The following is a 60,766-nucleotide window of genomic DNA, read 5'->3' on the forward strand; positions in this document are numbered from 1 at the left end:
AAACGCAAGCAAAACGGGCTTGCAAATGTGCAATGCAAAAAGGGCGCACACACTCTTCCGTAGTTGGATTGTAGGTGCGGGTCGGTTTGCTAAGGGGGGGAGGGTGTAGCTTTTCTTCGCGCCATTTTGTATTCCCTTCCGCACCATGATGGGAAGGGAATGCGGGTGGGACACCACAGGGGGCCACGGCGCATTACGCTTCAAGGTGCAGCTCCAGTTACCGTTTGGCGGACATTAAATTTTCTTTATTCGGACCAGAAATTTCTTATAAAATTCAGGAAACAGATAAGCAACGGGCGGGCGTATTGTTTGCTGATTTAGATAAGCAACCCCTCGTTTCCGGCCTGGTGGGGCGGAAAACGGGGTTTGCCGTGCGTAAGAAGGTGAAGGTGGGGGAAAAATAGCAGGGTTGTCGGTAGAAGTTGGCGAAAAACAGAAGTCCGTAAAATTTATGGCTAGTGACGTTTGCCTGATGTTTTGTTGAAATTAGTGATTATAGGCTTCGCTCCCGAATGCAACTCTGCTCCGTGATGCGGGAATAATAAGAACGACAGATTGTTGATCGATTCGAGGTTGGGAGATATAGCATCAGAAGGGAGTTTAATAATAACAGCAATTCCCTCAGCTCGCCACAATGAAGCTTCTTCCTATAAAACTTCAACTGGATGAACTTTCCACAAAACCCAAATCAAAATCACCCGTTCGAGAGCCAGCTCCACTTGCCCAACACACCGTAACGCCATTCTTTGCCGATTTAACCTCCCAAAGCTAATCTGCATATGCAGATATCGTTTGGAACTTTCAGCTCACCGGCGTGCAACAAAAAGGTCACCTCATTCAGCCCCGGAAAATGCATCTCCCAACATGCCCCGTCGCCGACCGTGCGGAAGATTTTCCAGCGGTAAAAGCGGTGCAGCGCAGTTGCAGTGCGAACCCGTGACCAGCCGTGCTTAGCACCGGTTCGCTGGGTTCGTTGCATTTCCGGCCCAATAATTCATGTGCGGAACAATTGGACAAGAACAAAAGTTTTATTAAAATCGACCCCATAAAGTGGACGAGGAAAGTTATGTCCCTGAGCCGGCTGCGGTGGCTGGAAAAACATACTTCCCATCCGGTGGGGTTTTGGAGGAGGGGGATGGATTGTATTTTCCCTTTGTTTAAGGGAGCCCCACCGTTACCCCCCATTAGCTTACTACTTTGGTGATCTACGTACAATAGATTATTTTCTTTCTACCAGAAGTTGGTTAGAAACTAAAAAAAACCCGAATTCATGCACTCCACTTTAAATGTAAACCATGTTTTAAGTCGAATGATGGTGGAAAAACTCAGAAGCAACTAATTGCAATCGAACACCAAAGTAGATAACATCGTGAAAGTGTTTTGTTTATTTCACAAAATGTAAAAAGTGAACATAAATAATTCATTCAACAAGAAACTCCTTTTTAATTAAAGCATCTTTTATTAGATGCTTGTTGAACCTCAAATTAGAAGCCGTGAACACAAAATAACACATTTAAATGGAATGGTTTTTCAATACAACATTATAACCGTTTCAATATGGTAATGGTAATAATGTAGTAATGTAACTAACAATATGAAGTAATTTATAAATGTTAAAAACACAATATTTTACATATTTGTACCGAAACACGGCTTTTCTCGGCATCTATTTTCACCGTAAACAATTAAAAATACACGAAAAAAGCTTATATTTCTTCCGAGTAGGTTGCTCCTATAATTAAAAAAAAAAGTTAAAAGTGATTTCATATTAGTGTCTTAGTGTTCAAATGAAGCAAATTACTATAGAGAATACGGTATGAAAATGATTTAATGTTACTAAACAAAGAAAGTAGCTTAATATCTATAAAGGACCTCACACTTATTTTGAATTTTTATTTTTGGGTTCCCTATGATTGTTTATTTGTTGGCATATAGTTTTCTGAAGCTTCATCGTTGCTACTGACAACGAAATAGTTCAATATGCCGCCTTGTCAAGGAAAACAGCTACGGTGCGCAGTTTCCACTTGCCCTCGGGCACATCTAGTGCACATTTAAATACAACTAATCGGTAACTTGCAACGTTGAATTAGCATCAAACGAAAGAGACGTGTTTGGAGGACATAACCATTCCACCGAAAACAAGCTCATCCCAGCCAGGTAATGATTGTATTGCTGGCTGTTTAAATAATCTTTCCAATCTTTTCAGCTACACCAAGTTGCGCAAGTTTGACCAGCGCGTCGTTTGTTGCCTCGCCCCTCGGGACGGCTGGCTAAATTATTCAACAAACGTGCCGCACGTGCTGGTGACAGCTTCGACTTCCCATCGATGCGACGAGTCCGAGTATCCCTTTTGCGTCGAGGTTGCCTGTAATCAGCCGTTTTGCACTCGGCGTGTCACAACTGCGTACTTAATAAACATGTCTGCCATGTGTTGGTGTGAGTTTACGTGTGGGGTTGGTTCTTTTTTCCACTGCTTTAGCCGAACTCCCCACCCACCAAACTCACCCCACAGCGTAAAGTCAGCCATCGACTGCACACTATACTTATTACTGTGGAATTTCTTTTCATGTGCGACCACCTGGGGCTATTCGCCTGGGAACCTTATTGGAGGAGGAGGAGGAGGGGTCAGATTTATGTGACAAAATTCCACCATCCTTTGCCCCCCCCCCCCCCCACCAGTACGGCACCAACGACGCTTCGTGGGCAAACGGCTTGATTGGTTTTTCCCTTGGAAGGGAAGGAACAGAAACCTAAACAACACTCCCTTGGAAAGCACGGGTCACCGAATCCGGTATGCTTATGTTTGAGACCACGTTTCCAAGTAACTGACTGGTGGCCAATGGTTGTCGCAAGTGTTTCGAATGGCGAAGAAACAATTTGTCCACAAAGCGTCCATCAAACGGTTTCGTAATGTGATTTGCTATTCCGAGGACGTGCGCGAGTGGCGAAGGTAGGAATATGTAGGAATATTTTAACGATTTCAAACGAAGGAGTCATTGGGACCAATCGGAACTTGGATTTCAATATCTTTCGATATTTTTATCTGCTACATATTTTAGCTGTTTTATGTGTGGAGTTCTGTGTGCACTAAAAACTCGAAAAATATTGAACTGTCAAAGCTGACATTTTTCACACATATAGTTTAAGCACTGCAGATGTTGTTCAAGGTTTGTTTAATCACTATTTTATTTTATAAAATTATCTAAATTTTACAATTTTAACTCAGTTTTACTAACATAAACAAAACAAGCATGTAAACAAATGTCAAGGTGTATCCAACATAGTTACCCTAAGGTTTATACATTATGGAGAAATGGATGAAATATCAAACATTTTAAATATTTCGTTATTGTAACTATTAAATTCAAACATGTCTTTCAAGTATTAGTTAAAACCATAGTTCTTTTCTCAATCCTTTCGTCACCGAGCAACGCCGGGGCGTCAAGCTAGTGATGAAATATTTTTGAAAATTGGGAAGAAAACACCTCATTGGATCAAAAGTAATTTTGTATTACACGAAAAGAACCGTTGACTGGCTTCCATTTTTGTAAATTACCATGATTTGTTGCTCGGAGAAAAAACGATCCTTTTCAACAACTTGCACGCACGCATCCTAAAGTGTGTTGAAGCGCATACTTTAACTGCACCTCGGCGATTAGAAGGTCCTTCCCTTCTAAGTTCAACGCACTCGGCACAGAAAAGTGGCTTCATTTGGCCTCTTTCTGCACTCACTCTTAGGTAAGGTTGAATAATTGCATGCTGCACATGGATTTCACGCTCCGGTAGTTTCGGGCCTGCACAAAAACCCTTCGGCTACGAGCTGGTAGAAAGGAAAAAGCCTTATCCAGGACACCTTCGGACGGCCTCAGTCATTGCGTGCGGAAAGCGTAATCAGTTCACTTGCTTCCGAAAATTAGTCAAAATTGACGAGAACCGCCGTAATCTTTTTGTCTTCGGTAGCTGAAGACCGGTGAAGGTTATTTCTCTACCTTGGAGTCTGCGTGCCGTGCGTGTGTTTGTTACTCGAAAACATTTCTCGTCGTGATCGGAGCGGTAAACATTCGCGATCCCTTTTAGCGGTAGTCAACCTCTGTGGGAAGGTTTTTCTTGTTTTGAGCTTTATTTCGTGTTGTTTATTATGAGCCAAGGAGTTAGACGTTTTGGTCTTGGTTCATTATTTCCGAATACCTTCCGTTTGATCTCGATTGCTTCGTTTGCTGTACTTCACATTACCAAACAAGACAACTTTCCGGTGAACGAACTCTGGTTGCTTCTAATTGGCTTCTTGTGTTGAGCATCGCTTTAGTTCTTACTCCCTTTTAGTTTTCCCCCCCAAAAATACGGCTCCTTTTCCAAAATCGTGACGATGACAGAAACGATGATGGAGTGCAGTGAAACTTTCGCTCTTGGTGGAGAAAATTCCACCCTGGCCACCGCGAAGCATAATCACCATGAAAAATAACACTACAAAGTAGTGGGACCTCCGGTTTTCACCGCGATCGTATGAATTAGGAACGAATGTTGCTTTCATAATTTCGTATGCTAATGAACCTGCACACCGCAGCGTGTCGAGGGAGTTGTTTTTTGGGGGTGGGGGGGAAGCAAAATGGCGTTTTGGGTGGTCGTGAAGTGAAAAGTTGTGTGTTTTTTTCTACGGGCTTTTTAGCACCGAAACAAGATTCGGTGATTTGGAAACGGAACAAAACAACACAGTGACTCCCGGCAAAGGGGTCTGATTGTAATCAGATGTAAGTTGCCTTCGCCAAGTCTTTTCAATGTTCAATTTCACTTTGGCGCTTGGGTCATAACTGGTGACACTGGCATGGCACCTGCTACTTTACGAAGTGTGTCAGCTTTGAACTGAATTAGTATTTATTTGCATAAAAATGGCTACTCGAAAATTACGAGCCAAAAGTAGAAACCATACAGAGGACCTTGGGTAGCAGTATTCTTTTTTGGAGGAGGGCGCAAAAGTGAGGTATTAGTGTACATATCATTTGATATCTTTTGTAAAGCTCCTGATATAGAAAGGGTTCGTCAGACCAAGCCTTAGAGCTTCGCTTAAAGTGTGCAAGCTTGCTTTGAAGTCTTCGCTTATGGTTCGAGTCGCATCGAGCGGGTAATCGTGGATAATTCTCTGCTTTAACCGAATAAAAATAAATCTTCTACCGTTCGCCAACCCATCCCGAGTGTTTCCCAGTGAAGGACCTATTTCGGAAAGTTCGGAAAGGTAAAAGGATCTCGCTCAAGGAGCAGAAACCCCGGAAGTCGTGGTTTGACGTGGTGCAGTTACAGGCAGACCAAGTCGTGGGTGCAATCGGCGCTGCACGAAGCTGCAATTTGGAAAAGTAGCTTTCCCGCGCATCGTGACCCATCGTGACCCACACACACACACACACGGGGTGGACACATGACGCGACTCGGACTCCACGGACAGAGTCCATGCAGTGGGACCTTCCATGGCAGGGTTCTTTCGTCGGCATGCCAGGTTAATCACGACTTTGCTAAAGGCTGACAAATGACCGGGACCTGCCACCGGGCGAGGTTTTCCCCCGGCCTAGGCGAGACCAGTGGGACCGGGTTCCGAGAAAATTATTAGAAGCCCTATAATAACGCTCAAGCAACGACCGGACGCGCTGCCCAGCGCTACCGGTGGCCATCGCTGCTGCACTCGAAGCGAGGCACGATGCACCGGTTCAACGAAAATTCCACTCCGGAATGCAATCAATCTGCGCTTAAGTGCACCTAGAACCCGAACCCGGTCGCGGAACGGTGAGCCCGAATCGGTTCGTCCAGCGCCTAGACTTGCCAGGATGCAGCTGAGTCAAATCCAATACTGCGGTTCGGGCGGAAGCTTCGAAGTGCAATTAGCATTTCCGCACCGAAACCGTTCCCTTCCGAAGGGAAAAAGGAGACCGGGCGGGCAGTGGTCTATGGCCAGCGCAAAAATATAGCTTTTGATTCGATTTTATGCAAATATTGTACTAACATCCCCCCCGAAAGCCGGCGCTCCGGAACGGGGTCGGCAGCACGGAGACGATTTATGCCAACGCAAATTATGTATGCATAAATCTTGCCGCTCCGATTCGAATCGATTCCGGGACCGAAACGGCCTGGCGTGTGTGTGTTTGTTTGGTGTGGGATCTTGATAGCACCACAAACCCATGAGCGTAACCTATGGAAGACAACGATTACCATACTAATAGGCTACTTGTTACTTTGAGCATCAGCGTACCTTGTTTTACGAACGTTTCGATAGTAAACATCAAGCATTTAAAATATGGTATAAATCGTTCAAAACATCGTTCGCTAGAATCTCCCAAGATTGTGGTACAATTAATCGTGTTATCATGAAACGGTATGTTTTCGATCACTTTCCAACAAAGAGAAAACGCATCGGCAGTAGTGATGGGTAAATTCAACAAAAAACCGGAACCGCTTCCTAATGACTGCATCAATATCGGAAGCTGCTCCGCAAGGTAGGTGCAATATTCCGAGCTCGGAACCGTCCGGAGTCGCTAGTCGGCAGCCGGATCCGTTGGAGCAGTCGGAGCCATCGGAGCCGTCCGGAGTTGTCGGAGCCGTCCGAAACCGTCCGGAGTCGCTAGTCGGTAGCCGGAGCCGTCCGGAATCATCCGGAACCGTCCGGAGCCGCTATTCGGCAGACCCGTCGGAGCCGTAGGAGCCGTCCGGACCCGTCAGAGTCGTCGGAGCCGTCCGGAACCGCTCGGAGCCGCTAGTCGGCTGCCGGACCCGTCGGAGCCGTCAGAGCCGTCCGGACCCGTCGGAGCTGTCGGAGCCGTCCGGAACCGTCAGGAGCCGTTAGTCGGCAGCCGGAGCAGTCGGAGCCGTCCGGAACCGTCCAGAGCCGTCCAGAGCCGTCCGGAGCCGTCCGGAACCGTCCGGAGCCGCTAGTCGGCAGCTCCAGGCTCCGGACGGAACCGTGGCTTTTACTAAGCCGAAATCGGAGCCGGTTTAAAGATGCTCGGAAGCGGTTCCAGGCGGTGGGTGCGGTTCCGAGAACCCATCACCATTCGGCAGTGGAAGAAAATATAAATGAGCTGCAATTACGGTATCCAACCACCAAATCCCTCGAAACAAAAAAAAATCATCATAATGCCGACAATGCAAAACATCAGCCCATGAACCGTGAAAGCCCAAACTCGAGCTAATGAACGGCCTGGTCAATGATAAGCGGAATTGATTCATAAATTGAAACATCTTCCTTCACCGGGAGACACCCGACACGGTCCTTAATCATTCCATTATTGACGCAAAAAAGAAAAACAACCATCCGGACGTTGATGGAAGCGGGAAAAAACAAGGTAAACAAGGCTCCGGTGTTATAAAGAAGTCAACGCGACCCGCGGGCCAAATCGGTGAACCTGTGTGAAGTGAGACAAGAAATTAATAGCACTCAATAACTCACCTTCGGAGCGCGCGGGGACGAACGCATCGGCGACGGATATAAGTGCATCATCCTCGTCCCGCCATTCGATTCGCCTTTGTTCTTCGCCTTCGGAGGATTCACTTTAATCGCTCGGGAAAAAGGAGGACGAGGAAGAGGGGGGGCCGATCGATATGGCACCCGAGTGCGCAAGGTGAGGTTGAATAAAGTGAAGTTACGTGAGGAAGCTTATCGTGGCGGTGCTGGATCGATTTCTTCTTTCTGGAATTCTTCGATGGAACCGTTGGTGTGCTGGTAAAGTCGATCGAAACCGAGGGATGTCGTCGGTACCTGCTCCGATGGAAAGGACACGATTCCGAAACGGGGAAGGCAATTTTTCTTTCCTCGCCACGATATCGGACCGGGTTGCCCTTACGCCGTCGCTTGATCCCGGCACATTAATCTTTTGCCTGGAAGGATTTGTCGTACGATGATGCATGTGACGGATTGGGGATGAATGGTCTCATCTAGCCTCTGAAGCTAGTGGCACATTAAGACTCCATTAGAATCTTTATTGCGATCACTGTTCAATAAGGTTAATCAATTTTATTCCTTCCCGCCGGTCGTCGTCCCACGGTTCAGCTTCTCAGAAGCACCTTATCATTACTCATCTGTTTCCAAACCGAGCAGTTGGTGACGTCCTCGCGGGTTTCATTCCAAAACCTTCGTCGTCTCCGTCGATGGCTGTTATCTTGGTCATCGTAAAGATAAAACCTAACTTTTGACACTTCACTACCCGGGTGCGTCCCCCGCCACAGCTTCCTGTCAGAGTCGGGAAAGGTGTTGCTTCCCATCGACACCTTCCCCGGACTCCGGGACTCCGGTATCTCGTCGGTAGTTTTGTTGCCTTTCTTCACCTTCCGACGCGACGAGACAAAATTAATGTCCGACAGAACTAATATCGTTCCGTTTTTGGGTAAAGAAGACCTAAACGTGTGCGTGTGTGTTGAGGAAATGAGTAAAGCAAACAAGACCAGCCGCGCGAAGGGTCATCTTCCTCGGAATGGGACGGTCTAGCGTCGATTCGCTGGAATAAACCGACATGTGAACCCAGCAGCAGAAGCCGAAGAATTTCTCGCCACCGATCTTCACGCTCATCTCGCGCGGGGAGTTTGCTCGGGAAAAAAGGGTCAAAGGAAAGGACAAATAAAAAAGGCCCGACCGGTCGTGAGAGACCGGGCCGGTGCGATAAGGAAGCTATTTCTGGTTTTAATTTACGAACATGTCACCTTTCGCCCGGGCTTAGGGGTTTTGTCGGCGCATCCCTGCTTGCCAACCCTTCCTTTAAGTTCCTTTGCTGCGATTAGAATAAAATTAAGTGATCAACCATGAATCCTACGACCCATCGTACTAATGGGCATGGGGCCGTGGAAAGGCTGAGGTTACGGAGGTGGGACATGCGACAACATCTTCATGCGAAAACCCATGGACCAAGACTTGATGAACTCACGCCGGTTAGCGCTCGCCCGGGCCATAAATCTTCGCTCGTTTGGCAAATTGGACTTAATTAGCGAACCCGAGATGTTTGGCACTTCCAAAGCCGGCGTTGATATTTTCGTGTTTGTTTGAAAGTTAGTTTATCCGTATACATGTTGATGGTTTTCTTTTACGCTCTGTGGAGTTACGTTTCGTTTATTCGTTCTTTGCCGAGCGAACGAAATTAAATTGTTCTCCGGGAAGATGATGCTCGTTTTACTTTCCAAACCCCGGTTAGGTGTGTTTAACATTTCTTTCCCTCGTACATTCTTCTCTTCTCTAGGTCCTATCCTGTCCACCTCTGCAAACATGACCTCTCCAACGTCACGGACCTACTGCGGGTGGGATGAAAAACCATTATTAATCGATCGCAATTTGTTACCGTCCGGCAAATGGATGGCCGAGCGAACAGATTCCGATGATGACGAGTTTTCTGGACACCGGCATTCGCTTTTTATTCAACATTTCACGGGACATTTCGGTCCTGATCGTTCCAGGTTTTGGACACTCTGGTTCGCTTTAAAATAGTTTTATCGCGCTCTTTAGGGTGTTTTCCCAAATTGCGTGCGATCAATCTTGGTGGATCAAAGGCTGAGAAGCTAGGATTAGGTCATCATTGAATTTATGACAGTTTCACACTGGAAAACGCGTCTTTAAGGAACGGATGAAAAATGTGCACCATTTAAGGTATTTAAAATGTACTTTGATACCGAATGCTTTCGTGAACTTACCTTTCACCGAATCGTGTTGATTTGTCATCGTCGACTACCCTTTTTCCTGTTTAAATGATGCCCTCTCCCCTCTCGGTGCGAAGAATGTCCTGCGAGGTAATTTATCTACCTCGACTCGCAGCGCTTGAATTATTCATATTTATTCAATTCACCATTTACCTCCACCATACTTAGCAAATTAGCACGTATTAATTAGAGCTATCGTTAACAGGTTCACAAACAAACAAAACCGACCAAGTGAACAAACGCGAGACTTTCGTGTCATCGGGGCCAGTTGCCACCGGGAAGAGAGACCGCGCGCGTTTGTGAAATTTATCGCCCTTCATTGACTATTCATATTTTGTACTTCTGTTTCTGCGTTCCTGCCTTTTTTTCGTTTTTGTGTGCCTTTGTGCTTTTCGTGCGTTGTCTCCTGTCTGGGGTTTTTTGTTTTTACTTTACCAACATCTTGTGATATCCCTTCGTTGATGCGATCATCGGAAGCAAGCTTTCTTACCCCCCCCCCCCCCCCTTCCCCCCCCCCCCCCCCCCCCCCCCCCCCCTGTGAGCAGCTGCAAAAGCGCACCGGCCCAAGGGTTGCTTCCGGAAACGGCACGCAGGGGAAAGGCAATCGATGATCGAATTGACGGCGTTTCATGTTTTTTTTTCTTTCGAGACCGCACCGGGGTTTACCCTGTTTCTGTTTTATCCACTCCTGCTAATAGGATGGTGACCAACGTCCATCGTCCACTTGGGCCCGGGTTTGTTCGTGTTTTGCCGTTTGTGCTTGTGCTTAAATCCAATTAAAATAAACCAACGCTCCCATCGCCAGAAGTTGTCGGAACACCGGGGGAACACCGAATACCGTAATAAGTACGACTGTCACAGTCCAAACCAAAACCATCAGCCAGGTGTAATGAGGTGAGCACGCGCTCGGGAAATCGGATCGGGAAATGGGAAGTCAACCATGCACGGCCAAGTGTCCTTTCCTAGCAGTGTACGTTGTGGGCAAAGTCGCAAACGTTGCGGTCCCGGTTGTAGGCCGTGCCACGCGGACAGGTGAGAATCTGGCCCGAGTTGCGTCCATCGCACACGAAGTACTTATGGCAGTCGGTCGGATAGGCGAACTTGGCACCGACCTTCTTGCCGGTACAGAGTACTTCCTTCAGGTTGCTCGATCCCGTGCTCGGAGCGGGAGTGTTCTGACCAAACGAACAGGAAGCAATGTCGGCCGCCTCACAGTACTTGCGATTGCTGTCGAACAGTGTTCCGGAGGGACATTCGAACCTCACCGGCCCATCCTTGCTGCACTGGAAGAAGGTTTTGCAGCCTCGCGTATCGACGCGGATCGCACCGATCGCTGCTCCCTGGCAGACCGGGCTGGACGCCATCAAACGGGACGGATTGGCCTCGATCGGAGTGTACTCCGGACCGATCGCTTCCGACCAATCGTCGTCACCTCCCAGCGATGGAGTTTTCTCGGCACAAAGTGCCCGATATCCGCAGGTTCCGGACGCCACATCGAAGAACATGCTCTGCGGACAAGTGAACTGCACGGGACGTCCCTTACGACACATGAAGAACTCTTGACAGTTCAACGGATTCGCCTCGAAAGCACCGAGTCCTTTACGCTCACATAACTATTCGCAGGCAAATGAAGAAAAAAACTGGGATTAGTTTCAAACTCTCAATCCAATGTACTGGAAATGATCTCACCTGTGCACCATTCACTTGCGAAATGCCAACAAAGGCAAGAACTAGCAGAAATTGCTTCATCTTCGATCCAGCCTGTTTCAGTAGCTGCAGAAAACTGAAGACGGCGAGGGTTCGGTCAGTCGTAGATATCGAGTGAGGAATGTGAACCACGTTATCTACCAGCTATCGCCAACTTCCGACCGACATGTTAACAACTCACAAGATACTGATGGCCCCGATGTAAGGCCCCGACGTGACACCAAATACCAAATCAATAGATCAATTACAAGCAATGTCTGGAATGTCTGTAGGAACCCAGGTATTGTGCCACTGTTTGGAGCAATTTGGTAACTGTTTGGAGGTTCTTCCAGGAATGTCAAATGTTGTCCGATTGAATTAGATCTAATAGATCTAATTTGAACTAATTATGTCAGGACCACACCAGCAAGAGTTCGTTAGATCGCGCCGCCCGAAAATGAAAGTGTTCCTTCCCAGAAGCTCAAAAAGGGAGGGTTCACGGGACGAGTATAGGTTCATTGTCGACATTCGAACATTATCGATCACGAACGGAATTCGGTAGCCATTTTCTGGATCGGCTACTACCGCCGGAGGTTTCTGCCATTCGCTGGAAAAAGGGTTCGTCGAGCGCCAACATCGGAATGGAATTGGGATCGTGGGACCAAAATGTTGCCCTCCGTTCCCTCCGCTCTCAATCGCCGAGGATCAATCAATCAGGCATGCGATCCGATTTCCGGCGTCTCCGGTCGGCGCCATATTGTAGGGAAAATGTGTGTGTGTGTGTGTTTGCTGGGCCGTCCCTTGTGCAAAGACCTTGCATCACGCATATGCACCGGTAAAGCGGTAAGCTATAATTTTCGTTCTGCTTCGCCCAGGCCGGCAAAGGAGGCATGGAGCCACTGGCACCCGCACTCCGCATTTGCGATCCTGGCGATCTCCCGCGCCGAGAAAACATGCAGATAATTGCAATTTGCTACCGTTTGAGGCACGTCCGATGGTCGTTCGCATGTCGGTTAGCCTGCAGTGGTCGGGATGCGGTCAGAGTAGGCCGCTGCATTACGTGACCGCAGCAAACCGGCTACTGTTAGGAGTGGCTGCATCCTTCGATCACCGCTGATGAACTTCAGCGAACCAATCAACAGCTTCCGAGCTGCATGGAGCTCGCCCCGAGCCTACTCCGGGGGTGCTCTGGGCATCAATCTCGGGAAAGGGTTCGACGGAATCAGCATTCGAACGCTGAGGGCAATCGCTGTAACCATCGATCCAGAATTCTGCCTTCCGAGCACAACCGCGTGGCCGCAACCATTTCTGAGTAAATTTCTCCAACATCACGCAAGCTCCGGTTCACTTTCATCACGACATACACACACGAGGGTCCGCACACCCCGCCCGCGATTTTTATCTTGCCCTGCGATTCGGGACGTCCCTGACGGAGCCCTGACTCCGTGGCGTTTGGTGAGTCAATTTTGCGTCTGTGGGAACGCATTCGGCCCCGAGGGCCCGATATCGATGCCGGGGTGGCGCAGAAAGAAGGTCAACTCCATCGCAAGGGATCGTGCGTTTCGAACAATCTGCGCGCCCCTTAGCGGCTCGAAACGTGTCGATTCCGGCATTTTACGCCGAACTTGCGCCCCGAAACTCCCGAAATGACGAGCTGCTCGTGGTTGCGCACTGTCAATACTGTGTTTGCCTCTCTGACATATTTCCGAGCTTCTCGTGCGCCCCGATAAGGGAGGCTACAATTTAAACGAAGGCCTTTACCCTCCCAAACAAAACGAAAACAATCCAGCGCAACTGGAAACACATCGTTCGAGTGTCGTGAGGGAATTCTTTATACTGCCGCGCGGATGGCGTGTCTGATTGGTAGGAACTCCCTTTGGCGGTGGGAGGGAACTCGAGGGTGAAACAAATAAACTCCCGAAAAAAAAGACCCACGCAACTCGAGTGAGTACACTGCAATGCCCTCAAAAAAGGCCAACCCTGACCCTCTTGGGTGAGTACGCATAACTGGTGCGCATGCACGGAACCATTGCGCATGACGCACAGTCCGGGGAGATCCGGGCAGAGCACGAGAGCTCACGAGCGACACAGTGGTACAGCGCGTAATTGGCAGCGGTCAATTATCGGTGCAATTGGAAGCGAATAATTATGCTAATAAGACGTTGTGAAATATCAGCGAACCGAGCGAACGGCCGAAGCGAGCGGCAAAACCGTGCCGTTGTTGTGGATGCTGTGTCGCAAAAGTCGGGAGGGTTTTTATTTTATTTGCCACCTTTGCGCTTCGCGTCATTTTCGTACCCTGGTTTGCTTCGGTCACTGTGAAGCTGAGTTTGATTTTTTAAACCAAGACACTTTCGGTCAAATCCAGGTTCATTAGCTGCACCGCATTCTCCACACGAAAGAACCGATGCAGAATGTGGTTTTCAAAACCTTACAGCAAATGCAAATCTCAATCCTCAACAATGTTTCAAAGTAGCTAAACAGAAAGACACCGGCAACGAGGGTTCTTTTGGTCCGAAAAGATCATCTACCACACGCTGCTTGAGCTAATCAGCCATAAGTTAATAAATATTGATTTTACGGCGTTTCGGGATGGAACATTTCGGCTAAAGGTTTGCGCACATTATTGTTCGCATATCCGCGCCATAAAACGAAACCTCACGAGTTCCTCACTATGGTTCGAACGATGACAAGTTCGGGGTTTAAAGCCGTGCTGGAAGGGAATGGTCTTAGGTTGAAACTGTCGAAGTCCAGCATCGTTGTGTGTGCATTCCGTTTAGTAACACTTTTATTTCTTCAGCTGATCAACGGTAACTTATCATCGGAGAACGGGGAGACCCATAGTGCACCTGATACCTGTTGGAGTCGCTCGCCCGTCGAACAAACAAACTCTTTCCTCGGTGTGCCACTGGCAGAGAAGCCGTCAATACTTCATCCGAACCTCGTTTGGGACCATAAAAACGTGGGGCCAATAAGCCGTAATTTATTTGTTGGCTTTCGCTCGAATCATCGCCGAGGGAGCCCGAGGAGCTCATAAAAGCCTAATGTGGGCTGGAGCTGGGTGCTTGCGCGAATACGATTGCTCGCCTTTTGCTTACAACACAACTTGGAGGAGGAATGGGTGGAAGTACGAGGAGGTCGCTGAAATAAAGCCCACCATATTGGCACTTCAAAACTTCGAAGCACACATCAAGTATGACTTATGGGCACTAAAACTCAACATTAAGCTGGGAGTGGATTCTGGAAGTGTTTCTTTTTCCTCCCTAGCTGTTCAAACCGTCCAACGATCGAGCATTCCTTCTGGATATTCGTGTATGGACTGTACAGGACGAACAAGCGCCACCCTGCTTTGTTGCATTTGTAACTCGCCCCAAAGTGACGCCAATCTCATAAAAGATCGAACAAAGTCGAATAAGGTACACAAAATTAAAACCATTGGAAGCCACTCAGCCCGCTGCCGCATGTTTATGGTTACAATATTCAATCAATGGCAGATTGAGATTGTTCGATCTTGAATGTTGACCATAAATTTTCGACCACAGGCCAAACGCGAGCGTCCGTTGGGAGTTCAAAATGAACAAAGTAGGCAACTAAGTACTACAAAATATTTGAAGCGTGTGACTCGACCAGGACAAAGAACCACGTATACCTGCGAAATATATTCCCATGAAATGAATGCTTCTTAGGGGGTAGAATGTTTCCTAGGTTCAATGGTCACCTCGACGTAAGGGGGGGACTGTTTTGAAATCAATTAAACTTGACACCGTACAGGACAAGCGAGAACAACATTATAAGTTGTAAAGTATCGAGTTTGTTCGAGGTTCTGATCACACTTTGAGTCAGCAGTCCTCTCCACACAATGAAGAGGGGGGAGAAGTAATCGAAGAATTCCAGGAATTCCCATTTCGACGTGAGAACGCCAGAGAGATGTCGAAATTCGCCCTCCCGAAAGACTCCCGCGGTGCCGGTTCCTGAAGAGTAGCTCCCGTCAACGGAACCGTCCGTACCGGTAAACTAGCCAGTCAATATGTTAATTCGATCCTAGCTTCTGGAATCGCAACTCTCCTGCTCTTGCTCCTCGGCGCAGATGAGGCAACCATCGACTGACTACTCCCGGGCACACCGGGTGGTTCCGCAGCTTCAAACCGTTTAAGGAGGTAGTCAAGTATAGGGAAATTTTAATTAAAGTTCCATCCTGCAGGATTCGATCGAAGGGCCTCTATGTCGAAGAGACGCCGGCTGAAGCGGGTGTATGGACCTCCCGCTGGGGAGTCGAAGAAGAACTCCCGAGAGGTCGGTCGGGACTACTTCACCGGCATCTGCTACCGTGCTGCTGCCCCCGAGGACTCAGCACGACCTCAACCCGTCACTGCACGCTCCGCGAACCGAATCCATCCACGACTGCTCCGGGTCTGCGCTCAACAGTAAACGGAGTTGTCACGGTGCAATGGACCAACCACGAGAAGTTCGACAAGTTTGTCCTCATTTTCCTGAACGGGGTCCAAAGTGGAATGGAACTCCACGACTCCCGGATCGCCGGAGTTGCCCGCTCGGGACTTGACGCTGCTTCACGATCCAATAACGATACACAATGAACAATGATGTGGGTTTTCTTCGGCGCGGACCAGCGAGCGGACGGAATGATCGATTTACCCGAGGAAAGGACGTGTTCGTGACAGCCGGGAACGAGCCGGTTCTGGGCCGCTAATAGCCCTGCGCTTCGTGACGCACCTCTCGCCTCTAATCGGCGAAGAAAGTTCCGGCACGCTGAAGACGCTGGAACACTCGGTTCCGTGCTTCCATCCCCTCCCCCCCGGAACCCGACCCAGAGTTGGTGTGGTGCGAAATGAGAAAGCAGTTACTCGGCGGCACAGGTCGTAAATCCTAACGGAGCATATTCATGCACGGCTGGGCCGATAGAAGGCACTCCTGATCGCCAACGGGGGTCCAGGCGATCGGAGCTCGATTCCACGCTGAAGTCGCTACCAGTGTTCCCGTCTTCCCGTTTAGTCCGCTCCAGGACGCACGCACGCACCTTCCGTCGAGCGAGCGAGTTTCGGTGCTCCAGATTTGTGATGCGTCACGTCATGGCGTCGTTCATCAAAACAAAAAATGATAACCTGCTGGCAGCAAACACATTTCAACCGCGAGAACAGCTGCCAGCCGGGAGGTGTTTTCGGCTGTAGCAGACGCTCGTCGCTATTTTAGAGGCGTGAAGGAACAATGTTGACACGATATCTACCCAATTGTTTGCCTGCTGGCTGCCCACAAAGGTTGTACATTCCAATGCTGGAATGTAGGGTACAGTGTGCGGGTATCAAATGAGATGAGTTTCCCAATGTTTACCGGGGAGAGGAGTACATCCTCGGGAGTCGATTATTGAAAGCCAATGACTAATGGTAGGCTAAAGTCGCCGGTAAAAGATGGAACATTCCTGAATCCGTGGGAATCAGGTCGATTCCTCCAAACCCGCTGGGAGATCCCACTCTGAGAGTAATTCTGGTGTGAGTTCCTTCATTTGATTTGTATCGATGTCTGATTGGACATGTTAACATAGATTGCTCCTAATATCACTCGTGCGGAAATGATGACACTCTGATCGAAACAGTTCTTCCCATAGTAGGAAAGTATCGCTAACCAATCATCGTGCTCCCCATGAGGACATCAACAGAGGTACTGTATACCGTGGCACGCGGCTGACGAAGGGAGAAACATCGAGCCGCACACAAGTGACATAATAATCAGCTGTAATTATCTACATCTTCTCTTATCGTCGCTACCGCCGCGCCGGTTTGTCAGATCGTCCGATCGGTTTCGTGTCATTTCGCCTCGAAGACCGGGGTCCGGGGCCCGGTGAATCACCCATCGTTAGATGCGACACCCGAGATACCGTACACGGAGGCGAGCTGGTCAAACAAATTGCCTTGTTGATGTCATGTCACCAGCTACGTAACACGACGGTACCATCACCCTTCGTCGCATCTTTTCCTTCCCCGCAGCCCAAGACACAAACGTCAAAATCGTCATCCAGCCCGCGAGCGCGAAACCACTTTTTCCACCGAGGGCACTCGGCAAAAGGACGCTCAAAACGACCTTATAATTAACCAACTCCAGCCCGGCCGCGGATCACGCTGGCGTGGAGGCTCTTGCACTGGCGGGGAATCGGGGAGAAAACTTAATTGTTGCACTAATTGATGGACGATTTAAAATTTCAAATTATTTTGCTTAGTCCGCGCAAGTCCGCGTGGCTCGGACGCTGATGAATCGGTCGCTCGGGCTTTCAATGCCTTTGCCTGGCGGACGCGCTGGCTTTTGGGGAGTGAGACCCCTTACCCGAAACCCGCCGCCTCATCTTAGCTCCGTCTCGCTTAGCTGCCACGGGCGGGTTTCAGGCGCGCTGGCATAAATCGGTTGTCCCTCCGGGGGACAGCTCCACTTCGCTCTCTCGGACGGACGGACGGGGTGGTCGTTTGAAGCAGGATACCTATTTCGAGAGCAAGCATGCGCGAAACGGAAGCTACGGTCCGGGGACTTGAATGCGCTGAATGCGCGTGCGCACACGCGCGCAGCAGCAGAAATTGGTCCAGAGTTGCGCAACGGAAGCGTCACTGAGTTGGTTCATGTCAAAAAGCTTCGATGGTTGGGAAACGGCCGCCAGCGAAGCCGCACTCGGCAACGAAATGAACGTGTCAACTTCGTGGTTACAACAGTTGACCTTTCGTTCGGTGACGTTTCGGAGCGGTCAAATAATGTTAAACCTAACGCAAGACTCACTGCAGACCTCTAAAGCTACCTTAAGTACTCAACCGTAAATAGACATTCATTTACGTTGGTTTTCGCGAAGAGGCGATGAACTTTTACAAACTTGTGAAGCAACCAAAACTTTGTTCGCTGTAATCCTCTTTTGTATTCGTTTCAGTTAACACATTGACGTCCGCACAATTCACGGTGTCGCAACGCTTTACGACCGGCGCGTTTGCACTAGTTGCTCCGTACCTGGCCGCCCTGTTTGATCATTGTTTATCAATCTTTATTCGAATTTACGTACGAACAGCAACACGACCTGTGAAATTTGTTTACTTTCCATTTGATATTTGTTTACATCCAGTAGTCTGTGGTGCGGGTCAGGGGACAGCGTTGACAGCACACCAAAATGATGTGATCGGATGTAAACTAATACGGAGCCATTACATCTATGCGTGTAACCGGATGGGACCGAACGCAATAGCGTATATCGAGTTTTAGTGTATTGCGGATTTCCTCTGGCATATCGTTATACCTCATATTGAAGAGTTGACACTGAGAGGGAACCGCTTATTTAACATATCTTCTAACCAAATCACTAATAAGCGTTCCAATTCTTCTCTTGTATCAATATATCTCTATTTAAAAGTGCCTATTAAAAACTTCATTCTACCAAAACAAACCAAAATTGACTAATCAGAACTCAAGCAACGCTATGAGCTATCAGTTGTAAAAAATCGCCTATATCGAGTATAGCGCACTGCGGGGACCTACTGTATAAATAAATTAATAAATTCATAGTGGAGTTGAACAAAAATTGGAGATGCCAAGCAGTTTCAACTGAAATGTAGAAAAATTGTGATCGAAGCCATTAGATTCTTACATATTTATTTAATTATTGTAACATTTGTTCTACTCAATAAAACCATACTTCTACTACTACTTTCAGGCAAACTGCAACTGCCACACGCTTAATTTGCAGCTAGATAAATCAACTTCCGGGACCAAGATCACGGTTAACGCGCAGTCGATCACGCTTGAAAAATCGATCCCGTCTAGCTAAGCGATTAAGACGTTCCCCGAGTGCTCCAGATAATCACCCTCTGGAGCAGGAGCTGGAGCTCCAAAATCGCCATCCGGGGCGTGCAGCATTCATCATCCCTTCCATCCACCGGGCCAACTGCCAAAACCACGAAACCCACAATCGAAGCACGTAAGTTATGAGTTTGTTTACACTGATTGAAACATTCGATACCTTGTCGTGAGGTGTTCCATTCTCGCCCAGCAGCCAACCTTGCGTCAGGGGGGTTGTTCCGCATCCGACGGATAATTGATTTTAGCGTTGAAATACAAGCAAGGCGAGGGATTTTTCTAGGAAACCACGTAACGGCCAGCTGGCGCCGTCCAGGAGGCTCTTTTTCCTCCTCCAGTCAACATGTTTTGCTGACTCCTTTCGCCTCTCCACCGCGTTGAAACCTGTCCCGTGCAACTGTTGATTAAATTTTGAAATGTTGTTGCACCACTCGGTATATGTATACATATATTTCACCTGCACTGCACTGTGCGCGGTGAGTTGTAATTATAGCAATTATAAAGGCTTAATTCCACCTCTGGCTGGCGTTAGATCCGCATCGGAGTCCGGTACTTTCGCGAAAACTTCAGCCTACTGTAAATATTGATCGGTACGGAACCGACGCGCAACCCTTCCCCGAGCTGGAGCTCTCACTTAAACTTATCGGGGCAATTATTTGCGTGCTGCAAAAAACAACACCATAAGGCGTCCATGATTTATTTCTCCAAGACCAAATATCGCACAACGATCAATAAGTGTTCGATGGAATCGATAAAACTGGTTTTCGGTATGCTTTTCCGCTGCATTCTGTACAACTTTGGGTTGTACTTTCGATTAAACTGTCTTGTGATCGTAGAATGAATTATTGTTTCCTCAAATTACAGCCATACGATCATCTGGAATGTTTAAATCAGCTCACTCGGAAACTCTCAATTACGTGAAGGAAACGTACGAAGTGGAAAGAAAATATTAGCTTTAATAAAATATTAAAACGATATCTTCAAGGGTTATTCTATAACAAACCATAAGCAATTGTGGTTTTACTTGTGACCAACAAAACATTCTTCCATGAAACCTCTTTAAAGAAAATAATTTCACCTTCATCCTGGCCGCTTTGATTAATTTTCCACCTAACAGCCCGCGGTGGAGGGAAACTTTCGTGATTTACTGAAATTTCCCATGCCACACTTATCGCGGGCGATATTATTTAAATGAGCTCCAAAACCGTGCCTTTGTCGCCAAAGGACATTCGATGGTAATTTTCGTTCTCCTCCCATGTAATCGGAGCCTAGAAGGTCTTCTTTTTGGCTTTTGGTAGCTTACGAGTACCTTGTGGAACACCTGATCGTCGGTGAGAACGGGGACGACGGAAAATCAGTCCTAATTTCCAATCAGTTAAGCCGCCATCGGCGTCCCGGGCTGCCGAAATGTAAAGCAACGGTCGTTTAACTCCGATTCCAAGTGTGCGATAAATCCAACCCTCGGGTGCCTCACATCCCGCATCGATGCGATAGAAATCCATCCGAAAAAGGATTATCCGAGCACGGAAGCACATACAGAAGTTGCCGCTGCACTGCTTCGTGCACGGGACGTCAATCTGCGATGGCGGAAAGTTGATTTACGAGCCAACTCGCTTCAGCTCGGAATCACTTTTGGTCAGTTCGGAACGCAAACCTTCCTTCGTTGGAGGAAGCTTCAGGGCTTCGGTTTCGTTCGTGTTCCCATAAATTATGACCGACCCGTTGTAAGATATGGTCCTCCAGCTGGCCATCGCATACTTTCCCACTGACAAACAGCGCTCCAGAAGTGTCGGGGACGGTAGTCGACTGCCTGCAACTGCTACCCACTACCGAGGGGAAGGTCAAGTGATCTTTGACGGGGATGGTTACGATTAAATTGCGTGCCATTTTTCATTCCCGATCGCGAGATGTGGCTTATGCGATTTCGGACCTGGTTGAAAGCCTGGAGGACATCATTTCATTGAAGTCACAGCGAACAAAAGGAAACTTCAGTGCGAGAAGTCACTCATAATGTTCCCAACCAACATATAAGCTTGACTTCTTTCACGATATCCTTGAGAGCTACCTGCGCTCCCTCGCATCCCGAGCTCACCCTGACACCCTGATCTGACAAGGATATCCAGCAGAACCGCTACCTGCTGCTGCTTCTTTCTGCTAGATCATCGAATCGATTAACCCAACATTGTCCATATCCTCCGGGGCATCACGGAGCGATCTAGGAGCACAAAAAAGGTAGGAGGTTTGTTGTAGATCGATTTTTATCTCCTTCCCCTGCCGGCAATTACCACGATCCCCCGCTACGTTTCTTTACTCTTGTGGCGTTCGCCACCTCGCCTTATCTGGGCCATATTTTTGTTTATTAGAAAAGGAAACGGTCGGTACACGGGGTCCTCTTAGGGGCTTCCAGGGCCGTTAAAATAAAGGAAATTACGATAATTGAAACACAACACCCCGGTCCCGAAGTCCCGATACGAGGATCAAGGAGCCCGGGGCGGATGCTACCGGGGAAGCCTGGTTTCCTAGCTTCGGTCTACAACCAGCAAGAGACACCCAATCGAGGAAATTGGAAAGCGGAAATTAAACGGAACATTTTTCACCTGTTTTGATTGATAAGGGTCGCCGAGTGTGTCCTTCGTGGCACGAAACGATGTTGGGATTGCAAGCTGCAAGGAAAAGAAGTTGGCTTTTGTTTAAATACTTTGTTCAGGAGCAGAACAATAAGATGGAAAGTATTTTGAAGAGGTTCTTCTGTGAGCATTGGGTCTATGTATTTGCCAAGAAATAAATACATTGGCTAAATGTTTTCATGTTCATATCCTCCAGTCTCGAAGAAAGAATCAGTTAAGCAAAAACACGAATGTAAAAGAAAGTAAATGCAAGAAATTATTTCCTGAAGCTAAACAACATTAACAAAAGGAAAATTACCTACCTGGTCTTTGGAAAGTATTCGGTAGCAAGAAAACAAAATCGTTAAAAGATCAATCCTTTCTCAACACAATACGTTCTTTCATGCCGCTGGCTAATAACAGATGTTTAATGAGGGCACCTTCTGCCCTTCTGCCGCGATGCGGGCCCTTGGGAAAAGCTTCTCAGGAAAAACATGTTTGGCAAATTGTTACATAACTGCTGGACCGAGGAACCCAGGACCGAGCCGATATAACAATAACAAAAAACCAAAAAACCAAAGGTTCAGAGAACTTCACCCTCGAATCTCGACCGCGTAATCCTGCCCTTCCCCCCCGGGGGGGAAACGAAGGGGGATGGGTACAGGGTCATTGGTCGAAACAAGCCCTAGGAAGGGGGGAAGTTTTCTTCGGGTTTTTTTAGGGTACGGATCAGCATGCGTGCATGATTTGCATCACGTAAAGCGCCCGGGAAAGGCGTGCAACAAAAGTGCATACACATCGAGCGTCGAACAGCGGGTCCGTCCGTCATCAGGCGATGGATAATTATCTAACGGAGCGCCGAGCTGACATGCAACGGCGTTGAGGATCGTGTTGAAGGTTGTTTTCAGTACGGCTAAAGGACACACGAAATGTTGGGCGCATGTTTTTGTGCGCGACAAACATTTTGCATAAGTCCAACGGGAAGACGGCGAGAGTCACACTTTTGTGCACGAAGATAACAAGAAGTAAGTTAGACGTGGACAAAAACTATTGAAAGCTCAAATAACTTCTGCCAAATTATTTCATTTACCTCCACACTTCTCAAGTGAAACGTTCAAGCCCTACACTAACGTCGTTGGGAAATGAATCAGGAATGTTTTCGATGAATTTCGTCCGACTCCCGCTTAATAATCAAAGGTGACAAGCTTGTGTCTGAAGATCAGTGAAGGTTCGTTGTTTAGTGCCTCACGCTGCGTTCCGACGGGTGTTTAATTTAATCTATTTCCCCGAATTCGGCCTCGACCGGGTATCGAACCGCGCGCGCGGGGGTTGGAGGCAAATAAATGGTAAGGGCCTCCTGGTAGGGCGTCATCGCCAGGCGAAGATCGAGGAAAACGGGTCGCGCCCCAAACAAGCGCGGATTGGAATATCGAATTTCACGCTACGTTCGCACGAGGTGTGTGTGTTGGTGAAGGTTCTTAAGCCGCTCACGGTAGCGCCCGGGATGAAAATGGAAAGGAGATGGAGTGCCGGCTTTGGTTGGTTCCTAGATCAACGTCAAGTAGCCCGACTTACGAACCCGAGCGGAAGCTAACGCCCTCGGGCGGGTTGGCAGGTAACGCATTCGGTCGCGTTTTCCATAGCGATCACTTTATTTCAACTAAAGGAATGCCCCTAACTATGCTTATTGTGATCATACAGTTTTACAGTTTGTTTTTTTTTATTAAGGTATGACGGACGTTGCCGTATTGTCAGAGCCAACTTGCTCTAACTGACTTTTTTGTTCTTAGGGCATTTCCTCCCTACAATTGGGCCTTATCCCGGGCTTTCTCGGTTAGTTTGTTTATTTCTTATCGTGGACAACATTGGAGTGTTATTACATTAGATTTACATAAGATTTACATAGGTTTCTGTTTATACCACAACTCTATACAATGGCCGTGAATGTTTGATACAGGGTAAAAGGTGGAAAAAACACCCTCTGACTATCATTTTTGAGTTATATCTGTAAGGTTTTCTGTATTAGTTCTTCTCTGGATACTTTCTATGATATACAACCTTTTCCTTCTACTCTCTGAATTCAACCTCACTTGCTACTTTTCTTCACTCCTTTTTATATCCTACTCTTCTTACTTCAATGATTGAAGTACTTACTTGATTGTTTTGTCTACTTGTTTGCTTTTCGCCCAACTCCCACAGCCTTTTCCGACATTTCTTCCACCCCGGAAGACTTATACTTCTCGTATACATAATTTGATAAAATTAACCTACCCGCATAGCAATCGAGTTAACATTGAAGTAGGATATAGAAGATATAAAAAGGAGTAGGATATAAAAAAAGAATGGGGTTGAATTCAGAGAGTAGAAGAAAATGTTGTATATTATAGAAAGTATCCAGAGAAGAACTAATACAGAAAATCTTACGTATCTACTAGCTACCTTAATTTCCTATTTGTACAAAAACATCTAAGCATAATACTAAACAACTAATTGAACAAGGATAAATACCGTCGATCGCGGTGCCGTAAGATCAATCGTTTGTTGTGTTTATGAGAGATGTTTCCTATATGCTGTGACATTTTCTGTAACTTATTGTGATCATGATTTGAATGTTTTCTAGCGATGTTTTACTTTGTTGCTTAAAAGCACGTCCAAAACGATTTATTTTATTTTGAATAAAAATTTAGTTTATTGTGAATCTATAGGGGAATGCCAACGTCTGTACTCAATGTTATTTTTGGTATTGTTTCTGTAACTCGTAACATAATATCATAACCTATGTTTACTATGGTTTTACTGTCTTCATCAGCTCATCAACTGCATTGATCCTCTTCATAATCTTACTACAAGACTTCTTTGTACGGAGTTTGTTATATTCCTTCCCGTCACAAACACCATTCTCCACCCGAAGCCGGGCTCCTACAAAAGGGCTTCCCGTTTCGAGCGACAAGACAACTCCATAATCGACGCAACTGCACCCAATCATCGGTGGCTGCGCCGTGGTTAAGCAAAACCGCAGCGAGCGCCCATTGCCCGCCATTTTCCCTCGCCATGGCGCGTTCGCAGTTCGTTTCGTCATCCGGTTTACTCACAACCCTCTCCCACTTTTCCACCCCATTTCTTCACCCCCGTCGAGCGAAATGAGACGAAGTTGAGTGTGTTATGTTAAAAACGGGGTGCGCACGTCGATGTAAAGCGCCCGGTTGTCGTCCTCCTTCGCGCAAACAATGACACCCGATTGTCGATTGGCGCCCAGAACCCCGTTGCAGGGAAAACAACATACCGGGGGGGGGGGGTAGAAAAGGCAACAAACTCGCGGAAGAACCGCGATGCACCCGAACAAGCGCTCAAGGTTAAGCCTGGCGACGAATGGAACGGTTTATGTTTGCCAGCACTGGCCTTGCATAAATAGAAACGGAAACAAACGGAGCTGGCAAACAGCGTCGCGTTGGATCAATATATCGCTCCCAAAGTTGGTGTATATTTTTGTAGTTTAAAAGTTCAAACCCATTTCACTCGTACAATCGAGCAGTGCAGTCTTTGAAGAGGTGGAAAACTGTAGACAGTCGACACAGTGTGCATTTCTCGACAGCTTCGAGCGGCCACGATTGCGCCGGAACGTTGACATTAAGATGCGACGAAGGTGCCCTTTGACGAGTGCGCAGTGACAGTTGCAGAAATGGTTCGAATGACAAACGCCACTAATTACAGTCCGCTGCAATTTCAACTGAACGCACACAAATCCGCTCACCATGATGACCACTTCCCCTGCATACGATGCATCGTCAACTCTGGGTAATCATTTTCTCTTCGAACAAAACGTTGTACCGGATGTGAAGGCGGGGTTGCCTTTTGCTAGATATTTATATCAACCAAACGTTGAATAGAAACTCAAAGCTTCGAGTGGTGATTTCCACCCACTCTAGCAGAATGGAATAGTGAATGAAAGATGACCGGAAAAATGTCATTCACCAATGTTCTACTCGTTGAAATTACATGGTTCTAGATTGCAGGGTTTGCAAAGAGTATTCATTGAGCATTTTCCAGTGGGTATATGTTTGATTTTACCTTTGTATTGCTGTGTTTATGTTTCTTCAATCGTAATAAAGCTTTATTGTTTCTTTCAACTGATTCTCTACTTTTTTCACGAGTGATTTATTTCATTTGATAAACAATATAAAAAGAATTACACCAAATCATATCGAAGTTTCTTTATTTCATCCATCCTGCACTTGGTTGGTTTCTGCTTGTGTATGTCATTTTTTAAGAAAAGTAAGTCCCACCTTAAACTAAATTCAGAGCATAAACCGTTCAACAAAAATCCTTCGCAAGAAGAAAAAAATCAGTTTTTAAAATATTCCGTGACTCGTCGAAACGCTCCAAAAGCTCTCCAGAAAACGTTTGGCCCCCAAGCAGACTCGTGGGTACCTAAATGTCGAACAAATTATCCCACAAGCGTGCATGCGAAAGGTAACATTGACCACCGATCGTTAATTATTGGGTTGGAATTTTCTTCGCTCGGTTTGTCATTAACCGATAGGTTTTATTTGCATGTTTACAGATTTTTTTTTCTGTCTGTAGTAAACCTAGCATCCTGTGGGTTTCTCCAGTACAAAACAAAAAAAAACCGAAAAACTCCAGTTCGAGAAAGTTCACGCAATTATCGAAGGAAACCCACTACCGAATCGAACGGATAGCGGATATGCTCGGAGCCAAACAAAGTAATAATAAGCCCAATGATACCTACCAATTGTAATTTCGAGCGTCACGGAAGCTTTTTGGTTGAAAAACGCTGACAAAGAGGGTTTCCCATTCAACTGCTACCTCCTCTAGAGAGATGTTCGCTCGCGCCCGTACTCGTTTGTGTGTGTGTGGTACTATTAGGAATGGTGAAGATTTCCGTTAATAAAGTCCGTTGACGACCGAACCGCCGTAGCCAATGGACAAATTCGTTTTTTATTGTGGCCCATTTCAAGGTATGTTCCACTGGAACGCATTCGCAGTTCCTTCGCTCGCTTGCGAAGCGCCGCATAATTATTTCCATCTCTCACACTTCCGAAACCAATCGCCCATCTGTGCTGATCAGACCACCATGAATCGATAATTCAATTAGCTACAAATATCTGCGGCCGCCAGGACGTAAGAATATCGCACGAGACACGTGCGTCGTGGAACGTTCGATGGAAAAGCGGAGTAATTAATGAAATAAAAAAAGGGATAGAGAAACCCGGTACGGGCCGGTGCAAGAGGAAAGACGCTGATTATGGATGGCGAGTCGTGGGGAAAAAAAGTTATGTCACTATACGCAAAATACCGTCCCCAACCCCGGGGTGTGGCCTCCGAGCGATCAAACTCGACGCGAGTAAAATAACTCACCTTCAATGATCCGTAACGATGACCGAGAGTATCGATGATGGTTGGTGGGGGGAATATCGGGAGGAACGGTGTGTACGGGTGCTCTGATTGACCGTTTGGTGTTTAATAAAATTAAACTTGTAAGAATCAATCCTTCACACCTCCGGAGCCCGGCTCAGCTTTCAGCGTGTCAGCTCGCATTCGAAATCGGCCATCAGGTTCAGGTCAACGCATCATCGCCCGCCAAAGACGACGACACGCATGTGGGGGGAAGGGAACGGGGAACGGAAGATCGTTATTCTGCAGAAAATTCAGCCCAACGAAGATGGACAACCGGAGCGGTGGAGGGGGGGAGGGAAAGAATTTGCGTGTGAAGATGAAGTGTGGTCGTTTTTTTTCAGTTAACCGTTGCTTTTTTAACGATTTCTTTCAAAGTGAGGAAAACTTGACCGGGTGTCAGTTGACACTTCGAAGAAATTGAACCCTCATCGCAAGTTCGTCGTCACCTGGAGAAATGCTGCGCGCATTTGGTAAATGTCACACTTTGACCCCGGCGTCCTTTTTTCAGGTGTTTCGGTTTACCTTTCTTCGTTCAATAAGTGAAATTAATTACATTTGATTAACTTCAAGTTTGAAAAAGATTGTAAATAAATCAAATTGTTAAATGTTACATAACTTCCCTTCAAGTTAAATGAAAAATTATTAAAACACTGAAAATGAACAAGAACAAAAGGAAATAGATTCTCTTAGGTATTTAATCATGGTGGTAATAATAATATTTGTACCATAAATATGAACGTCAAATTTAGGGTTTACAAGATTGTTTTTCCTATGTTCCGCAGTATTATAACAAAAGAAAAACACTAGCATCTCAGTTTTTTGTGTGGAAAACTCAAAACCTAAGTTGTCAGCCCATGTTTGAAAAGGGGCTTTGTAGTCTCACGATGCTCTTAGTTGTATCTGGGTTGTCTTAGTTTGAACAATTTTTATAATAACGAGCTCAAACAGGATCCTTGCGGAAGTCCAAAGGCTCACTTTTTTCTGACCATGTTCGAAATTCATTGCCTTTTCCGAGAGAAGATAGAAAAGAAAAATTAAAGTAGTGGTTTGTGTCTCGGCTGTCTGAACAGTGCCATCTATTGGACCGACACTAGAAGCGTTGCCATAAACGTACACATTCGAATTTATGGGACAGGGCTGTCGAACTCAGTGGATCAACGAACTTTTGTTAGTTTATCGGACAGATAAGAAAACTTGTAAACAAATAAATGCTTACACTTGTTATTACATTGAACACTCAATGATATATGGAACGTCATCGAAGAGGAACTGTCGTTTTGTTTACAGTCTTCCAAAATAAAATAAACAAGCTTACCCTCCAACGAAGCCGGTCAAATTTCAATCGATTTACATGCTGATTCTATCATAGTCATTTAGTATGTCCTACATTCAAACACAACAGAATAATTTGTTCTGGAAATCCCGTGTAAAACGGGGCTATCTCGCGAGCAGCTGTCACCGTGTGTCACGCCCTTCATCGCTGGATATCAGCGAATCAATCATGCGCCAAACTTTGTGGAGTCGCTGGCGAACGATGCTGTCTTGTTTACGACCCGGTGGAAGCTGACGGAACATATCTAATACGATGCGCCTCGGAATGCTTTGTGACAAATCTGACATCGTTGGCAACGCGGCGGTGTTGATGGACAACCCAGAGATAGGAGCTTGTACACCTCACTGACGCCAGTACGGTGGATGCCAGGAAGCCTTGTTACGCGTTTGGAGATAGGTTATCAGCGTGATATGCTCGGTTGTAGTTGGTCGGACGGACTGGAGGCCCTCCAGTTGAGGTATAAATATTTAGAACCAGCCAGAAAAGGGTTACATACGTTACGGTGAAGTGCAATTTGAAAGCGATTCGTACCCTGAGAACCACAGCAATGCAACGTTTTATCATTCTGGCGACTCTGATCGCCATTGCTAGCGCTCAGGTAGGAACCCCGCAGAAGGGTTTTGGATAAAGTGATCTGATCTGAAGAGTTCTTTCTTGTTACGGTGTTTAGCTATGCAAAGGCCCCGGAGAGCTGGTGCCGAACCCGATCAACTGCCAGGAGTTCTTTATGTGCCGCACGGGCCGTGTGATCCTGTTCTCCTGCCCGGCGAACACCCTCTTCAACCCGCGCACCCTGGCCTGCGATTCCACCAACAAGGTCCGCTGCGAGTTCGGCTCCCTGCCCAACAACGTCCTGACGTCCGCTCTCAAGGCGGCGCCGGCCCAGATCGAGCACACCGTCACGGCGTGCATCAACCGCCCGATCTCCACGCTCCTCCCCAACCCGACCGACTGCTCCCGCTTCTACCAGTGCTCGGTCACGGGCTCCATCGGCTTCGAGTGTCCGCTCGGAACGCTGTTCGATACTCAGCAGAAGCTCTGCGTCGAACGTAACGATGCCATATGCGGAACGGTGGCTCAGCCGAACCCCCCAACCATTCCCATACAGCCACCGTCCCTCCCAATCGTGCCACCGACCCTCCCAATCGTGCCCCCGGCCCTCCCGATCGTGCCCCCGGTCGCACCCATCCCGCCCAACTCCGACCTGAACAGTCTGCAGATGCTCTGCCGTGGAAAGCCGGTCGGCACGAAGGTCCGCAATCCGACCAACTGCCGTGAGTTCGTCAACTGCATCGGCTCCAACACACTCCGCTACACCACCTGCCCGTCCGGAACCGCATTCGACGATGTTCGCAAGACTTGCGATTGGGTTCAGAACGTCAAGTGCTAAGCTAAGCTCGCAGTGCCGTGCCTCTATTCCTGCAGCCTTTTTAGGATAAGTCGAGTATCGAGTTCGAAATAAAGCGGCCTCAACTAAACCAGCAAGCTAAGGACGAAGGGAATTTCTTTCGACACGAAGGTAAAACTATTTACAAGAAACCATTAAACCGAGAGCGAAACAAAAATTATCCACTTTATTTCACTACACGTTGACGTATTCCGACATGAAATGAGTCTTTTCTCCCGAAATCCGCATCGCAGCGCGACCAAGTCTCCACAGTTAACACAGCAGTTGGTTTCCTTCAAAAGAATGTGTGAAGAATTGTCAAACGGAAAACATTCGCAAACGGAACGGTGCATCGCTTAAAAACTATCGTTGGTCGAGCCGTGCGCAAACGACAAGCGCAGCATCCGAAACCGAAACTGAATCAAAAACGCACGCAAAAGTCAGTCAAACTGATTTGGTTTTGCTATTCCTTCATTTTTTTGCCGTTCGTTATGTTTGGTAAAGCTTAGAGATGATGATTTTATCATTCGTGCTAGAAAAGTTGGTAACATCTTTGGCATTTTTGAGGATATTTTTCCATTAATTCATTCATTCATGTTCGTTATCATCTTTCTTTACTGCTTAACTTTTCTTGTTTAAGATTTGCTTCCATTTAGCTACGGTAGTAATTTTAATGTTTCGATATATTTTTTCAATTCGATATAAAACAGTTATATTCGTCTTTTTTTCTTTTATCAATCGCAAATACAGCAATGGCGGTTTTAGCTAAATTGTTTTTTTTTTTAAATACTTATGTATATAACAACTAGGTAAATGTATAGTACGCGGAATTTACGCTCCAGTGTGACCCGTCGGCGAAAAGCTAAACAATCTACCATGAATATGAAAAAACCCTGGAAAAAGGTGTCGTGCAGAGGTTGAGAGTGCGTACCGTCAATAGTTTTAGTTATGTTTTATTTTACTGGTAGCTGCATTGTTCAGTGCAATGGTTTTTATCTTTCATTATGTATCGTAAAATGTTATTCTTGGCATCTTCAAAACCATTCAAATGTTGTTGCAAGCATTTTCGCCTTGCCTACCACAGGAAACCGTCGTGTTCCGGGATGATTGGGTTGCTTTAACTGTTTGCTGTTGCATAAAACCGTTTCGTTAACATCTATTTTATCATTTCTGTCATGACATTGTTGCTTATTTCTGCGGTAACAAATGTTTGATTTTTCATCCACCACTTTTCCCCAAGTTCCTGCTATCTTTCTACGCTATTTTCGCACTACTTTTCCTTCGTGTTAAATCGTTTGACTATGTTTTGAGTTTGAAATCTTTCGGTTATGCTTACATTAATGCTGCTGGCCGTATTTAGACATGTTTGGCAACTGCCACGAGATGGATTGAAGGTAACATTCAGTGTATAGGATTGAAAAGTTGCAAAAGTCGGTGTAACATTGTTCCCACGGATTCGTTTTCTGTCATTTCTGTACTTAATTCTATTGAAAGTAGTTCCTTTCACATCAGTTATGCTTCTTCTTTTTTAATCTGGTTTGAGAGGTTGAAGCTTCTCTTTCCTGCCCGTGCACACCTTGCACACCTTGCACAACTACGCAAATGCAATCCTTGGTCGTGGTCTTACCTCATCCGCCCAGCGTTGACCTTTGGGAGAATTCACTGCAAAACATCGGATCGGTCCAGACGATGACGAGGAGGAAAAGGAATCAAACAAACGGAAATCAGTATACCACCCGGCCCAAACCCCGAGAACTTCTCGCATCAAAGCAACGTTTTTCATTGCTTTTCTCGGCGAAGAAAAGTTCAACCCTCTCGTCAAGCAAACGGGTGATGGTTCGGGTGGTTGGCACACTCGTGGGAAGGGAGGAAAACTCAGGTAAGTTGAATAAAAATCAGTTCGTTTGCAAGTAGCTTACCGAAAGAAGCAATGTGACGTGTGTTTGTATCAATGTTCACGCCAGCTTTGGGTCCCGTTACTTCGACAGCCACGTCGATAGTTTGCATAATGCTAAAAGATGCGTACAAAATAAGCGTCAAGTCAGAGAAACACGTGTCTTGGAAGAACGGGCAACCGGTGCAAGGCAAGCATTGGAGACGAGCGGTTGCATAAGCGGATTGGAACGGTGTTTGACATCCCCGAGGCAAGGACATCATGTTGTATTTACCCGGTTTTATTCGCTTTTCTTCCGCGCACAAAGCTGATACAATGTGAAATAAGTTTTAATGAAGCGTGAACATCAAACATAAAGATTCCACCGACAAAGATGTGAAGAAAATGTATTAAAAAAGTAAAAATGAAATGAGATAACGAAAATAGTACCTCTATAAATAAACAAATGAACACAATATTGACCAAAAATAAACACAAGCAAGATTATTCGAAACAGTTTGTTCCAATTGAAAACATAATCCATGTTACATTCCAAATCCCTCGCCTTTTTCTTCCAAGATGTAATTCTTTCCATTTCTAGCAGAAACGCCAAACAAATGAAAAAGATGCTGAATTCTTCTTCAAATCTTTAAAGCCATGGGAATTATGTAAATTCTCTCCAGTGTCCCGATTGTCTTGACGAAGAATCTAATCGTAAGTAAAAATCTAGCAATCAAAATAAAATGAAGAGCCAAATAAATTGAGAGTAGCATGTGAATTTTGATTGGTAGAAAAAGCTCAAGCACTGAGAGACATTAAGAAGAAATGCAGATGGAAGTGAAAAAGAATATTAAAAAGATCAACTCTACGGATTTTCCGTTCTTTTCACAACGATTTTAACGTAATCTCGAGGTGAGAAACGAATGATCCGCAAAAGCCGGATCGCGTCGCATATTTTATGCAAATAAAAGAGATTCGAGCTTGAAACCCTCCCCACCTTCCCACCCTCATAACGTTTTTTCAAAGGTAAAGAAACCTGAAAACCGTCCTCCGCGCACAATTTTCTCTTGGTAAATTTGTTCCGATCATACTTTTAAATTCACCACATGATTTTCATCCTCCGCGGTGTTCCGTGGACTAAATCAAATTGTTCCACGAGTAAATTCACTTGTTGAGAGTTTCTAGACTCGCGCGCTTCAGTTCGGGACGATTCCACGGAATTGTCAAGAACACAACCACTCGGGAGCGATACGATTGAAAAGTTGCTCCATCAAGTTCCCACCTTTTCAGGTACACTTTGAAGCCACGGAACATTGATCTTTCCTGTCTATTGGATTGGCACGAGGTGTGTTGATGACTAATGTAATAAGCGTTTCGCGCTCAAGCATAATTTCGAACTGTGACATCATGTTCTTATAATCATATAAAAATGGAACTTTAAATGCAACCAAATAAGGGAAAAAGCCATCGTTTAATGGAGACGCCTGGTGCCGGTTAAGAATCTTATTTCATTTATCCGCCCTTCGAACATTAAGTAACGTTAATTTTTTCTAACTTCGAATACAACCGAAAAGCACCTGTTATGAGCATAATCAAATGAAATCTAACAAAACGAATAATTACATTTACGAGTAACATCCATCACTTGAGCTTTGAAGGGCTCGAAACACAAATGAATGGCACGTGTGTGCGAAGAACTCTCGCACTGTCTAATGAAGCGTAATGTTGCGTTGAGCCGGTGCCCGCTGAAGCACCCTCCGGAGGAACGATCATTTCGCGTCCAAGATGAAAGAAAAGCACTTTGCACGAGACCAGGGTGTCAGAAATTTGATGAATGGGCCGCTTATAAGACCGGAGGGCGAGAAAATGGGGAAATTTGAAAAGATGGGCTAAATTGGCGAACAGTACAATCGGCTCTGAGATTGCTGCGAGAACAATCTCGACTGCGGAACATGTCGGCGACATCGTCGATGACAGCTATTGAGTTTTCCGTAATGATGCTGTCAGCTAAAACTCTCCCACTCCTCTGGAGCGATCCACCGGAAAAGCGACGGAGCGCGTTACTGGAGTTAATAGCATTAAGAAAACTGGTGGAAGCAGAGGTGGGCATGATGAAGCAAGGTGCTCGAATGAGCTAAAGTGCACATTAGGGAAGAAAGGCGAAGTTGTGCTGTAAAATAGGATTCTGCCTCGAAGCTTGGGAATGGTAAAATGGCGTCTCGAAGCCGGGGTGTCGTGCGCATTAAGAAAACGGAGACCTATCATTACAACATTAACGCGCTTCTTATCGTGGAAAAGACCATCGTGTCGGTTGTCGAATTAAATATTCGATGGAAAACTGCTTACCCCAAGCGTACAAGTACATGGTGCGCCAACTAGGAACGGGCGATAATTGGAGCAATTTACAACACGACTCGGAAAAGGAGTATAAAACAGGAGCTACACACAAAATGGGTTCCCACACTCAACAACCGATCGGCAGAAGTGCATGCGTGTGAGCATACAAGAACGTGCCAGTTAAGTCCTTTGTTATGCTTTCATGTTTACCTGTCTATCATTCGCTAATCAGCTCCCATCTAGCTCAAGCAGGGCCACGTTTTTCGCCGGAGAGTTTCATTCTATTCAGTGGTCGGTGGAAAACATAACCGAACAACAAAAGCTGCTCACTGAAGCAAAGGAATTTAAAAAAAACCACCTTCACACACTCGACGGTGATGTATTACGCTCACCTACGCCCGAAAGCGAAAGCCCGAACCTTTCCTGCGCCTCGCTTCCGCTTCGTAAAGGGTGCCATTTATCCAGTTGATTACCGGATGGGAAATGAAGGAAAAACTTCCAAACGCCCGGGTCGGAAGTAATTGTACTTTGCGAGCGGCAGCTCGAGCTCGTTGGATAATCGCAATTATTCGTGTCTCGCACTGACGGATGGCTCCATTCGGCTCCACACTTTGGCGCGGGTTAATTACGCCGCACGTAATGGAAGCACGTCAGGATATGTTTAATTGTTTGTCGCTCAAGATGGAGTGAAGTTCTTTTCTGCTTTGTTGGAGATTTGGACGCCGTTGGTGGTGGAAAAAATTGAAACATCAATGTCAAGGCTGCTTCCTTAAGAAACATTGCAATGCAGTAAATTCCAAAACGGTTTCAATTGGATTGAAAATATTCAAAAACAGGCCTACCAATGGTGCACGTGGAAATTCCAAAAAACCAACGCAGGGATAGACAGTGATTGACAGCACTTTAGCACCTCAGTGTGTGCTCAGTGGAACAGATCCACCGGGTTTCACCCTTTTTCGGAGTGGAAGGAAATCGAATTGTATTCGTGCGAGACATCTCCCTAACTTGGACAACGCCATTCTTCATTCCATTTTCCGAAGGCGAATATTCATGTGAGATCATTATGCAGCACCCAGGAAAACTCCGGCCCCACCCACGAGGATTCACCGTTCCGACGCGGGTAGAAAGTTTCCAACCGGAAATGTCACACTCAGCTTCAAGCCTCATTCCATAGCGACACCAAATTCACCCCGGAAAAACCCCTGTTGCGTGTGGCCCATTTCGGACATGCCAGTTCCATTAAAATGCACGCAACGGTGTTTGGTAACGTTTTTGTCTAGAAAAGAGGATCCTATAGCGCACTCCCACATCGAATACCAAAGGAACATTCCAATTTAAACCCATTTTGAAGAGAAGAAAACGTGAGCAGAGCGCTCTTGAGCGTGAAGAATGTGCAGGAATGTAAATCCATGCCGTCAGCTAAACGTGGGACTATTATTCAGTAGGCGGAAAAGGTGTAAAGCACGACCATTTTGCAAGTGTTGCTGCCTCAACAGACCGACAGGGGGGAAATGGGAAGGTGTAGAAGGTGTGCACAGGGATAGGAGGGGAAGAGAAAAATTCACATTTTACAAACGTGTACGACTTCTCCTTCCGGTGCGCCCGGGTTCACGGATGATCGATGCTTTACAAGCCACTTGCCGGCTCTTAAGATATGGTGGAAAGGATGGAGATTTGATAGAGAGACAGATAGAGAGAGCAAGAGAGAGAGAGAGAGAGAGCGATAGGAAAAAAGGGAGGTACTGTTCGAGAAACACGAGATCGGAATCACAAAACAGACGCACTTGGAAGCACTTTAGGACTTGCAGGTGTCCTTGTGCGTGCCACCGTTGATGGTGGCGGTGTTTGTGACGATGTTGGTGTTGGTGGTGGTGGTGGTGGTGGTGGTAGTGGTGGTGCTGTTAGCGACTGCGGCAGTGTTGGAGGAACTCAAAACCGTACCGTTCACCGCGCTTGTCATCGACGACGATGTCTTCTTGTCTTTGCCGCTTTCGTCCGCCGTTTCCTCGTTCGTCTCGTAGTCGTCGTAGTCGTCCGAGTCGTCGTCCGCCTCGGCGTCTCCGTTTGGCTTCCCACCGAGGCTACGCTTGCTGCTGGACCGCTTCTTGCTTCGCCGCCGCATGTTCTCGCCGCCCTTCTCCTGCGAGGGCTTCGTCGTGGTACAGTTTCCATTGCGATCCGGAAGTTCTCCGGCTGGGAGGGCCTTCTCCCCAGTTCCGGCGTTACCGTTGGTCTCGGCCGTGATCGCCTGCTGCTCCAGGCTGGTCAGCAGCTGCTCCTTGGCGTTCTCGCACAGCCGGAACGTCTCGAGGAACTCGTTCAGATCGACCTGGCCGTCCTTGTTGATGTCCATCATGCGGCACATGTCGAGCAGCTGCTCGTGCGTGTTGTGCGGGAAGTGGCGCCGCAGCAGCTCGCACGCCTCGCCGAACTCCTCCAGCGAGATCTGGCCCGAGTTGTCCTTGTCCAGGATGCGGAAGATGGCCTCCAGGCTGCTCTTGTTCTTGTACAGCGACTCCGCCACCGTCGGCGTACCATTTTGTGCCGATTTCTGTACCGGGGAGGCAATGAAACGAAATGGAGATTATTATTCCCCCCTCCACGACGATGTAACGGAACTATCCCCGTCACTGTGTTTGCCTACCCTATTTACCAAAGTACAATTATTCCCCCCACAAACCAACCTACTTCTCTTGGGTGACATTTACCAGCACGCCGAACACGGCTTGTTTACTTCGTGCAGATTATCTTGTCACGGAGCACTTTTCCCCGAGCGCGATGAGCTCCGGCGATAACAAAGTAAACTCTCTCCCCGACTCACCGGCGGTACTTTAATGAAATGCCTTCGACAGCAGGTTTCGATGGCTACACAACTTTGCTCGAGCATGTACCTTTCACACAGGATGGCATTTACAACCACCGTCACTCTGGTGTCCCGTCAGCTTGTTTCTCTTTTCTGTCGGGAAAATAATTTGAAATTCGATCCCCAAGCAAGCCCCACACAAGAGTGGGCAAATAATGGCATAATCTATCGTTCGTTTGTTGTACGAAAAAAATAATCCCGCACCCACCCACACAGGGAGACGCCTTTGTCAATAGTAATCAATTTCCGATGCGGTGGAAAATAAATGCAAATCAGGACGCCGGATGAAGAGATCGCTTCGGGAAAGCTCTTAGAAGGTTGTGTAACTAATCGAAATTCAATTTTCAGGAGTTTACACCGAGAGAACAAAACACTAGCGATCGGAGCGAAGCGAACGACTGGATCGAAACGAAAACTAATTGAAGTTAAAATTAATTTGTGTCTCCGTAAGTGGATCTTAGTAATTAGACTAACATAAAGACAAACTTAGAACGTACACATTTTTCCAAAACGCATTCTGAAACACCACGTTTGGTTGTGAGGGGTATCTCCAAATAGATCCAATTACTCCATCAAACTCCCTCCATCAAATTATTTTGTTCGCTTGACGTCATCCTTTAAATTATGATCTTTAAAACATTCTGGGAACATGACGATGAGAAGTTGAACGTCTGAATCAAAGCAACATCACTTTTAATCTCCTGTTGCCATCCAAGTAGTTCGCTAGCCCACACCATGAATTTCCGTCTTCTGGAGACTTCTTTCTTCTACTTGTACTGATAGTCCTACAGGTATGCCGAGAACCGGCCCCTTCACCTCACCGCGATACTTACGAAGGAGTCCGTGTCGAGCAGGTGCAGCGTCTTGCGGTAGTTGACTTCCGTTATCGTCGCGACGCTGCTGGCAGTGGGATTGTCGGTCGGCGCTAGCTTCTCCTTCAGCATCCGCCAGGGCAGACCGAGGTTGGTGGCGCTCTCCAGCGCCTCGCACCACTTGGCGAGCGTCAGTACACCTGTGTGCCGAGTTCCGAGAAAGAAAATGCAACAAAGGCAGAAGGTCAGACGTCAATCGTTAAAGATGAATGGTTTCCCGGGGAGACGCCGAAGAAGAAGAAGAAGCTAACCCGCTGTCTACCTCTAGACCTGTCTAATGATATCATTAATGGAACGGGTAAGGCCAGTTAGAGATAAACGTCACAGTTGGTGCGCAACACTGTTTGGTTGACGAATCAAAATGCGCTCGTTATTGAGATATAAAAATAAATCTTCGTCGTTTTGTCTCCCACCAGCGTTATCAGAAAAAAGGATTCAATACCTTCCAGAACCTAGTCTTATAGATGACTTGCTGGAAGCATGAGTTGCTGTCATCTCGCCGCAAGCAATTCTTTAGCACTTTATCGCACCAAAATGGCCAATATAATGAGGGACAGAATGAATGTTTCTTTGTACAATAGGACAAGTGCAACTTTCCGGAGGAAATACTTTCCTCTCAGACAGTGAAACACGATGCTTATCCTTTCCATCATTTCCATCCTGTCTCGGACGGACTGATAGGACCCGTGGGAAGGGCAATAAACAGTGCCTCAAACCACTACAAACAAGCGCAAATTTCAAGCGTCCACAAACGTCGTATCGTCAAGGGAAGCTGTTTCTCTTTTAAAGATTTTACGAGCAATGCTTTTGGAGCATTTTTTTTTGGAACTGAAAAAAAGGAAAACATGTCCGAATCCTTTCCCAACTCCCGCGCCCGAGTGAATCTTGTTTCGTTTTCGGTTGAAAAGTTACGTGATGATGGAAATTTTATGACCCTGCTGGTACACGGTTGAGCTCTTCGGGGCGACTTTGTCCGCCTCCGCCTGGAAATCGACAGGATCGACCCTCCCGTCGACTGTGTCATTTTTGCTCAGTTTGCGCTTTTTTTTCCTTCTCCCGTTTCTTAACTAACTTTTCCACCCACGTTCAAAAATAAACTCCACACCGAACTGGAGCGGAAAGGGAAACCGAAAAAGGAACAGCGTAAAACGTTAATAATGACTCGGTAGAATCGTCCCTTCTGGGCGAATCTTAGCTCGCCCCGATACCGACAACAGGATACAGAAATTTGAAGAGCTTCAATGTGGCACTGGCAATTTCCGGTGAAAGTCATAAAAATTTCTACCGAATTAAGTCCAACACCCGGAGGCGAGCGCTCTCCCGGGGGGACGTTGGAAAAAGGATGTTCTTTCGGTTTCATTCTTCCAAGTATTGCCTAACGTCACCGCCTCAGGTTGCCTTCGGCAGAAGAAAGGGCAAAGACAAACGAGCAGGTGTAGATTGCTGAATCGAATGAAGTGTCCAATGACCCGTGGCCCTCTCGGGAGGGATTATGCTTTATTCCGTGATCCATATTTCATTCCAACTTGAGGTGGGGAGATCCAAGAAGGCTTGCCCGGATTTAGAGCGTCCGAGCCAAACAGATGACGAATAGCGAATTTTTGTGTAACGTTTCACGTCAATCTGATTTCCATTCCACTCCTCGCAGTCGGCCTTGCGTTTAGGCTTTTCCAAACCGGGAGAGCCCTCCGTCGCCGGCACTCAAGAGTTGCCACTCCGCTGGAAACCATTTTTTATCGACCATCATAAATTGCCGTGTTAGCCCCGTGCTATATAAACTCCTAAACCAATCTTCGTATCGAAATCGCTTTCGTACACACTTTCCCTCTCCCGCCTTTCCTTTCTATTGAGGGTATCGACGGGAAGAGGGTATCGACTCGGCGTGGGGCGGCGAATCCAAAAACCTTTTGATACCGCCCGCGCTTCCGAACGTCTGGAAGCCATCATCAATTTTCGAACCCCCTCCCCAGAATCAGCGAATCTCCCGTCCCGTCACTTCATTGACCCGGTCGCCGGTCGGCGTCGATCCGAACGCGAGATACAGCCGCAAAGCCCTCCACTACATCCCGGAGAAAAAACCTCGGTGCGATAAATCTTCCCCAGGCTGTCTTCAGCATGTCACGGCATGCCGTTTAGGTAATCTTTTCCTCAACTCCTCCTCAAGGTCCGTTCGGTCATCCGTGGAGTTTTGCTCCCGCCTGCCTGCCTGTCAATGCCACTCACTCACATGGCCACTCACATCGAGATTAGAGAATTGCTAACAAAATGGCATTCCTGGAGCAGCCCGGCGATCCGCATCCGCCAGATTCCATAGATGCGATGCCTCACTGACCTGGTTCCATTGTGCTGAAGCCACTCGTAAATTGACGGTTTTTTACTGCCCGAAAAGGGCCACCGGAAATGGGATACTTGTCCCTGGACGTGACGGGATTGGCAAAAGGAAGGAAAAAAACAAGACAACATACAGCCCAGAGACTGCCATAAACTTATGGTATTACACGTTAATGCGACAATGCGTGTCATGTTAAAGAGAGTATGGAGCTCCTTATCCGTTCTGGCACATTTTGGGATGAGGGGCTCTCTTACACGCCGGATTACTTTGTTATATCAAACACTCACCCGTATTTTCGACGTCCCGTGACTTGAACTCCCGCTCGAGCTCTATCCGCCGTTCGCGCAGCTTCGCCGCCAGCTCCCGGATGGCCGAGCTCTCCACCAATCCCACGCGCTGTCGGAATGTCAATTTGCGGGTCTTCGAGGCCGCCGCCGTGTACATGACGAAGTGCGTATCCAGCTGCGGGTCGAGCTTCAGATAGGCGCCCTTGTTCGAGCCAATCTCGTAGTAGTTCGAGGCGGAGAAGATGGTGATGACCTACGGGGGAGGTTAGGGAGAAAGGTGTTCGAAACGAAAGTCAATCAAATCTCCTCGCCGAGGCTTGAGGCCCCTCCTCACCTTGCCGCCGTGCATGATCTCGTACCCGTCCGGTTTGCATTCGTGCGATCGAACAAGATACTGGAGCTTGTAGCGCTGTAGGAACTTGTTGGTCACATCCGGTCCGAAGTACGTCCCGGCACCTCGCAGTGAGTTCGGCCGGCAGCCCTCGGTGTGCTGCGGATCACTCCACAAGATGTCGAACACCTTCGGACCCGCGAACGTGATATGCAAAAAGGAAGTGTAAGATTAGAAAAGGGAAGTGGCCTCGCCTCGGGTTTACACCGTCATTTCCGTAATCCTTCTACCGAGCGGTAATCGAACGATGAATCAGCAACCGGCCCGTGCTCGATTGAACACTCATAATCACGAAACCCTCCTCTCCCATTACCTCTCTTACCGGCTATCCGAAAGTTAAGCGAGTCGGAAGCTGACCAACCATCAACCAGGTTTGTTGGTACGGATCAAAAAAGTGCTTGCCCACCGAGGCATGACGTCGTCCGCTTGGTGTATATGCCTTCGCTAATCGGACACATCACGCCTGAGTGGCCAACTGACGCGATGCGGTGCAATAAATATGCAAATAAGCACAATTCGCTGGCGAGAAGGTGATGCGGGCTTAATAGCGTACCGGTCGGTGTTCGCTGCTAATGGAACCATGAGGTCTAAACATGCCAAGTTGCTGGCCCATTCCCTCTCCTTCTTTTCTTTGCAAGATCGTGCCAGTAGAACGTGTGCATGTTGCAATACTTCAAAAGGCTCCACAAACCAGCGAATGTCCCATATATTCACCGAGGATAACGTACGAAAATGCCGGTAACATGCTAAACCTTCTACCTTGAGGCAAGTATTGCAAATGGTTGTTTTTGCATCGTGTGCCATTTTGTTACGCTTATGCATCCGGACACCAGGGCCTTTCTAGTGCCGTATCAGTTTCAGTACTTCACCGACACCTCCCATAAACTGTGCTTATCAATGTCACGCTTCCGGTGTTTCACTACATCCCGGTGTGTGTTTTCCGGTGGGGAACGATAGGACGAAAAAATCTTTTGAAAACAATACCGCTCCATTCCACTCGGTTGGTTCATTTTTAATGCGAGGTTTCAACGAAATCACACACACGGTGGGTATCGTGACAAAGGAGCAACTCAATATTAATTACATTTTATATGCATACACCCAGTGTGGAAACCCTAGCATTCCTTGTGTCATTGTGAAGGTTTATTTTGTTTCATTTTTATGAAATGAAACACATCGAAAACGGGTACAATGTGAAAGGACAAAGGAAAGACATTAAATTTAAACCAAAACCATTAAAATGATCGTAAAACGTCAAACTCAATGGATTAAAAAAGAAAAATTGAGGTTAACGTTGAGCTTGTATGCGAATATGTACAATTTCAAGCTTTGGTAGGGATATGTCGGCTTGGTAGGGTTTACCCTTCGAGATTGGTGGTAAAGGATTTGTTGATCGTAACACAGATTATGACACAAATATTGATTGTTCCCTCGCCCAAGGTTAGCTTTACATTTATGGTTATCGTTTATGGTCTTAAGTACGGTTCTACACTCGCATCAAATCAGTGGCCGTCAAGACAAATAACCCGTCCGTGCTAGATTTTAACCTTTTCAATGGGAGGGCATGTAAACAGTTTACCACATAATCCAACATCCCACACACTGTTCGAGTGCAAGCGAAGCCTAGGCAATCAACACGAAACCACCTAATAGTATTTTATGCAACTCTTCGGTCGCCTCTGCGAGCGACCGGAAGGATGATTCAATTAAAACGCTAGATAACTCGGACCAAAGCCCGAAAGGGTTCGGTAACGTTTGTCACACATATTCGGGACACCTATCACTGCACTGGCATGAACTTTTGCCCTTTATTTGCCTTAACTACCATCTAGTGACGAGCGGCTCTGGTGCCTGGCGAAGGGCCACTGTTTGGGAGCGAGAACTCAATTCAAAGGCTGCTAACCTCTCTAATCTCGCAGCAAACAGCGCTAGAGGATGGTGAACACAATTAAAACTTTTCCATACACTCGCTGCCGGGCGAAACCCTATTCGGTTTACTACGTGGAGCAGCAACTCGACCTCGTGTTTGGCGTCGAAAAAGGGGACGACATCTAGCGAGATGTTTTCGTGACAGAAACAATGTCCGCCTGGTTTTTGGGAACGTTCGCAACTGACGGAAGATGGTCAACGCAATCTCGGAACGCTCGGGGGGATATTTGATGCACGCACTGGAAGTTCAACTTTTTGGACTATGATTTTTCAGCTTTCATCCAAACTAAATTACAGACTACTCGGTATTTTAACTTTTCATGACTTGAGGACAAAACTAGAGTTTGTATCATACTATCATCCAAACTGCATAACTCATAAAAATTCAGTTTACCGAACACAAGTTCGTATTTTATCCTTCATGGATTATATTGTAATAATCCATTCAAACGCCGATCCATTTCCCCTAATAGTCACTCAAAGCCATCCGGCTGTCGGCTAGACTAATATCGTAATACTCCGGATGATCTTACCACCTTTCTCCACCCCTAAAGTGTCATGGAAAGTAAACTACTCGCCGCCGTCTCTATAATCTTCTTACATGCAGCAACATTTCCCATTGTCATCTTGACCAAACGTTCGAGAAAGCACCACTTCCGGACAATGCCGTGAAGCCCGTTTGGAAGTGTTCCAAGAAAATAGATCAAGGATATAGCTGGCACACGGATAGCGTGAGGAAATGGGTTTAACATCTGCTCCTTGCCTATGGCAAGAGCGTCGCTGCTCTCGTGTTTTCGAAGGATTTCCGAGAATCGATTCCGACGGCACAAGGGTTGAGAATAGGTCTTGTGAGTCACATTCTTCTGGCCCGTTCCTATAGGCGTAGGCCGTTACCTCTAGATGCCTTCTTACTGGATAACGAATGATACAATTGCTTCGTGTCGGCTAACAACTTGACATCCAATTCTCGGAAGATGGATTATGTCCGTCAGCGACCAGCTCCAAGGTGACATTAGACAGGTATATCATCGCCGGGAAAGTAATGACGAACGCTACTAATGGGATAATCAATTACCTGCTTCCATTCCACCTTGTCGATTATCTCGGCTCCGGGAGCGGTACTTTCGGTGATCGGTGGACGCAACAGCGATATGTACTAACGGTCGGTTTTTCGGATCGAGGTTAATTCCAAAAACCATGTCGTTGACGGTCCGGAAACAGAACAAAAGAAACACTTGTAATGGCGGGAGTTGTTCTTCAATTTCTCGAGGTATTCCTCCCCCGCGCAGATTGGAGAACCTTCTGGTGGGATCCGGAAAGCGCCGAAACTTACCTTGCCCCGGTCCAGGCTGCGGATGAGATCCAGATCGGTGGAATCGGAAATGCCACCGTGCACCACCAGCACGCGGTTGTTAACTATCGTCCCTAACGGAAGCCACCGGTACACCTCGTCGATGAGCTTCAGCAGTCTTTCGGCGTTGTGTTTGTACTTCTGGTGCACCTCCCGGATGAAGCCGTACCGGGCGTTCATGACCGTGTCCTCGTGGTTGCCCCGGTTGAGGAACACGCCGCCGGGAAACACCAGAAATGTACAGAGAAGCAGCAGCAGCACCTCCAGCCCCTTCTTGCCGCGGTCCACGAAATCACCGTTGAACACGTACGGGTTCTCCGGCGACGGCAGCCCATTCTGGAAGTTGTCAAAGGAAGGATGGGGAATAGCAAATAGTTGTGGTAAGCAAATTCTGATTTCGAATGCAACCTCCATTATATATTCCTCAGTGCGTCATCGGTCTCACTCTTTCGAAATCTTGCTTCCCTACATGGATTTCATTGCACTTCCGAATAAATAGCACAGTATTGGATTTCCCTGTGGGTATAGCCAGTATAACCTTGCTCCGTTCCGAATCGTTCTTCAGACTTATACACACGTTTCGTCGTATTTGCGAGACTTGCAAACATAATGCCACAACCAGAGAACCAAAACAATCATAACAGGAAGTCTAAATTAAGGCTGAGTAAATGTAAACATCCCGAACGAGATTGCGGACATGTATTAAGTTCGGATTTCGGGATCGAATGGCAACCGCATGCAACAACGAAAATTGAGGCTACGTGCAAACGTCGAGGATGTTTCCTACTTTCATGTTCGACAGCCGATTGACTGATGTGAGAATGATGTCCTGCCAGGGACGGGACGAAACGGAGCGGGCAGCGTTCTGACCTACCTTGTGGAACACGACCAGCAGATCGTCCAGCTTGCCGTGCAGATCGCCGCAAATCGTGACCTGCTTGGAGATGGCGGTCGACGCCTGGTTGAGATTCGGCAGCCGCTTCAGCTTGGAGGTCGCCTCGCGCAGTATGCCGGCCACGTACTTGGCGTGCAGCCGGTTCTTCTTCTTCCGGAACAGATCGATGATGACTTCCAGCTCCTTCTTGTCGAGCGGAAATTTGATCTCCGGCCCCTGATAGCCGCGCTCCGGCCCGGCGATACCCTCGTCGGCTAGATCGTCCGATTCGTCGGAAAATTTCATATTCAGTGCCTCTGTAGTGTTGATGGTGGTGGTGATGATGAGCAGAGTGGTGGTGATGGTGTGGAAAGGTGTACAGGGCGGTTTGGTTTGGTAGCCGCGTGGCAAAGCCGTGGTAATTTATTTCGTGTTTGTTTACGGGGCAGAGTTTATGAGCGTGAAATGATTTTATGGCCATTTCGGGGGTTAACCGATAGAAGGAGAGAGAGAGGGCGTTGGTGGCGATAAGAAATGAAGCCAGGTGTAAACGGGGTATAAAAATTGAAACGAAACAATTACACCAGAAAAGGGAAAACCCCCGGCGGAAGTTTTGAACGGTAAAAATTGTAGTAGCAAAGAAAAAAACAAGTTGACAAAAATGTGAGTAAAAGAAGATGCAAAATCGTTAAGTGCAATGTGAGAGTTTTCAAAAAGAACCAGATTAAGTCAAAACGAGAGTAAGTAGAAAGAGTGAAGTAGTAAGAAAAAGAGAAAGAGAGAGAGAGAAAGAGAAAAAGAATAAAAATAACACCAGACCGAACAAAATGTCAGGTTAATGATAATCGAAAAATGACTAGATTTGGCTTGATCGGGTGAGATTTTATTGACCTGTTTCTTTTTTGGTTTGCTTGGCTTGCTCTTGCTTTGCGTTCGCTGCAATTTTCGTTCATTTCAGGTTTTGCTGCTGCACGCACTTGCGTTAATGCTGGCGAAGGCGTGATGCTGGCCGAAGTGTAGCATTTGAATTATAGTGGATTGCTTTCTGCTTGTTTTTTTTTTTGTTGTTTTCATTCTTTTCGGAAGCATCGCAAACAAAACGGGAAATCTCACACTCACGCGCGGGCGGAAAAGAACCTTCTGGCGACGGGGCCTTACCTGCGGACGAAGAGCGGGATGTGTTTTGCGAATCGGCCAGACGTCCGGCGGTCTCTGGAATGTGCGTTAACAGTGCGTTGAAGAAGTTGTACAGCTGAAAGTAGCACAACAACGGGAAGGTGGTTGATTATAGTGTTGTGCTTAATGAATCTTTCACCAAAGATTCATTCAGATGGATTCGCGAATCTTTGCGGATTCGAATCTTCAAAGCTTAATGAATCTTTCGAAACTTTAATGAATCTTCATGAATCTTTCATGGATCTGTCACGAATCTCCCCGGTGTGGATAATGCGAAAAAAGGGGTCCCTCAACCCATTTTTGGCTGATGACTTTTCATCAGTTGGTGTGTCTTCCATTCATGAATCTCTCGACAAAAAATTCATGAATCCCTTATAAGGCAGAGATTCATTCAGATTCATGAATCGGAATCAAATTTACACAACTCTAGTTGATTAGTCTTTAGACCGGAGGAATGGGAAAATTGCAATTAATCAATTGTTTGCCTTCATCACACGCTGTGGTGTAATAACATTATCGTTTTCGTCGCTTTACTCAACCAGAAAATATTGTAGTGTGCAGCATGATGCATACCAACGCAACGCAAACGTGCTGCACGCTGCCATTGAATGGTAATATTTACTCTTCAAACCGCTCCTCAAATTCAAAATCAATATCAACACTCCGATATCCAACATTGCAAACGATTCCGAAGGCCTTCGGTTGCTGAAACGATTGTAAATATTTGATCCGATCAGCTTAAAACCGTGCTCAGACAACCAATCGAGTTATTGCCAACGAGTTAGCCGCCAAACGAGGCAGCAACCGAGTATCAAAAACATGGTTCATGAAAATTTTCATAAATAGACGAGCTCTACCGTGTGCGCCTTAAACAAACTAAACGAAAGCCTCTAAACAGGAATGTGAAATAAATGTATTCTCCCTTTCTCGGAAACGAGCACTACTTACCCGAACCTGGTCCTGCTCGCCGGCATACTCTATGCTCTGGAAGATGGTCCATGTATAGCGCCGACGGATTTCGATCCGCGCCACAAACCGGCGATACCAGCGCTGTATGAGGATGGCCGCCTTCATGGCTGCAATGCGGGCAAAAGCAAGGAATAAAGAGCAGAACAAAAAACTTGTATCAGATGGATGGGACGTTTGCGATAAGGGTGACCGGCAGCTTCCCGTAGAGCCGTAAACCCTACACGGGTTTCCGAGGAATTCCTTCAGTGTTTGTCCTTTTTTTTCACTTGCTTCCCACATAACGTGTCCCAAGTTCTGCTGAAGATCTGAAACGGAATGCGACGGTGGTTTCTCGGCGAAAAACAAAAGCAAAAAAAAAGGGAGAATACTTTAGGTAACTTTTTCGAGGCACGTCGACATAATTTATTGAATTCATTAAACTTTTGTGTCGTCGCAAAAAACAAAAAAGGGAAAAACCCAATGTGCGGTAATTTCTTTCCAGGAAAGTTTGTTTCCCGGCTATTCTAGGAACGACACGCCCGAAACTCTTACCGTGTCGTGGGTGATTAATGAACAAAGATAAGACGAACATAAATGAATCATAATTATTGATCCATTGTGCATATATTTCCGCTGATTACAAGCGTTTCTTGCCCCATCCTCGAAGGGTCCTCCATTTAAAATCCTCATCCCATCGAATATTGGACCAAATTAGAAGCTTCAGTGATGGTAAAAATACTCCACACCAACACCAAACAACAGAGCTCCATCTGGCCCATCCTTCCCTCCACTCGGTGTCCCGTAAATGATAGCATGAATATTTCCTAATTTATGTTGTTGTGAAAAGCACGCCAGCGCCAATTGCGCTTCCCGGGATTTGCACTGCGACCCGGAAAATCGACAAATGGCTTCGGTGGCGTTGAACCGGCCACGATTTATTGTCTTTGTAGCCAGTCAAATTTATTCCAATTAAAAACTCATTAAACACCAGGGCGACCCAAAAAACCTCCGACCTTCGCCGAACGTCGGTCCGACGTGGGTTTTGGGCGGTTTTTACACCAAACATGAAGGGAAGCGTGCGCGGATCTTTAATTGTAGCGCCCGGCGATAAGGAACGGACCCATCGCTCTTACTTACAGCATACGCTCGTCAGCAGCGTTACACGCGGGAGGGACGGGTATCGCCCATTATCGTTATCATTAAGTTCATTGCCATCGTGCGCCGGCACTTGGCCGACGTTCGTCCGTCCGTTTCGCTCGTTCGTAGGCGCATTAATTGAACCTACGCAAAGAAACCAGGCGGCGGGCGGGGAAAGTCATCTGTCTCCACGATTTTCGTGCCATTCGTGCCGAAGACGGTTGGCCGCAGGAGATGCCGCAGCAGACGCAACCGGTTGCCATTTGTTGTTGAGCTACTGCGTGTGGAAATAATTACACCTGACGCTGCGTTGGTGGGAGGCCATTTTTCCATGTCCAGGGCGCAACGTTTTCTTTTCTTTTCCACTGCAAAAGACACGACAAAGACAAGTGGGGCACACCGTCCACGTCTTATTGGCTAATGAGCTCGGTCATGCAGGTGGAGGAATAAGTTTTCTACCTTTTTTAGACATAACCTCTTCATCAAGTTGCATCATTATTGAAAAGGTTGAAGTTGGTTGAGACATCTCCTAAGAAACTGTACACCCTTGCCCTTGTACATTAGATATTTTATTACATTCCTGTGCTATTATTCACCATTTTATGTCTTACTATTATCTGATCCAGTGAGTTCGAGTGTGGAAGACATCTTCACTAAAGCCAATTACTCCTTTGTGGGATGTCAAAACTGCTTCCCAAGACACTTGCCACTCGGTGGAATCGAACGAAGAGGAGTCAATTTCATGCTGATGGATTACGTCCACACCATCCTGCTATGATAAATGAACTTGCCTCCGTTATGGCGGATCAAAAGGAAGGAATTTGAACCTGAACAACCCCTAGGAAGGAAGCAGTCCGAGTTCCCGTACGATCCAACTCATAGAGGACACCATAAATCCTTCTCAGAAAATGTCTACCCACTTCACTGCCCTGGTGCTGGGAATAAATTCAGCATTGATTGGAACATAAGCCGATCAGGTAGTCGGTAGTCGCCATCTTCGGCGACCTCGATGCGATATTAAATACTCCCTTGGTGGAGAGATAAGGCAAAGAAGATTAAAATGCACCTTAAATGGAGGCACCCGTCGTACCGTGAGAACACTTCATCCGACTTTATTTATCTTTGCACCAAACCCATCGAACCCACCTTGATGCTAATAAATTTCCTCCCAACCAACTGTCCTCCAATGGGGGAAAAAGGGGGAGGATTGGAAAATGTGCAACGATAAGAGAATGCACGAAAAAAATATACCAAGAAAACCCAGTCAACCGGAGCATTCGATTTTAATTAAATCAATTGCTCTCGGGGTGATATCGATCTATCACCAACACGGGGTCATCCTCGGTGTGGCGCATCATTTCCCGAGCCCGAAAGGGGAACGGCAAAAGGTCAACAAGGTTTAATTAGGCGACGTTCATTAGCTCCGGACAGTGATTGAAACGGTTTTTTTTCAGCTTTCTTTTGCGCGTGGAAAAACTTTACACCTTTTCGTCTTCCTTCAGCTCTTTGATGTTGACTTACTTTTTGTTTTTTTTTCCTATCGCGAGGAAAAACAGTAAGTAGCTTTTATGAAAGTTGTTTTCTAGCTAGATTAATCACAGCAAAAATGTTCTCCGCTCGCTTTGAAACGAAGTCCGAAGTCGTGGGACGGATTTTCTACTGTTATTATCCTTTCTTTTTGTCATTTCATCAAGACATATTGCCTTTTCAGGGGAAAACTTCTCTTTGCCTAACGAAGAGTGTTTAACGGGACGTATTTGATCACAAGGTGATTTGAAAGATGAAACTTTTTCAATCCAATGACTCAACCACAGGAATCATTTAGCAAAGTTCATCGTTCAGGAAGGGAAGGATTTCCACGCCTAGAACCGATGGGCAATGGCAACGTTTTGGGGATGGAATGGTTCTCAGCGGTGGTTTCCCTCGTCGAAAAGCTTAGCGGCTTGACAGCAGCGAATTAAATCTAATTTATGCCTGTACCGCTATAAGCTCCCGCTGGAAGCCACAGAAAGTATGTCGAAGCGTGGCGGGAAACCGCAACCCTCGATGGCCTCGTCAAGCTGACCATGGTGGAACGTATGGGATGGGTGGAAAATATCAAACGCCTTCACCACTAATGCAGCCCAATACCTCACCCTCCATCACTTGCGTTCTTTTCGGCCTGTTTGGGGTTTTTCTCGTTTCAATGAGTGAGAGACTGGTCCTGTAAGTTTTTGTTTTTCCTGAACGCTCCAACCACAAACCGAACTGCAGAAACGGGGTGCGTCATGCTCGTGGGCACTTTTCATTTACTTTCCCGACCCATTACCATCGACGCACACACACTCAGCGCGAATCTGCACGCAAAAATGTACCGGTGGTATGTGGTGGTGGTTTCCCGCTCGATGCAAATTTTAGCATAAACACAGCGGTGTGGTGCCAGATTATCTCCCGCCCCGCTGGGGAATACGTTCCACTCTCCCCCCCACCGTACCATCCGATGAATTCCAAATTATGCTAATAACGGGCCATTACGATGCACACGCCTGACCGACAAGCGGCGTAGGAAGCCGGCACCAAGCGGGACGACGAGCACGAATAATAGGGTTTGCTTCGGAACGTTGGCGTGCCGCATCGAAACGTTAATTCTCTCGGCTCCTGGGACGTAATCAAGGGAGGGTCCAACGGTTGCTTAATGCGTGTAGTTAAATCCAGGAACCTACGAATATCTGGTACGTGATCCAACAAGAAAGGAAAGGATCTGCTTCGGGTAAAAAGAAACATTCATTACGCATAAAAAGAGTGCGGAAGAACGCCAACCGATAAACTGCTTTCTCTAATCATCATTTACTCGATGGAAGCCTTTTTACACGATGCTCTGGATTATGCAAATGTAAGCTTGCAAAGGGTATGTAAGAATCGCTAGTATAAACATGTAAAGCGCAGGAAGAATGTGGGATTCGTCGTGTTTCGATAAAAAAGGGTAGGTATTTTATTTCTGTACAAGTACAAGTAATCTATTTTATATTTCAGCTGTAAAACTTAATCAGCTTAAACAAGTACTTCTTTAAAAAGTAACAAATTGGTTCTCGGATTCACCGGTCCTATAAAACATCCGAAGCATAAAGACCAATAAATCTCATCCCTTCGAGCGCGCCCATTTCGTGAAACACCAGGCGCCTCCATCGGAGTTTTGTTCGGTGAATCTAGTGATGAGAATAACCGCTCTTTTAAAAGATTTGAATCACAGTGAACAATCATCACGATGGTTGGAATCTTTAAGTCACTCTTTTGTGATTAAAAACGTGTAAAATGATTTTTTTAGTCGTCGAGGAGATTTGAAACCTTACCAGTGATTCGAATCCCAAAAGAGTGAATGAGTGAGTAAAAGAGTTGCTAGTTGTCATAGAGATTCAAATCCCAAGTAGAGATTCAAATCACAAATTAGGATTCAAATCCCAAATTAGGATTCGAATCCCAAGAGTGAGTTACAAGTCGCTATAAAGAGTCGAATCTCAATTTGGGATTTGAATCACAAATTGTATGTATACTCATAAATAGTTCGTATATTAAGTCCCAGTTTGAGATTAGAATCTCTCTGAGTGAGTAAAAGAGTTGCTAGTTGTCATAGAGATTCAAATCGCAAGTAGAGATTCAAATCACAAATTAGGATTCGAATCCCAAATTAGGATTCGAATCCCAAGAGTGAGTTACAAGTCGCTATAAAGAGTCGAATCTCAATTTGGGATTTGAATTACAAATTGTATGTATATTCATAAATAGTTCGTATATTAAGTCCCAGTTTGAGATTAGAATCTCTCTGGCGACTAGCAACTCTTTTACTATCTCATTCACTCTTTTGGGATTCGAATCCCTGTTAAGGATACAAATCAAAAAGAAGGTAACAAAAACTATTTATTAGGATTTAAATCAATCATTTACTAGTAAGTTTCAACTCAATCATTCATTCTTACTCAGTGCGCACATCACTAGGTGAATCAACCGACCGACCGATTCTCTATCAACTCCAACCAATGGGGCAAAATTTAATCTCGTACCAACTTTGTGAAAAATACTACGCTTCACAAGCGCTCGCAACGCAACGGAACGATAAAATCAATTCGCCTTCGCCGAGGCAGGAAGATTTAGGAAATCGTCCTTAATTGGTACGCACCGTTCGGCGTGCGGTATTAACCAACCTTTGCTGCCGCCAACTTCCTTGAACAAAAGCCAAGCAAATATTGTAACGGACGCTTCGTGGAAATGGGGACGATAAAATGAAACCTGCTCGGTGCGAATCCAATCGAGCGCGCGCGCGAATCTGTTTCAATGACGAACGGACGCCAAGCGATGCGGAAAAACAAATTCGGGCCAACGCCAGCGTGCCGTGATTCACTTGATCCTTTACCTAGTTTTCTTCGTTTCTCGTTTGCGTGCCGGGGGGCAATTCCGGATGGCTTCCATTTTCCACCATTCACTTAAGTCGTAGCGTAAGTTCTCGTCGAGTTTGTTTAGCTTTTTGCTGCGGCAATACCGAAAGGACCGAAAGATTGACGATGGCAGTTAATAGACAATGCTCGGCAATTGATGCCGTTCAGCGTTTTGATGCTATCAAACTCATTTGGTTTGTGTTTTATTCGCGCTCGGAAGCAACGTTTTGATTAATTACGTCGATTAACATCCAACTGGAACAAGTTGTACTAAACGAAGTGACAAGATGTACTACACGCAGGACTATCATTTCATCGAAGTTCATCGTTTTCAACTCTTCCCTGCCAGCCGGTTTACAGCGATTACAATTTCCTTTCCCGCGAAGGAAAAACAAACGAACATAAAAGCGACCCCACCGACGCGTTTTTCACATTCCAACCGAAGCATCAGCAAATCCATTAAGCTCCCGTCGTACCATCAAATGTGCAAAACCAACAAAACACAGCACTCCCCTTAATTTGCTCGTAAAACGAGTATAATTTAATGCAAACCACGTGGTGGTACCACGTTTTGTCGGTTCGAACCGGCGGAAACGTAAGAAAAAGTGACGTCGTTTGAGAAGACGCGGATAGAAGGAAGGAAGGTTTATGGTTCATTTCATTAGATCCGAGAGCGACCTAAGCCCTTAAACATTCCGTGAGCATTCCTTGATCTCTTCTTTGTTTGATTCATGCACCTTCTGTTTAAAGTTGTAAATTCATTAAATAAATGTGAAAAGGTTCTTTCGTTCTATTGAAGACGTTAGGTTTATGTTTTCTTCAAGATCGTGTTTCCACCAAAGTGCCAAACATTTATTAACTCAAACTATCACGTTCTAAGCTTTCTGTTCTGGTTCTTGGTAATCGCCCCGAAACCGACTTGATGTCGAAAGAAATATGGCTTCCCACACACACACACATTACACCAAATGATGGTTAAGCAAAAAAGGAACGATCCCATCTGCCAGCCGACAGCATCCGTGTAATGATTGCTTTAAATGGCGTCGGAGCTTGGCAGGAGGGACGATAATTTCCACTCGTCCACAAAGTGTTTGCATGTTTTCGGTACCGTCGCCCGCCTTCTGCCTACGTTTGCGTTATCTACCGACGTGCCCGACCCGCAAAGCGTTTCGATGTTCGGCCGCCTTCCGGTAGTTTATGTAACCATAAATTTGTGAAACGACAGTTTTATTCCGCGCCAAACGTGGGAATGGCACCGTGTGGTATCGAAACGGAATATCCGTCCAAGCTGCGGATCCGAACGTCTTGCTGCGGCGGGCCACAAGGCCTTGGCAGGCTGGCGCCAAAACAAGGATACTCAAAAATGTTGCCACACCGAAGCAGAGATGGGAGGAGCAAGAGAGAGAAAAAAAAGAACGCAACATGATGACATTATTATTCGACGCTTTCGCTTTTGCAAAAAGGGAAGATCGTCCGCTCCATCGGAAAATCGGCCGCTTTCGCAGTGGCGCTTTGGTTGAAGCGAATTTTCACACAGGGCAAACACTCTGGCAGGCCACGTAGGCCAACCGTAAAAAGCTCTAAACATCTCGCCCCAACCCTCCCGGGGGGGCTTGTCGGAAAGAATTAAACAAACTCACCGCGACAGTTGGAGGAAATTGAGTTTTCCCTAGATTTATTTTGCGCCCCGCTTGATTCCAACCGTCAAATGGGGCTGGGTTGGAAAAAAGGGTAAGTCCTGAGAAAATCGAGAGTAAAATATAATCAAGTTATCGTGGAATTTTGCAGAAGGATGTAGGAAAAAGGTCACCTCGCGGCGAAGGGAAGGCCATCCGCCTAATGAAATAATCAGTTTCGGAAAGTAGCTTCCGACAAGATTTATTTCTTTAAAATACTGCCAGATTTGTTGTTTTTTTCAATTCTACAAAAAGTAAACAGCGTTTTCCCGTTTATGGTGAAATTCTTATTAATTTTCATTTCGGTTTTATAGCCAGTATTTTTATGATTACCTTTGACATTTTCGGAACAATGTGTAATATCAAAACAGATTTCTTTCCGCAGCCCCGCTTCTATTTGCACAGTCCAAATTATTATTCCAAAATGCCACTCCGTGTAATGACAAACATAAACAACAGCCCATTAGGGAAACATTTTTCTGACGGTTTTAATTTTCCCGTCGACGGCTCGCGCTGCCAAACGCCGTACTGGTCGTGTTCCTCTCGAATCGACCGAGACAAAATTGGAATTAATTTTCGCTTCACTTTTGCTACGCGCTGGTCAGAGGTTTTCCGTCGACCCGTGGACTCGGCTTAATTCGATGAAAATTTCATGACTTCATAGTACCTTTTTCACGGAATTTTTAGCCTCACCATAGGCATGGCTTTGTCCGTTGCTTTGGGGATGTTGTCATGATATGAAAAATGAATAATCAAATGCCGCCCCGGGAAGCCGATTTCCACGGAAACCAGTCCGTCAGGTGGAGGAAATCCGTTTGATAAAATCTGCCCACTTTTTAACAGTCTCAAGTATGGCAAAATCTTATATTCTTTTCATTTTAATCTCCGTTGAGCTACAAAGGATGATGAAGAGATCCAACCTAAATAGTTGCTCCGATCGATGAAGAATGATACAATTTTTTCTTTTTCTCCTATCACATTCAACCACCGTCAAAATGATGTGAAACTTTCGGACCTATCGATAGGGACCGGGGTTTCTCCCGTTTTTCCTAAGAACCATCCGCTTACGCAGGGTGTTTTTCCACCGAAAAACACAAGCCCGTTTTCGGTTCTATTTTTATTCAAACACAAAAGACGCTTCCTGCTTGTGTGGGTCCTCTTTTGTGGCTAACGCAACGAATGCGGCTATTCCATCACTTTCCATTAGCAGTAAATGAGCGCAAATTTTTATGAATGAACGCCAAGCCTCTGACTTGTCCTTTTCCCCGTTCTGCCTCACTGCGACCTATTTCTGATGGACTGCTGTTCTATATTTATCCTTACGCATACTACGCGTATGGGTGTGAGTGTGGTCCGTTGTTATTTCCTCTTCCTGCACAAAACTCGTAAACGGCGAAAACAGTCCGCTTTTCCCTCGGACCTCGGTTCACTTGGCACCGGCCTGTTTACTTTCCGCAAACAGCCAACATCGGGCGAGTTTTACGTGAAAATGAGTTTCCTCTTTTAATGCCACGAAAGTCCTTTTCGCAGCCCGAGAGGAAGACGGAACGGTTGGTCAGGGAGTTTTCCATCAGTCACACACCGCCCCAAGCGGAGTCGAAGTAAGCGAAAGCTCCGCGATCCCAAAGGTTCGCAGCCTAACTTTCCTTCCGTCAGCACGAAGCGACGGTGATGGATATGTTATTTTCATGTTTTGACCATTATTTTCCACAACACCCGGGCGGTCACTTGTCCGAAGACGAATGAGTTTCTGCACTGAATTTTTCACCGCCAAACAATGACGGTCGGAATGAAAAAAGGGAAAACGAAGTAAAACCACACAAAAACACACAACAAATTATAATAATCTGACGACGTCAGCCTGCACTTTTGCTCATCACCATTTCCACGACGGACCGCGCGAAAATGTTTCGCAAACCCCCCGAACCAGTCGTCGCAACCAAGCTGAACAAACAAAGTAACACAGGGCGAGCTAATGGCTTGCTGTGTGTGGTTCGTTTTTCGGTTTTCTCCTGTTTTTATGAGCAAGCTAAATAAAAAAGAAACTGCATCGTGAAGGTCACTTCTGTCTCGCTTCCTTTTACGACATTCTAGACTCTCCGTTTTTTTCTTCCATCATCTCCTGCAACCTTTTGAAGCGCAAAACTTTGTCGTCCCCTCGGTTGGGCGAATGTTTGGCACGAGCTTTGATAGACATGGGGAAAATTTGGTTACGTCTGGTTTTTCCTCAGAAAACGTGTTCCTCTTTTTGGATAGCACGGTGCCTCGAGAATACAGAAGTCTCGTGGAGAACATATTCCGCTCCGCTTCATTTGACCTCGGTGAGCGAAAAAGGGAGGATTTCGGTCGGGTGGCTGATTGCGTTTATATTGTTTCTCCGACGTGGTTGGGAGCTTTTTCAAATGAATTTAGTTAACTTTTCCCACAGCGTCACAAATTCTAGCGCGTGACAGTCAAGGTGGCATTCGTGATTGCAGTATTTTCCAACGCCTGATGTTTCCTACGAAAAACTCAATTGGCGTAAAGTGCTCGCGCGTGTCCTTAGGTTGGACCTTTTCTTGATTACAACAACATTGTATCTACTGAAGAGGAATAAAGTAATACCTAGTCGCATTCCTTTGCGAATTCGATGCATTATCACATTACCTTCGAGTGATTTTACAACACGGCCAAACACTTCTCGCCAGCAAATCACATCGATGTGTTCTGGTCACTGTCCGACAGAACGCCACTCCCATTCTGGATACTTCCGGACACGACATTTTTACGACATCGGTATGGGGACCGAGCTAGCTTCCTTAACCATAATGCACTTCAGCATTGGAATCAGTACCAGCTCATTGGGGATCCATTTCTCAACCTAGCTGAGCGAACGCAACTCCCACCACGCATCGATGGAGCTATAAAACCAACAATTCAATTTCGTTGCATCGCCCAGCCGCCTACCATCGGTATTCCCGGCCGTCCTCGGAAGACCCAAGCCGTGGAACTCGGAACGACAAACATGTAATTGAAGGTTAGCTTCGAGGCGTAAAACAAACGTCGCGCCATATGAGAATCGTCCCACAGTTACCGGGCGATGTGGTGGGTACGTTTGGTGGCTTACCGTGGAGGTCTGGGCTTCGCTTCGGGCCGCAGAGACGGCGGAACTCAACTGAAGTTAACGATAATGAAACAATTTTCCCTTTCCGCATGGCACGCGGCGAAGAACAAAGGCAACGATAACAATGTTGCAATAGTTGGTTGGTTGGTTGGTTGTATCGTGGAATCTCAGTTCCGAAACCGAAATGAACGTAACGGTGGAACTGGGAGATAATAAACAGATACCAAAACGGGATTATACGACGGAAGGAAATCATAAAAAAGAGTCTTCCAGATGAATTCCAACGCCCTTCGTGAGGTGATTACCTTGGGTAAAGTAATGATGGAGCTGAGCCATGGAAACCATGGAACCGCTGGAGATCCCACCAACCCGCGTTAACACTAGAATCTAAATTGGGGTTATTTTGACCTGCGCTGAACGGCTGAATATTTTTACCAAAAAAATTTCAAATTTTTCTGTTCGATCAGTTCCGTGAACCAACTTAACTATCCCTACAATGCTTTTTAGGGGTCATTTTGACCCCTACTTGTAAAACTATAGAACTTCACTATTTTTGAAAAATTTTCAAATGCATCAACTGTTACTGTTTAGTATATTTGTTGACTATCTTTTGACGTTTTTGGTTTTTCGATGCATTTCTTCATCATTCCGCATTCATAATCTATAATGTAAATCAAGAAAACAAAAGTGTGCGCTAGAAAGTTAGTATGTTGAGCAACCTTTCAAAAATAAAATCATATTAAATTGAACTCAAAGATCGAAAATAACGCCAATTCCCAAAGTAACGCATCGCCCATAACGCTTCGTAACGCTCGCGTACGGAAACTACCTATGGAAAATGTTAAAATCCACATCTTCAAGATCAACTTGAGGCGTTATTTGTTAATTTTAAAATATGAAATTATTTTTCAAATGTGGCCTTATATATAAACATTATAGCGCACACTTTTTTATGAATTTAAATGATACCTTTTGAAAGAATAATAGTTGAAAAGGATTAAAATTCGACTCATATCGATTTTTTTTGCTATAAACCGAGCTAGCGGAATGATGAAGTGGTACATCAAAAAAATAAAAACACCAAAAGATAGTCAATAACTTTACTAAAACGTAATAGATTACGGGTTTGAAAAGTCTTAAAAAATAGTAAAGTTGTAGCGATTTCAAAATAGGGGTCAAAATGACCTCCTAAAAAGCATTCGGGCAAGTTTCCAAAGCAATGTATTTTAGTGTTGGACGATTAACTGCAAAAATGGAGGATGTGTCTGGCTCTACTTACTTCGCTCTATTTTGGTCATGCTCATGCCGCGGCCACTCTTCCTCCACTGCCTGCACCAGCCCTTCGAGGTGAACAGCTTCAGCAGGCTTCCGCTGTGCGGCGTCATCTCGCCACCCCGCTCGATCTCCGACGATCGGCAGGAGGACGAATCCTCGAAGCTGGAGCTGCGTCTCGCACGCTGGAAACACCCACAGTTGCGAAGCATGGTGGGAAACTCTTTCTGAATTGAATTTTTCCTACCCCCTTCCGCGCCGCTGATTCCGTTGCACTTTTTGCACAGACGCGTTTTTATTCTTTCCTGATTTCGCTTGATTCCACTCTCTTCTCCGCTCAATCCATTCTCTGCTAAAAACGCGGTGAAGGTTTAAGAAGGTATGAGGAGCTCACTAAAACATCACCAACCTCCGTGGTGATGATTGCGTTACCAGGCGATTTTATTAACCACTTGCACTACTCAACCCCAAGCGTCGGGTTTCAATGGTGGATGAAATTTCAATTATCATCACTTGTCGCCTCTTCCGAATTGTGCACTTTTCATCAGCACTTCCACTCGACACCAACGCATGCTTTGCGCATTACACTGCACTTTACTGAAATTAAACCATTTTGTTGAAGAAATAATTCCATTTTCGGTGACTCCATCACTCACTTTCATTTATGTTACAGCCAACATAATGCTCGGCGTTGGTTCAGTTTAGCACCGTTCGATTTAGTAAATTTTTAGTTGTTGTATTCGTTTCCCACCCGGTCACCACACCTGTTGTTTGTCTTCGGTAAGGTTTTAATTAAATTTGCACCCCTCTACGATGACTCATCGATTACGACCTTTTCCGTCCGATACGCGCGGAATCGATATCCAGTTTTCCGCATCGGGTTTTCTAGGTTTCCTCATTAATCCTGCGAAGGAAGAAAGTGAAAGAAAAAAATCTAAAATTAGATAATACCACCATCGAGCGTATAGAACCAGAAGAATCCTGTTTAATCTGCGGAACGAATCCCTGGGAATCAGATTTTACGTACTAACTACGAACAGCCCACATACCCGAAAGCCCACGCGAATGCATGCCTTCCAATGTCACCGGAATACCGTCAGCCCACGGTTGTGCATGGTTCGAAAGGTTAAGCCTTTCCGGAAGAATTTCTCTCCGAACCAGGCCGAGTTGTTTATGCCAGCGACGCGTATGTGAATCCCATATATGTGTGGCACATTTCTGGGGAAACTTTGAAAGTCGCCAGGGGACAATACTTCACTGACATTCCAGAAAATGGGGCGCATAAAATAATATTGCTGAGGTCATTTTCCGACCCCCGGAACTGACCATAAACAGCATTTAGAAAAGGCGGTTACCGACTCCGACCCATCGAAAAGAGCGCGCGGGTTTATAAATCCGTTTAACATTCATTCTACGCCATTTGTTTGTATTTCGTCTCACACGCCAAAAAACGCCAAACGTGCTGAGTGAAGCACAATGGAACAGGGAAAACCCGTGAAAAGTGCAAGAAAACAATCTCATAAAAGTAGACCTCCCCCGTAGTGGAAAGGCAAAGGACGCAGTCGTTCGCTCCTTCGCTTAGCAGAGAACCCATTCATGAATCGGTCCTGGGCCTTGGGCTCGGGAAAGATTTACATACGTGACGTAGTCGGTTGCGTGGAAAAGCGACGAACAGAGGGCAGGCGTGCAAAAATTGTGCCCGCATCGTATCGTGTTCTTTTCCGTGCCGTCACTGCGACAAAACGGAACGGAATGCAGAGAAAGCGATGGAGAGAAAAAAGAAATTAGACCGGTCTCTCTAGCACAGCATAAGCACACCACAAGGTTTTTCCCCGTAAGGACAAGACGACAAATCCTACGAAATGATTTATGGCGGTTTCCCCGTGCGTGCGTGGATCGTTTGCGGACGAAGTGTTCCGTACTGGTGGCTACTAAATGTTTTCCCTTCTGTTTGCTAACGTTTTTCTTTTTAGAACCGCCTTTTACGGACGCTTTTAAAGATGAATATAATAT

At 46.3% G+C, this 60,766-nt stretch overlaps 3 protein-coding genes across 3 annotated transcripts; 1 reads left to right on the forward strand and 2 right to left on the reverse strand.

Annotated features, from left to right (window-relative positions):
* Positions 1–10,622: 10,622 nt before the first annotated feature.
* On the reverse strand, positions 10,623–11,409 carry LOC131285884 (probable endochitinase). The gene is made up of 2 exons (XM_058314738.1): positions 11,350–11,409; positions 10,623–11,273 (listed from the first exon to the last, which is right to left on the reverse strand). Exons 1-2 carry the CDS (start codon positions 11,407–11,409, stop codon positions 10,623–10,625), a joined length of 711 nt encoding a protein of 236 aa, XP_058170721.1.
* A 17,674-nt stretch (positions 11,410–29,083) lies between these two features.
* On the forward strand, positions 29,084–29,926 carry LOC131288882 (probable endochitinase). The gene is made up of 2 exons (XM_058318063.1): positions 29,084–29,134; positions 29,207–29,926. Exons 1-2 carry the CDS (start codon positions 29,084–29,086, stop codon positions 29,924–29,926), a joined length of 771 nt encoding a protein of 256 aa, XP_058174046.1.
* Positions 29,927–31,517: 1,591 nt separating this feature from the next.
* Positions 31,518–58,965, reverse strand: LOC131287710 (serine/threonine-protein phosphatase rdgC). Its single transcript, XM_058316786.1, has 11 exons — positions 58,761–58,965; positions 47,157–47,284; positions 46,191–46,284; positions 45,033–45,349; positions 44,141–44,494; positions 43,883–43,963; positions 40,822–41,007; positions 40,488–40,740; positions 37,830–38,008; positions 36,075–36,684; positions 31,518–31,585 (listed from the first exon to the last, which is right to left on the reverse strand). The coding sequence occupies exons 1-11, from the start codon at positions 58,963–58,965 to the stop codon at positions 31,518–31,520; spliced, it is 2,475 nt and encodes an 824-aa protein (XP_058172769.1).
* Positions 58,966–60,766: the final 1,801 nt, after the last annotated feature.

The sequence above is a fragment of the Anopheles ziemanni genome, chromosome 3, assembly GCF_943734765.1.
Source record: "Anopheles ziemanni chromosome 3, idAnoZiCoDA_A2_x.2, whole genome shotgun sequence".
NCBI classification, from domain to species: Eukaryota; Metazoa; Arthropoda; class Insecta; order Diptera; family Culicidae; genus Anopheles; species Anopheles ziemanni.

Coding starts and splice junctions, on each gene's coding strand:
- LOC131285884 (XM_058314738.1), bottom strand. CDS start 11,409: ATGAAGCAATTTCTGCTAGTTCTTGCCTTTGTTGGCATTTCGCAAGTG. Junction 11,274..11,349: donor CGCAAGTGAATGGTGCACAG/GTGAGATCATTT, acceptor GCCTGCGAATAG/TTATGTGAGCGTAAAGGACT.
- LOC131287710 (XM_058316786.1), bottom strand. CDS start 58,965: ATGCTTCGCAACTGTGGGTGTTTCCAGCGTGCGAGACGCAGCTCCAGC. Junction 46,285..47,156: donor GCGAGCAGGACCAGGTTCGG/GTAAGTAGTGCT, acceptor TGCTACTTTCAG/CTGTACAACTTCTTCAACGC. Junction 31,586..36,074: donor GATGACAAGCGCGGTGAACG/GTACGGTTTTGA, acceptor GATGTTTTGCAG/TGAATTCTCCCAAAGGTCAA.
- LOC131288882 (XM_058318063.1), top strand. CDS start 29,084: ATGCAACGTTTTATCATTCTGGCGACTCTGATCGCCATTGCTAGCGCT. Junction 29,135..29,206: donor TCGCCATTGCTAGCGCTCAG/GTAGGAACCCCG, acceptor TACGGTGTTTAG/CTATGCAAAGGCCCCGGAGA.